Genomic DNA, 72,089 nt, shown 5'->3' with positions numbered 1-72,089 from the left:
AAAATGGAAGAAAATTAAAAATTCAATGTAACATTTAAAAAATCCAGGATGTAGACATTTTTAAAGAAAAGAAAAAAAGTAGGAGTCAGATTACTGAAGAAGTAATAAAAAAGATGCCTAGAACTGAAGAAAATGAGTTTCTAGATTGAAGTGTTTTGTGGCATGCCCAGCACAATGAGAAAAAGAAAACTCACATCAAATACATTATGATAAAATTTCTGATATGTGGATACTGAAAAGGACAGTTTTGGATACAGAAAAGATCCTCAAATCAGAATGGAACTGAATTTCTCAGGAGAAATACCAGAAGCTAGCCCAGAAGACAACAACAGGCATTGTGAAAATTCTGAGGGATATGTCTTTAACTTCAAATTTCAGAAAGTGCCAGATCCTGGTCAAGTGGGAACATACCATTAAAAAAATTTTCATATATACAAGGACTCAAATTTACCTCTCAGGCCCTATTTCTTAGGAAAGTGCTAGAAGGTGTGCTCTTGAGAAACAAGATAAGGAGCTAAAACAAAACAAAACAAAACAAAAACCAAAACAACAACAACAGCAACAAAAAAGCAAGACATGAAACGAAGGAACAGGCCATTAGTACAAAGATGAGATAAAGAAAAGTCCTGGAACAGGTAGTGAGCTGGCCTAAAAAGAACCTGCTCAGATTTGAGCAGGAGGATGAGGGATCCAGAAAAGAGTTTGAGCTGATAGATTATTGAATGCATTTGACCATGTGGAGAATAGTGTGTGTGTGTGTGGGTCTGTGTGTGTGTGAGAGAGAGGGAGAAAGAGAGAGAGTGTGTGTGTTTTGGGCAGGGAGGGAGAGTATATTTGCCAGAGACATAGGGAAGAGTTAATGACTGACGCCTAAGAAAATTAATCACATGGAAAAAAAACAAGACAACTGTAAACTCCAGGTAATACAAAAAAATAAATCTTGCTTAGTCATAAAACATAAACACAATATGACTTCATCAGAAAAGTGTGGACAGGGGCACCTGGGTGGCTCAGTGGGTTAAAGCCTCTGCCTTCAGCTCAGGTCATGGTCTCAGGGTCCTGGGATAGAGCCCTGCATCGGGCTCTCTGCTCAGCAGGGAGCCTACTTCCCCCTCTCTCTCTGCCTGCCTCTCTGCCTACTTGTGATCTCTGTCTGTCAAATAAATAAATAAAATCTTTAAAAAAAATTGTGGAGAGAAATATCATTAAAGGATAGGCATGTGCATGAGACTGTGTGGGTCAGTTTCTATGCGAAGGAGGAAAGCTAACCTTTATCTGCCAGAATGTAAGTAGTGAGTGTCTCAAATTGATACATGAAAAAATGGAATTAGTACATTATGAAATTATGGAGATATATTCTAGAGAATATGATTAAAAGTCAAAAGTGGTTGTTACTAGGAAGCAGAAGTTTTTTTTTTTTTTTAAAGATTTTATTTATTTATTTGTTTGACAGAGAGAAATCACAAGTAGATGGAGAGGCAGGCAGAGAGAGAGAGAGAGGGCGAAGCAGGCTCCCTGCTGAGCAGAGAGCCCGATGCGGGACTTGATCCCAGGACCCTGAGATCATGACCTGAGCCGAAGGCAGCAGCTTAACCCACTGAGCCACCCAGGCGCCCAGAAGTTTTCTTTTATAAACCTTTTACTACTATTTGACTTTTAAACAATGCTTATATATTGCTTTGATAAAAATCAAAATTAATTAAACAATAAAGAGCATTGATAAAATTTTTAGGAAGGTACTGAATGGTCTATGCAGTTGACTGGTTTCTATGAAAAAATAAAAAGTAAGATATACCGTACTTTAGAAAAAAGCATCTGAAGATGTCACTTACAGTATTCAGGTATACTTCACTGAATTTTATTGGGACAGGAGGCAAAGAATATATTATAATGACTTTTTCACATTTAGAAATTCTTGAAGATCTTTGTTTATATCCCTATGAATGTCAAAGATTTATCGAACTAAATCCAAACAAAGCAAACAAATTATGAATAGATTTTCGGGCATCAGGAAAGAATTCCTTTGTTTATTGATGTGTTTTTGAGGACTTTCTTTAAATACCAACCTCCCCTGGCCCATTGACATTTTAGTAGATATTAACCTCTAAGAATGAGTCTAGGGGAGATCAGAAGAAGGGGTAAATCTAAAAGCTAGGAGTTACTGCTGCTCCTTGATTTCTAGAGCTAAGACACAGGTCTCTGGCACTGAGGTGTGGGGTAACAGGAGGAGACTTCCTTCCCCAAAGTCTGAGGTCTGTACGACTTGCAAGGAACGGACCCGCTGCTTTATTAAGTAGGCGGCGTATTGACAGCTGTCGAACTCGAGGACCAGACGCGTGAACTCTCTCAGCTTGAATTGGAGACTGCTGAGATTAAGAAACTTCCAAATCACTGAAAACAGCCTTTTTTTTTCTTTTAAGGAAAGAAAAATCAATCCCTTTGAACAAAGTTAAAGGTGAATTTATGTCACTTTTGAGAAATTTCCGACCCTTCTTGTTGCAAAAATAATGGAACTGTGGGAGTCGCCTTTACTGGCTGGAAAACAGCAACACGGGCTAAGTCTTGAGGGGGTGAACATGAAGGGTAGGTCATCTAGCAGCCTCATTAGGCAAAGCTCACTGAGACTAAAGCCCCAGGGCTCTTTGAATGCATGGTGACATGCAGCCCCTTCTCTATCACCAAGCCTAAAATTTCATGCCCCAGTGACAGAATGACAGAGCTGGTTAAAGAGCAGAGAAGCACCCAGCTCCCTCTTGGTGCATTTGCTCATCTTTGTTGACGTCCAGAAAGACACCTCCTCTGCCATCAGGACGTCCAGCGCATCCTAATGACCAATCAACGTGTCCTCTCTGAGGTGGGGCCGGATGCATCTGGCTTCCTTCAGGTGTTTGGGGGATAAGAAGGTCAAGAACATCGAGACAGCCGCGTCTTGTGTTCCCATCCTAGAACAGAAGGACGTTTCCGTCTCAAGGCATCTCCTTGGGGAGAGAAGATTCTTGTGCAACAGGAGGGAGGCTGGCAGTGTTCTGTAGCATCTAGATTTATGCTGGGCTGGCGAGAAACAGCTGCTGCCACTGTTGGCGCTGGAAGGACATGTGAGCCACAAGCAGCAGCTCAGCAGCTTCTTCCTGTAGGGACCCTAGGAAGAGACCTCCCTGTGCTTTTCTCTCTGTGAGGTCTGGGTGGACCCTGCTCCTCCTGCTGATTCCGAAGTTCCTCACGGATGCTGAGGCCAGCCGCTGAAGGTGGCAGAGAAAACCTTGCAGAAGAGTTCAGATGATTCGGGATGACGATCCCTTCTTTGACTGCTGGATGTGAGTCCTAGTACCCCCCTCACGGGGTGGTTGTGAGGATTAAAGGCGTTCTTAATTAAATGGAAGGTATTAGAACAATGTACGGCTCAACAGTGTGAGCCATCATTCTTAGTGATGGTCACGGCGTCCGTATTTGAGAGATCAACAAGGACATAAGACTGAAGTGACAGTTCACGTAAGGAGGCAGCTGGGTGTTGGGACTACTAGATCTTAGTATCTGATAGAAGCAAAGTGGCACGGGTCTGAATGAGGACTTCTGTGCTAGAAGAAGGGGGTCAGCAGATCCCTGCCAACAGCTCATGGGGGTTACGGAACCTAAATCCGTCAGCTGGTGGATGTTGATTACGGAATCATTGGATGTGGGAGAGTAAACGTAATCCTTTTATTCATTTATGAACATTTTTGAGACTTTCCTCCAGAGCCTTCTTTAATAATTGAGAATATTGAGGCATGCAGAGGTTAGATCAGCCTTTTCTGAGACCATGTCCTGGAGAAAGTAGGAGTCTCTGAGAAAGCCTTTGCCCGTGATGTCACACTGTGTCCTATTGAAAAGAAGTTGATGGAATGGGAGGCCCAGTCTTCCAGGGCTTGTGGCTGTTTTTGCCAGTTCTACAGGGGGGACATGATCTGGCTCCTCTAAACAAAGGGAGAGCAGCTGATTCTCAAAGAGGCATTTGAGGAGGAGAGCAGGACAGACTGGACCTGCAGACCAGCATCTCTTCAAATCACAAGGGACAGTTATTACCGATGGTGATGATGATGTTGATAATGTAGCAAAGCAGTTCAGCTCCTTGCCTTGGCATTTTTGTTAGGGTAAGTTACCTAAAGTCTTTTAGCCTTGGTGTTCTTCTATGTGTGAAACATGGTTAAGTATGGTACTGACCTCAGAATTGGAAGGGTTGGGCCAAGAGTTAAAACCTATAAGGTTTGACACAGAACCGAGGTAACCCCCCAATAAATGTTCGCTCCTAAGAAGGATTCTGAGTTGTCCAATTTCCAACGGACACAAATAGTACTGTCAGAACTGGAATTTGAACACAAGGCTGTCAGCCTCGAAAGCCTGCTCCCAAAATGTCCTATAATGTGGGCAGCTGTGGTATAAAGCAGAACTGAGGTAGAGAGAGAGAGACGGCAAGAGGAGTGTAGGTCTGTGTTTCAGGTACCACTCAAGTGCTCCCATTCGATTCCGAACTTAGGACAGTGAGTTCTAAACTTGGCATTGCACTTGAAACGAGATACTAAATATGTTGCCAAGCCTCTTGGACTCCTTCCGGACTGGTCCCCTAAATTGCTGGAATTCTCCTGTTCAGGGCACATGGGAGCCCCAGGACAAAGGCAGATTGAGATCAGCCCAGGAGGGTTAGGAAGTGGGAAGTGAGAACTGGCCCTGGGCCTGTAGCTATGAGGCCCTAGGCAGTCACTAAGCATGTGAGAACCATGTCCTGTTTGGTAAAAGTCTTCTTTTGTCAAGGATGAGAGGGAGCAGCCCCTCTGGGAGAAGGCGGCAGCAGTCTAGTAGAAGAGGAATCAGGGTCCAGTAAGAGCATTTGCTGCCGGACTGGGCACTGATGAAGGAAAAGACTCTTTCATGGGAGAGTCGGCATAAACATCCCAGGGACAGGGTTAGACCCATAAACTTATGAGAACCTGATTCTGGAGATTTTGTGCTTTTCCTACAAAGGCAGGTGTTCCTCCCCCGCCTCTGAGCGCAGCATCCATTCAAGCAGCAAATACTTCTGCGCGCCAAGGGAGTTGTAGCTCCTGAGGGTACGGTCGTGTTTTGTGGTTGTTTTATTAATACGGACAACCTTGACTGTGCATACCTCACGGATTTTACATTCTAGAGGACAAGAGAGGCCACAAAAGAAACTAGCCTAAAATGCTGAGAGGTAGTGTGAAGAAAAAAATCAGGTTAAGAAGGAGAAAACGTTCTCAACAGGGCTGGCAGATGTCTCGGGTAGCAGAATTCCAAGCAGAGGCTGGCAAGTGCAAAAGCCCTGAGGCGGACACCTAAGGGTCCGGCAAGGGGGCCAGGGTGGCCACCGCAGCGAGAACAAGAGAAAGTGTAGGACAAGGAAGCAGAGCATGTAGGATTTTTTGACAGCAGGGAAGCTTCACTTGTATTCTGAGGTGAGAAGTTTCTCTTCTCATTTACGTTTTAAGGGTATTATTTCGTCCAAGACGAAGGCCAGAATGTTGGGCTCCTAAATGTTCTCAAAGGACTGGTCCGTCAGTGCTGAAAAGGACCCTGTGAAGAGGAGGAGGACCTCCTCTTTGTGTTTTATATTCATTCAAATTTGAAATGAAAGTTTTTTTTCCTGCACATTAGGAGTCTCCTTTAAAGCACAGTGAGGGGTCCCCTGGGTGGCTCAGTCGCTGAAGCATCCGCCTTCGGTTCAGGTCATGATCGCAGAGTCCTGGGATGGAGCCTCACACTGGGCTCCCTGCACAGTGGGGAGCCTGCTTCTCCCTCTCCCTCTGCTCCTCCCTCTGCTTGTGCTCTCTCACACACTCTCTGTCAAATAAATAAGCCAAATATTAAAGAAAATAAAGCACAGTAGCATAGCTGTCCATCAGCTCTTCTCAGCTGTGGGCATGGAGAAGGAGGAGGAATTGTGACACAGAGAATTGAGAAGGAGCAGACATTAGTTTGGCTTCTGCCTTAGAAAATCATTGAGGAGCTGTGAATATAAAAATTAATTCATGTTCACGGCTGGGTAATGGAAAAAGGAGGCAGGAGCCCAGTGTTTGGCCCAGGAAAGCCATGCCAGCCAGTGTTAAAAACGTCCTAGAAATGGCCCACAGTGCAGGTTGTCCATGTGTGACTCGCAGGTGACTGCAGTTCTGCAACAGCAAGACCGCCGTTGAGACGAAACAACCTCCAGAGCTTATGAAGTGATTTTGCAGAGGAAACAAATTAGCACAGGCCTCCTCAAACAGGCAAGTGTCTCACAGACCAGGCCGTAGCCTTTCCCTCCTCATTGTTCTGCCTGCTGGAAAAACATGTCCTCTGCATTGTTGATGACAAAACAGCTCTGTCTTTAACATCTCAGATGCCTCGTCATCCGGTGCCCTCGATGTGGAGGAACCCACGGATCTGGACATCTGTGGACCTTTGAATCTCTGCACCACCAATGGGTGTAACCCTAACACATGGGTACTTCTCTGTCCTCATTCTGAGTTGTGACACATGGGGCTGCAGAGCCTTGACTCTGGAGCCAGCCAGACTGCCCGTGTCTGGATCTTGGCACTGAATCCTGGCTCTTTTTTTTTTTTTTTTTTTGGCTTCTTAGGCTTGGATGGACCTAGATTTCCATAAAGGGAGAAAAAGAGAGCGCTTGTAAGAGCTCAATGGGAATACATTTGTATAAATACACAGTAGTGCCCGATGCAAAAATTCTGTAATCAGTGTTATTTATTCATATTAATGTTATTGGCGATAGTTTTCTTATTTTCTTTCATTCTTTCCTTCTCTTTTCTTCTTCCTCTTAAGATTTTTTCCTTCTTATTCATGTCTTCCTTTTCCCTTATTATCACCCAGGACCCTGGGATCATGACCTGAGCCGAAGGCAGAGGCTTTAACCCACTGAGCCACCCAGGTGCCCCAAGCACACTTTTTAATAAGCCCTTGCCCAGAAGGGAGGTGTATGGAGATGGGGGCAAGGGAGCGCAGGCATGGCGAAGAGGGGGGAGGGTGAGGAGGAAGAGAAGAGTGAGAAGGGCCATAGGCGGCCCTTAAGGGGGACACACCACGACGATGGTGTAAAGAGCATAAAGACGCAATCATCTTCCAGAGTGCTTTCTCATCTTGTGATGGGGGGAGTTTAGGCTTGCTCGAAACCTCTAGTCTGGTTAGCCCTAAAACGTGAATGCGGGCTTCTGGAAGGCTTTCTTTTGTGTGCATGAGGTCCTCCCAGGCTATAAGAAAGGCTGGGAGTTGTAAAATGCAGTGGGAAGTTGAGACTGAGAACAACATGGTAGCTCTTAGGAGACGGGATGAACCGGCTGATACAGCGTCAGCTAATGTGAATACAAAGCATTCACTTTGTCGGAAAATGCCCTCTTCCTCCCCATGACAAGCTGCTGTGGGTCTGGCCGGTGGTATGTTTTGAAATGCAGAGAGCATGGATGAGAATAGAAAATCCTTTTTATGGTTTTAGGTAACACCTGAAGAAGAGGGAAGTTGTCATCTGGAACGGGGGAGTTGCATCTGAAACCCAGAAAGGTCAACTGACCAACACCCGCAGTGAGAGGCTCGAGAGCTCTTCTGGGAGAGGTGTAGGGAGATGGCCAACAGGACTGGGACCCTGTCTTGTTTATTGCCCTGAGCACGGCCGAGCTCCATCGGTCGGAGGAGAAGAGTGTGCCTCACGCGTCTGAAGCCTGTGTTCCATGACCCGTGACAGAGAGCGAGTGAGTTCTGCCCCATCTCACCATGGGAACTTGGGCAAATGGCTTATCCCTTCGTGCACTCAGCTGCCTTAACTCCAAACGAGAAGAGTGACTTCAGATCAGGTCAGTGTTATTGATGGTGTCCTTTGGAAGCCACGGGAGGACAAAGGCATCAAGGGATGGGAAGCATGGGGACATGTTGTGTTTCAGGATTGCTCATAATTATGTCTCGTGCAGAACGGCTCTCTTACTTACACCAGCTATGCGATTGCTTTCCGGGCGATGTTAGGTCTTAAAAAGGGTTTCAGGGCTGAGGTTAGAAACCCATTGGTTCCGCCATCTTTAGATTGCTCTGGCTTCTTATTTTCTGTTTCTGTTTCTCATGAGGTGACATGAGAATATATTGTGCTGAAAACGTGGTGGGGAAAAAAAGGGCCCAGATAAAACTAAATTGGAAAAGACAAGGTGTGCAGGATACAAGGGCTTTGGCTCAGGCAACCCTTGGTTCCTCCATGGGAAGCAGCAGTGGAAAGGTTCTGCACCAGAGGAGCTGTTTCCTTATGCCTCCTTCACATCGATCTCTCTCCAATGCAGAACGAATCCTTCCTTCTTCAGCTTATGGGCAGAAACCAATTTGGAGCGATTTCTTGTTGGGCATGGGTTACGTAGTCTGTAATTTAATGTGTGTTGCCAAAGGCAGTATCATAAAAATAGGTGCTTCGAGTTTCACCTGAAGGGGACCTACGTCGTGGTGTTGGTTCACGGCCACGGATGGTTCCTGCGACCATCCAGCCCCCTTTATCGCCAGTGATACCAGAGGCTCGGATATTGTTATAAATGGGTTTGCATTGGTGGTGGTGCATTTGCTGGTATTCAAAATATGTGGGTTCTAGAAATAGTATATGTATTATAGAAACCCTAATTGTACTTGCATCGAGCGTAACAATCTGGGGAACCCGGCATTCTGTACCTTTCACAGCAGTGCCTGGAGTTTGATTCTGGAACCGTCCTTTGTGTGGCAGTCGATTCTGGGATCATCTGATTTCATCCTCTGAGGTTAACTGACTATCCTCTCCCAGAACGCTGTCACTGTTGGTTTATGCATAGGTATGGTGACAACCATGGAGAGGGCAAAGATCTGGGACCCCCTCTAGTTTCTAGAGCAGGTTGAATGACCGTCTCATTCTTTGGCTAATAAACTCTCACATGTGGGCAATGTTGCTTTGAGGTCTGTCTCCAGTAGAACCTGAGAAGAAAGTTGTGGGGGCAGAAACTTTCACCTTTGCTTTTCCGAATGTGGCGTGTGCAGCCCGCAGCGCAGGTGGCACCTGGGAGTCGGTTAGAAATACAGAATCCGACCCACCCCACACCTACTGACTCAGACTCGGTATTTTAATAGGATCCCAGGTGATTCATACACACATTAAAGTTTGAGGAGTTCTGTTGCAGCCTTCCTCTACCTCTGACTTAAATATTTGTGGATACCAAAAAAAAAAAAAAAAAAAAAAATCCAGTAATTGTGAAGTGTGAGATGGGTGTAAGCCACTTTGCAACAGAAAGCAAGAAGGAAAATTTCTGAGGACCTTACACTGTGGGCCCTTTGTGAAGAAGAAGCAGGGGAGGAAGAAAAATTTAGCCGAAGTTGCCAAGTCGCATACTGACAGGGACGAGGCCCGTGGGGGAAACAACTGCGGAAGGATGAGAGCCCTGCGAGCCAGAAAATTCATGCCTCTTTCTAAGCCAGCTCCTGTCCCTCCACCTGGACTATTGCCACATGGAAACATGGGCCCAGTGTTGCCAGACCTTCTGACTTTCTTAGAAGCCCAGAATATACATCGGAGTGGAAAATTTCCCGATTTTTATGCAGGGAGGGTCAGTAGACTGAATCTAATTCTATCAGCTAATAACAGCTGAGTTTACTTAGTCACCAACTCCTTACAAGGGTCCATGGCAAGTCAGTTTCCCTCTCCACATTTCTATTTGTGTGTTCCTTTCATGGGTTATTATTAGAGAACATGTAATTTCCCAAATCCATTAGAAAATAATGATGTGCTTAGGAGACCTGAACCAAAGGCTCTGAGAATACATTGCTGATTTCAGTTGGAGTTGATATCTGTGGAAGGCTGGCAGCCTGCAGCTTTCCAATGGGATCTTGATTTTCCAGGGCTGAATCCAAGGGTTCAAAAAACACCCTGCCTAACCATGCATGACTATCCAAACAGGTGGGCTACGGTAAGCTTTGCAATTCAGTGATCTGTAACTGGGTTCAGATTGGAGGTGTTTGATTAAAGGAGTTTTATTTGTCCAGGAAGACACTGGGCTTTGGGGGTGAGCAGTGGTGGGATTGCACAGAATCCCCAGGTGGATGTGGTGCCCTGCTTCCCTGGGGATGCACCCCAGAACTGAGTGATTTTCCAGGTGTTGTCTAAAGACAACCTGTCTTCAAATGACTTACAGTATGTTTTTCAAATGCAGAATCTCAGGGATGATTACAAATCTATGAAGTATCAACCCAGGGAGGGAAGCCATGAAAAGGCACTTTTAGCAGACACCCCTGACCATTTTTATGTATATTAACATTGTAGAGCTCTAGCGTCTGAATGAGCTGATATTAGCTGGTAACCAATTGCTCTCCATGTCTGCTGAGGACAGCTTAAACAGAAACGTGCTTGATCTATTGCCAGAGATTTAGAATGTTTTGGAAACACCAGTAGGATTGAAATGTAGGATGGCGTTATGCCAATGAGTGAGCCCCACTGACTTAGACAAGTTCTCTGCACAAGGTTCTCTGGGGCAAAGTGCTCCTGCTCATGGTGTTTTGCTAGTTCCATGGTGCACGGACTTGTGCCAGTTTCACGCACCAGCGTGTCCTCACTGAATGGGAAGATGCGAAGGACCATGAACAATTGTTGTTTTTTAACCAAGTAGAAATTCAATCCAAATCCCAGTGTAGTGCACAGTTTATAGACCTGGGCTGGGCTTCTCAGAATGTCCAGTTCCACAGTGTTCTTCTTCTGGAATGGAGTGGTTGGAGTAGAAAAGAAGACCTCTCTTCCTAGAGACCAGCACCGAAGAGCAGTCCCCTGCCTGGGTGGGTGTCTGAAAATGGGCATCTTTAAGCAAAGACTGACTCTACTTTACTAGATCTACTTTACTAAATCTACTTTACTAGAGATGATTACCAACATGATTACCTTGATTGCCCAGAGAGGCCATAAAGGACTTTGGAGGACCAGGGATATCCATTAAAAGAAGGGAGTTCTGCCTTATGTCCCTCTTTTAGCTGTACCACTTTAAGGTTCCTAAAACATCACGGAAGGGTTAGGACTGATTTTGGGGGTCAAGAAAACCAGACTTGTTATTGAATAAGTAAGTAGCTCCTTCCACTGTCTGAACAATAGAGTGTTCTTGAGCGTTTCTGGATGTTAAGCATTGTGCTGGATATTTTATCTGCTTTTTCTCCAAGTCCTCCACCAGTCAGGAAGAGTGGATATTCTCATCCCCACTCTCAAGTGAGAAATTGGGGCACCATGAGATGATAGAACACGGCTAATGCCAAGGCGTGAGTCGGTGGTAGAGCCAGAATTTAAACCCAAGTTTTTTCTGCATTTTCTGTGGATGTTTGACCTTTTTGCTTCTTCTTACCTTTCAACTTTTAAGAATAAGGATTACGCCCTTTCTTTTTGCTTTTACTTCATCCTTCAGTACCCAGGTTGGTGATGTGTGTACGCTTGTGTTTATCTACACAGAAAGTCTATACACGATGCTTTGTTTCTTGGGGCTTGATAACCGTGCAAATGAAAATAAAATAAAAATGTTAAAGCCACATTGCTTATATACGGATATGTTCATACAAGTCAATATGCTGCTAAAATTACAATACTATTTTATAATTATTGCGTATAATTTTCAGTGTGCAACTGATAAATGATGTACGAGACACGGGCATATGTGTGGTAGAAGAACACATCTGGACACTCAGGGAGAAACCAACAAACCCAACGGCAGAATGGAGTTGGAGAAACATTTTTCATTGTAGTGGGCACAGCACTGAAGTACATCTAAAAGCCTGACACGTGCCTTGACCTAGTGAGAAGTCTGAGTCGAGCCAGGGCAGGTTGGACAAAGCCTAGGTGACTTTGTGCAGCCCAAGGCGAGGTCTTCTTGGATCCCTGGAGAACTCAAATTCAAAGAAACTGTCAGGAAATGGAGTAAGATTTCCTAAGCTTTAAAGAAAGAGTCTTCATTCATTCATTCATACGGCTGCCAGAAGTCTTCCTGCTAGCCTTATCTTGCTTCTTAATGAACACAGCGCTGGTATTGAAGCTGTGGGCTACAGCTACCGGAGGAAGGGCAACCCTCACTCCCTGCATGCTTGGGAGGTGAGAGGTACATGGGTTTTGACGTGGGAGTTAGCGCTGTCGAGCTCAAACCTTCGTTAAGTGTGCCGGCCGCAGTTGGCCTTGGCCGGACAGCCGTTCTCCTTCCTGGCAGAGCCAAATGCCATGTATCCCCTTGTCCTGTGTCCCTTATGGCTGCAGGTGGTACGTGACCCATTTCTGCCAAATGAGATTTCAAGGGAAGTGTGGTAGAGACTTCTGAGTAAAATCTTCTTTCGTGATAAAAGGGGTGCTGCCGCCAGACCTGTCCCAGCCCCTCTGTTTTGTGTGTGGTGTTGGCAGCGTGAACACGTGATGCCTGCAATGGCAACAGCTGTCATGAAGTCGTGAGACAGGAAGCCCAAAGACGAAGACAACACAGCAGGAATGGAGGGGTGGAAAAATGGATGGAACCTGGGCCTATTTTTATTTTTATTTTTGTTCCAGGATAGTTAATGTACAGGGTTATCTTAGATTCAGATGAACAATATAGTGATTCAGCAATTCCATGTATTACACAGAGCTTGTCACGATACGTGCGCTCTGAATCGCCTTCACCTGTGTCACCCATTCCCCTCACTTCCCCTCCGGTAACCATTAGTCTGTTCTCCATAATTAGGAGTCTGTTTTTGCTTTGTCTCTCTCTTTTTTTTCCTTTGTTCATTTGTTTTGATTCTTAAGTTCCACATAAGAGTGAAATCGTATGGTATTTGTCTTTTTCTGACTTATTTCACTTACCATTACACGCTCTTAGTCCATCCATGTTGTTGCAAATGGTAAGACTCGTTCTTTTTTATGGCTGGGTAATATTCCATTGTGTATGTACATCACATCATCTTTACTCATTCATCAGTTGCTGGACATTTGGGATGTTTCCGTAATTTGATGTAGTAAATAATGCTGTTATATAAACATAAGGTGCATGCGTCCTTTCAAATTAGTACTTTTGTATTCTTAGGGTAAATACCCAGTAGCATGATACTGGGTCATAGGGTAGCTCTATTTTCAATTTTTTGAGGAACCTCCACACTGTTCTCCAGAGTGGCTGTACCAGCTTGCATTCCCACCAAGGGTCCAAGAGGGTTCCCCTTTCTCCACATCCTTGCCAACACCTGTTTTTTCCTGTGTTGTTGATTTTAGCCATTCTGACAGGTGTGAAGTAATATCTTCTAGTGGTTTTGATTTGCATTTCCCTCATGACTAGTGATATCGAGCCTTCTTTTCATGTGTCTGTTGGCCATCTGGATGTCTTCTTTGGAGACATGTCTATTCAAGTCCTCTGCCCATTTTTAATTGGATTCTTTGTTATAGCCAGGTTCCTTGATGTCATCATTAAGCTCCTGACCCAACCCTGGGGCCCAGACTTCTGGACGTTGTGCTCTGGAGATAACCGAAAGTGTTTTTTTGTTGAAGTCATTGTTCGGTATTCTGTTACTTGAGGTTCAAAGCATTCTGAATGATACACAAGTTACATAATCTCTCTGAACCTCAACTTTCTTATCTAAAAAGTGAGGCTAGCGCCACCTAGGAGAGTCTGGGATAATTAAGTAATTGGGTCTGCACAGGTCACCTGACATCATGCTGCCTCCCGGTAGGTACTCAGTACATTCTCGTTAAGTGCCGAGAAAAACTGGGAGTGGGAACCTCTGCTCTTAGCTGAATGTGAGTATTGCCACGGGTACTTGATGAGGCTTCTAATGTATAGAATGAACAGTACAATGATTTTTTGCTTCCTATTGTTTTATGTTAGTCCTTGATTTATAAATCTCTTGTGTGTAAAATATGTATTGTGTGTAAAAATATGCATTTGTTTGTTGTTATAATAGCCTACATTTATATATATATATTTTCTTCTCACATCTTTCTCAGTGCTTTGCTGGGGAGCAGACTATCTCCTCTTTCTCTGGAGAAGAAGGTTTATCACAGCAGAGTTTAAAGGCTCAGAAAATAATCTGTTTACTTACACTAGCTCTCCATTTAAGAACTCCCTCTACATCTGTCCAGACTGGTTTAAGCCTCCCCATATCAGATTTTCCTGGTAACATTTTCCAAGATTTTGTAAGCTTCTGCAGGCCACAGGCTTTACTAGGACCTTGCACAGAATGCTCATTGATCTAATACGAAAATATTGTGAAACCCATTTTCCTCCCAGATGGGGGAAATGCACTTGCTGGTAAAGCTGCCTCTCCTTTGTTTCCTCTCTCTTTGTCCCTTCAGCAGTGGCTGCTCCTGCAGACTCTTGGGTGGTTGCTGAAATTGGCTTTATTTTTCTCCTTCTTAGAAAGCAATCAACTTGTCTATGAAAATCATCTCCCATTGTCAGGCCAACAATGGCTCTGCAGCCTTCTCTCTGTCCTCAAGTGGAATTCAGAAAGTGTCGGTCTCCTCCAGTTCCAGAGGGGAAGAAAGCAGCCCAAGTTTTGCTCCTAATGTCTCTGAGTAAAGTACTCCTGTGTCTTTCTTCTCAAGAAAGTCTGCAGAATGGCCCATCCTCACTGGGAGATTTTCAAGAGGGGTTGAAGGAACAACTTCTTATATTTCCCTCTTTTCTGCGTTTTCCTCTATCTGCAGTCCATTCTGCTCTAAGACACAGAGGCCCATCTCTTTGGTAAAAGTGGCAGCTGGTCTGGCAGAGGCTGGTGCTGAGTTGGGCAAGGGAATCCTGTTACGTGCACCCACATTTGCCATGCAGATAGAAGTCATATGATTGTGACATCTCCCTAAATCCAGAACCCAAATATTACACTAAAGGTAGCTTTCACAAGTGGCGTCGACTCCTGGAGTCAGAGACTCAATTCTCGCTTTCCAGAACATTCTGGAAAGTACCTGGTCAAGCGGAATAACTCCTTCCGAAGTGGCGTGTGGTTCTTCAGAGCATTCGTCTTACACGATGATGACCTGAATGTGAATCTTCTGTCAGTTACCAGCTCTATGTCCCCAGGTCAAGTTCTTTCACCTCCATTTTGTGATGCGTCAAATGAGGGTTTTAGCGAAACCTACCTCCTTGTAGTGCCTGGGAGGAGGCGGCAATGGGTAATGAAGCAGTAGATAAATATCACAAGGCATATGGACTCTGAAAAACAACCTGAGGGTTTTGAAGGGGCGGGGGGGGGGTGGGAGGTTGGGGGAATCAGGTGGTGGGTATTAGAGAGGGCACAGATTGCATGGAGCACTGTGTGGTACAAAAACAATGAATATTGTTACGCTGAAAAGAAATAGAAAATTAAAAAAAAAATCCACAGTGCCAAATAATTCACCCAATAGGATCAACAGCTCTGTGATCACGTCCTATGCATGCATGAAATCAGCTGTACTTCAAAATAAAATTAAGGCTACCAAGGCCCACCCCCCCCCCAAAAAAAATCACAAGGCAGAGAAATCCACATCTCTTATGTACTGTTTTCATAAATTCTTTATAATCCCTGATGAATTGCCATTAATTCAACAAATATTCTCCAGGGCCTACTATGTGCTGGGAACTGTTCTGCCAGAACTCTCTCCTTCCTGCTGATGTTTGAACACACTGCATTTGCTTGAAAGCGTGTGGCTTACAAGCCCCACCGCTGGTCAGCTCTCCCATCTCTTCCAAGGAGCTGCTGTGGGAGCAGCATCCTACAAAAAGCATGGCCTTGGCTGAAGAAGCCAGTCCACCACCCCCTAGCGCAGAGTCAAGCACCTTCTCAGCTAGCTTTTGTGCTCTGTAACCAAACCTGAGAGTGTGTCAGATGTGCTGCGAGTTCTGGGAGCAGAGGCCTTGATGGATTTGTACCTAACAGGCCTCACTTCATGAAGGGCTCTCCTTGGCCGCCGAAGTAGAGCTTTGATTTGCTGGATGCACTTGGATCCCCTTATGGTGAAATGCCTCGAGTTTGCCTGGTGGCTTCTGAGCAAGAATGTAACCAGAGACAAGGAAAACAGATGAAAGGAAGTACAAAGGGTTTCTAGGGGCAGAAAATACAAGGGAAGATGATGTTAGCTCTCTTTTTCTCAGATATTATGTTCTTTTTCCATGACCCACCTTGTTCAAAGAGGCCTTTAAAACACTGCAGGAGGAGAAAATAAGAAAAAGGTATTAAATCCTTCTGTGTGAAAAGACCCTAAGAAGGCAAGCGAGATGCTGTTTTCATGTTGTAGGGAGCCGAAATTCTTAAGTGGTGCTGGTCGACCCGCAACACTGGAAGGGTGGATGGTGGCAGCCTTAGCAAGCGCTGGGATGAAGCAGACCTAGGTCAGCGATGTATAGATATTATCACATTTAATATTGTTTTCCCCCTTGGGTAACAGTTCAGCTGATTGCCAGGAGGAGTTTGAGGTCTGAGCAGTTTAAGTCTCCCGGGGCACTGAGATGATTGCGTAGCCCAGCTGTGCCACAGGCCTTCTGGTCAAGAGTGCGGACCTGGAGCCACGCTGGGTGAGATTTGAACCCAGTGCAGCTGCCTTGTGGCTGAGCGCCCCAGGGACAGTGAGTTCACCTGTCCGGGCCCCTGTCTCCCTGTCTCTATAGTGGGAGCAATAATAGTTGTTATTTTATGAAGTTACTGGGGCAACATGGGTTAGTCCCAGTAGTACAGGGCATGGCACACGACGTTTCTCACCTGGGTGGATCGTCTGGGATATCGTCCCCGAGGAAAAATGCATTCATGCGTTCAGTCTTCACCCTGTTTCTAGCAGGTATTAAGCCTCCCGATCTCTAGAAAGAGAATAATAGTTTTTATCTTCTATGATTGTTTTAATGATTTCCTGTCTTAATATACGTCAAGTATTACCCTCTGGACTATCTGTTCATAAATACTGTCTCTCAGTAAACGAGTTTGAACTTTTCAATGAATATATATTATATGCATATATATTCATATATAAATTACTTTGACCTCAAAAGAATTATTTCTTTTACCAAGTGTAATAAAAAAAAAAAAAAAACCAAAACCAAAAAATTGTGGGAGGCAATGTAAGATCATTTCCTCGCTGTGGGAACTTGTGAACAGCAATGGATTTTGACTCCAGCAAACTCAGCCTCTTCTAACTGATTATTTGTGACGGTTGTAGCATTGTGCTGGGTCGGGGAAGAGGGAGAATTAATCCTGACCCCAGGGAGCTTCCATCTCTCCGGACACACGGGGCACACACAGGAAAATGGAACATATGAGCAGAAGGCAGGGTACGATCCGGCTGTGAGCCCCCAGAGCTCGGAGATGTTGGAAATCCGTACGGAAAGAAGGGGTTTGCAGTTGAATCTCAAAGTGTGTTTAACGGTGTCACCAGACAGAGGGAGAGGACAGGGCATGAGGCTGCGGAAGAGGCAAGCCAGCGTTGGGTTTGCCAACAGTGAGATTAATAGGCTAAGCGCAGAGCATCCTGAACGGCAGCCGTTGTCATTACCTGGGAGCGTCTGGAGGAGGTTAGCATTTAGAAAACACATTTGGAATAAAAGATAAACTTGGAAACTGGAGGCTGACAGGGCAAAGGTGATAGAATGCCACAGATGTGATCAGGAAAGCTTGGGGTAGGGTGAGGAGTTGGGGCCTTGCCGACAGACAACGGCTGTGGGGATGCCTCTAATTGAGTTTTTGACATCCCACTGTGAATGCGAGGAACCTTTAGTGCTGCTTTGCTGAAGGCAGTTAGAGGGACGGTGGCTTCTGGAGAAAGAAATGATGATGAATTTATTTTTCAAAATCTTTCCTTTGGACGGAAGTCCAAGTAGAGATAATGAAATGTGACATCTGCGGAGTCCCCGTCTCTTCCCCATGGGGCAGATCCCATCTCTTCCCATTGGGTGCAGATCCTGTCTCTTCCCTGTGGGGCACAGACCCCTGTCTCTTCCTGGTGGGGGCAGATCCCCATCTCTTCCCTGTGGGGGCTCAGCCCTGAACAGTAATAAGCCCCTCTCATCTCATCCTTGCAAAATATCGAGTTGTTTGTTAGGTGAGGTCATGCTAGATGGTATTTAGCTCCTAGAAACATTAACTTTCCTGTTTTCAGAGCTGTTTAGAAATAAAATCTGTATGGGGCACCTGGGTGGTGCCGTCGGTTAAGTGTCAGACCGGTTAAGTTTCAGATTGTTGGTTTCGGCTCAGGTCATGATCTCAGGGTTGTGGGGTGGAGCCCTGAGCGGGGCTCCGCGCTCAGCTCGCACTCTGCTTCAGACTCTCTCTCCCTCTCTCCCTGCCCCTCCCCAGATCTCTCTCTCAAGTAAGTAAATAAATCTTAAAAAACAAAAAATGGATATGAGGGGGCCTGCGTGGCTCAGTCGGTTAATGTCTGCCTTTGTCTCAGGTCATGATCCCAGTGTCCTGGGATAGAGTCCCACATTGGGCTCCCTGCTCTGCAGGGAATCTGTCTCTCCCTCTGCCCCTCCCCCCACTTGTTCTCTCAGTGACTGTCTTGCTCTTGTGCTCTCTCTCTCAAATAAATATCTTTAAAAAAAAATCTATATGCAAACATACAATTTGTCCCTTTTACAGAGGAGAAAGCCAAGTCTTGAGTGAGCTGAACAGTTTGCTCTGGGGAGCAGCTGGTAAGCAGCAGAGGTGGGATGTAGGCAGTTTGTCTCCAGTCCCCACACTTTCCCCCACTCTTCAGGACTTAGTCATGGAAGAGGGTGAGAATTCTCTGAGACCTGAGGTGATCCTATTCTCTGCCATCTGAGAGCCTAAGACCTTTCCCTCTCTACTCCTGTTCCCTCCCTTGCAAAATGCCCCCATACAGTGTTGTAAACAAGTAAATATGTAACCCAGTACCTGTACAAAAATCCTACAGAGGTCCTCCCCTGCCCACCCCACCAAAAAAAAAAAAAAAATAATAAAAATCAGATGCTCATAAAAGAAGCTGGCAGCTCTAGGAAGTGACCTCTTTGACCTTTCCAGGCCAATGGACTGTATTGCTAGAGCCTTGAATGGATGGGCAAGAAAAAACAAGGTGTAGGAATCCATCAAGTTGAGCATCATAGGAAAGCAACTTGCTCCTACTTAATTCAAGGTCTACTGCTATGACTGCTTTATGCCTTAATTATTTCTCACCTGGACTATTGTTGGTTCCTTGGCAAGACCTTTCTGTTCATCTGTCATGGTTTTACTGTCTATTCAAAACCCAGAAACACATTTATTTTTTTTTCCCACCAGCTGTAATTCTCAAATCAACCTTTACTGAGGCAATTATACCAGTTTCCTGTTTCATCAGAGAATTCAATTTAAAACTTTAGTGCCAGTGGTTAAAATACTTACTTCATACATAACTTCAAGTTTGTATGGTTTTAATTCACATTTATGTTTCTGTTCACACTTTGCATTCTTTAATTGATTTATTTGTTAGCTGTGCCATCTGTAGATTTTAAGTACTGAGCTTTCACAAATGACTTTTCTTCCCCTTCTGAAAGCTGTTTTGAAAACTATTTCCCTCACCTTATTGCAATTAAATCTGTGCTACATTCTCATCTTCCGGAGTTGAACATTTTTATAGCGTTCCCTTCTTGTATCTTCATGCTAAGTTAGAATGTTAAACAGTTCTGGGCCTACACAACAATAGAACTTTTTAACCCCATACCTATCATGTTTGTGTGATATCCCATGGGAAGGAGCTCTCTGACTTGAGCCCTGTAATCTGCTTTACAGGCATCAGGACAATGCAAGTCTCAGTGGAATAAGGGTTCCTCGGAGTTTGTTGGTTCTTTAGGTTGGTTGGCGATTGTCCATCTTGCAAATGTACAGAAGACCCTGACTAACAGAGTTTGTTCACATGAACAGCTCTCTTCTAGCTTATAGTCCATAGCTTTGAGTGAAGGGTCCTTTCCGTCTTGGTACACCCAGCTCCTACCCTGGTGTCTGGAGTCTGGATGTGATCAATGAATGACGTTAGTTGAGTAAGTTATACACCCAGGTTGGTTATTTTTAACAATCTAAAAGAAGATATGGCCATTCTCAGCATTGAACAGGGAATAGAGAGACACGTTGCCTTCCTCTGGACTTCACTCCATCTGGTCAAGGTCTTGGAAGTATTATGAACTATGAGGGTGGAAGGCCATGCATCAGTTCCCATCTTTCCCTTTGCATCAAAGCTGTTGACTGGATGGCATTCCCCAGTTCTTCTCTGAGTGGCAGTGTGCTTATGGACGATGAGAGTCAGGGTTCTTTGCCTCTGACATCCAGGTAGCCTTGCGAAAATACCTTTGAGTATAGGTGAGTTTTAGGATTTTGACCTCTGGAAGTACTTTGCTCCAAATGTTTATTGGTAGAAAAATCAAATCGCTCAAGATCCTTTCCACATATGGTACATATGAATCAACTTCTCACAACGGTTCTCACCTTGACAGCACACAGGGTCACCTGGGAAGCTTTACAACACATCGATCCTTGAATCTCATCCCAGAATTCTGATTTGATTTTGGGGTGTGGCCTTGACACAGGAGACTTTAATATTTCCCCAGTTGATTCTAATGTGCAACCAAGGTTGAGAATTGCTGATAATAGAGTATTAGTTTTAAATACTCAAAAAGGCTAGAAGTCTTAATAATGCATTAGACATTTTGTTTTACCTTAATATAGCTATTTTTGAACAGTTTTTTCATATAAAAATACTCCTAACGACTATCACTGGACTGCATAGAACAATATTTTTCTAGAGTCAGTGGTAGACCACCTGGAAAGTTTGTTTAATATGCAGAATTTTAGACCTTACCTGGGACATTCTGATTCAGTACATTTGTGGTCAGTCCCCGAATCTGCATTTTAAACAGTGCAGCCATGTGATTTTGTGCACACAAAACTAGAGAAGCGATCATGCCACAGAAAGACAGCTAAGTAGGTTGAAACAGGTTGTGGTAGTTCCAACAAGGAGTGTGCCCTTTGGTGGTCTTATGTCCCTGTGTCATAGAAGAATAAGACCTCAAAGTACTGAGAAAATACAGGTTCCCATTTTCTTTGTAAATGTCTAAATAGTCTAGTTGGGGGATGCAGATAAAAATTGACAACCGTAAGAATTTGTGGAAAAAAAAAGTGTAAATCATCTGGTGAATATCTTTCAATTTGTGCTTAAAAAAAAATCAGTCCTTGGTCCACAAATGTCTTCTAGGAATAGAAAAAATTTTAAGGCACCTAGTTACATTGGGCAGATTTAAGAACACTCAGAATAACAAACTCTATGAGCTGTAGGACAAGCACACATTTTAGTTTAAGGCCGAAAGACTCCTCTATCTGGCTTAAACTTCCTTGGGAATTTAAGGAAATAAAACGAATTACTCACACTGGAACTACGTCAAAATGTCAAGTTAACACATTTTGGCTTGTAATGGTGCCAAGGGATCTACTGTTTGAATGATCAGGGCCTTAGGTTTCCAAATCATTTCAAAGATCATTTTATTACCAGGATGCTGGAGTTTTCATTTTATCTTATTTTCTTTGTTCTTTCTATCTGTGCTTTTACCCAGGTGAGGCTAACCAAGACCTGACACGATCATACCGTCACTAATTACAACAGCTGCAGAGAAAGATGCCAACACAGAAGTCCACACATTCAGAAAACATTTTAATCGTTTTCCCATGGTAGTGAATAATGCATCTGGTTTTCTATAGACTCTTCTTGGGTTTTTTGAGAGTTGAATAACTCATTATTTAAGGTAGTAGGATAACTAAGGAAGAGTGAGAATCAGTGGACTGTGTTTGCCGTTGTTTGTGTTTCTGGCAAATTTTCCTGATTGGTGCCTTTTTTCCCTAATATTTGTTACCTGCTCGATAACTGTCATGAATCTCACACCCAGTTCCTGGCTGCAGAGACGTGCTCCTAACCTGGGTTAGTCTAATCTTAGTATCCCTGTATGCAACAGCTGGTCCAAAGGCTGGTTATAAGGCTCCAAGCTGTGTTAATCAGGTCCGTTAGAATTCTCCGTCTAGTGGGAGAAGTGGCCCAGCCTTGGGGGTCGGGATACAGAAAAGATGTCAAGGAGGAAAGCCTCTTTCCCACTACTTGGAGAGAGCCTATCTGCAGTAGCGAGAACAGAGCAGAGAGCCAGCAGAGAGGAGAGGAGGCGCTGAGAATCCTGGGCGTCGAACCTTGGTTCTAGTTCCCACGGCCCAAGTTCCTGCAGTTTCTCGGATCCTGTGAGCTCTCCTCTGGCATCCTTTCTTTGCTGCAGGAACTAATAAATCCCCTTTGGCTTAAGCCCATTTGAATTGGGTTTCTAACATTTGCAACTGAAATTCTAACACAGATGAAAATGCCGTGTATCCTTTTACAGACCAGAAAACGGAGATTAACTTGCCCAGGGCCACATGTCACAATGGAATTGTGGCTTTCTGGCTCTTCAGTCTACTTACTGGCTTGCTCTCCCTCAAGGAAAAGCTGGAACTCTCAGGGTTAGTGGGGTCTAGTGTTTAATAACCCCAAGGCAGTCATCATTGGTCCCAAGCAGACTTGGGAGTGATTGGGTACACCAGCCTCAGTTCTGAGGGCTGAAAGTGCACTCTCAGAATTTGGGGCCACAGCCCTGTAGCTGAGCGTAGCTGAGCTAGCTGCACTGAGTACTGCCCCAAAGTGGAGATACGCTGCATAGAACCGAGGCCCAAATGATGCAGTTTCCACGTTCCCTCCAAGAATTGAGTTTCTGGCACCTTGAATGACCTAAGGCATTGAGTGTGACAGTTAAAAGGACAAAAAACCATCTGGTTACAACAGTTTTTCTAACTGCTTTCTGAGTCAGTACCCAAGCACCAAATTTGCAACAGTAACCAGCACGCTCCCATGCAAAGAATGTACTAGTAATGAACATCTGTAACAACCTTGCATGTTCAGTTGGCCTTAGGCTAAATAAAATAGAATACCCTTAGATACAGCAGATGTCTGAGGTAGACTGAATGATCGGTCCCAATTCTTGTCCTCGTCCTAGCTTCGTGTGCTTTTACCTTTGCTTGAAATGGCAGCGCGTCCCAGTGTGGGCAGTTACCTCCTCAGCTGACTAACACTGGGCTTACTCAGAACCGCTTTGACGGATGTAAGCTAGAAGGTCTGATGATGCCCATGCACACGGTTAGGCTTACTCTCTTATGCCTCTGCCACCTGGTGTAAGTGGGAATCTCTATAACCTAAAAATGAAATTTCACGTCTTTTTTGAATAGGCAGTATTCACAAGACATACATTTCAAAGGTGCCAAAGGGCATACGGTGAAAAAGCAAGCATCTTCTTTACACTCATCCTCAACCACCCAGGGTCCCCTCCCCAGAGAAAGCTAGTTTCCTTCCAGGTGCTTGTGTAACCTTCCCAAGAAACTGTGTCCTTATACAGGAGAAGTTCAATAGCAGTATATATGGTTGAGTCAGAGCCAGGCAAGAGAGCTAGAGGCTTCTGGATCATTCTGATAATCTGAATCCCTTATGTGAGGATGCATTATGATGGGAGAGACTAGCTCCTATAGGCAGACCAATGAAGGGTGTGGGATAGACCAATTACCTGTCTACAAAAGCACTTGTCATTAAGTGCTATCGCGTTTAAAACTCTTAAAAATTTACTGTTTCCAAAAGACACTAAAAATTAGTGTAGGGTGTACCTGAAGAATCAGGTTGGGTGTTGCTTCTTGGGCTAAAGCTGGGAGCACAGAAGCACACAGCTGTGATTTCAGTTCATGCCAGACTCGAATGGTTTCGTTCTGTCCTGTTAGAGACAGTTCATTGTAGTTAAGACCCAACACATGAAGCACATGGTAAAAGTAATTTTCATCTATTTATAGAAATATACAGGTTAACTAATTTCTCATTCTACCCTGTTCTGGACTCTATATTTTAAAAAAACTGAGCTGAAATGGAGACTTACATGTTTAATTTTAATTAGTTTGAACCACAGATAGATTGTACTTGATATTTTCATTTGCAAAAATGTTTAAACCTTTAAGTCTCTTAAAAGGGTAATAAAATGAGCAAAACAACCGTTGATCAAATTGAAAAATTTATTTACAAAACTTAATTACTTTGCTTAAAAAGTTCAATTCATGAAGATTAACCAAAAACATAAGCCCTATCAAAGTTTATTATAATAATCTTTCATAGAATCAATAGCTTAAAAAAAAACTGCCAATGAATACTTTAATGTAAAATTACAATGTAAAAATAGGAACTTTAATTCTAGTGAGTGGAATAGAAGCAGATAAATAATCTTCTTCAAAGGGAAAAACACTTGGGGGTGGGGAATGGCATAACGAGTAAAGCAGGAAATTTAAATATCAGTTTAGTTCCTCATTGCCAACATGGCATTTATATCCCAGATGAGATTTCGTAATTGATCCATAATTTGCTTCAGCTGTTGATTCTTCTGTTTGAGTTTCTGTAGAAACAAAAGAATTTATCAAAAATGTTTCGTGAATTATAGACCATGAAGTTATGAAGATTAAAATGTCATAAGTTAGAACTTTAATGATCCAGACAGAAATTAACGTGGAAGGTCTCGATCTTCTTCTGGCCAGAAACCCTCTCTGAAAAACATGCTGAATTCTAATTCAGCCCACAGAGGCCTCTGGCTCCAGCTCCTGACCCTTCCTTTCTGCTTCCACTCCCACCATCAAAAGAAAGTAAGCTAAACATTTCATTGTTACAAAACCCAAGATAGAGGTTTTCCAAGATGCAGTGTGACATAATGGTCAAGAGTGTAATCTCTAGAGTCAGATTCTCTGTGTTTATACTCCTCTGCATCAGTAACTAAATGTGTGACGTTGGCCAAATTACATAACCTCTCTGTGCCTCAGTTTCCACACCAGAAAAGGGATAATAACTGAAACTATCTCACAAGAGTTGCTAAGAGGATTAAAAAATTTGAATGACAGAACTGTGAGAACTGGACCTGGCATATAAGGAAGCATTCAATGAATGTTCCTCATAGATACTGAATGTAAAAACAAAAAAAAAACCTGTCAGTATAGGAAATAAAGTTGAATGAAAAGAAAATTCCTGATGCAACTGGGCTTTCAAAGATGTGGCAGAAGTCACTGGCCACAGCATGAAGTGTGATCCACTTCTGACTCCGAAAACTACAGACCCAGCGGCACATTCCTGATGCAACTGGGCTTTCAAAGATGTGGCAGAAGTCACTGGCCACAGCATGAAGTGTGATCCACTTCTGACTCCGAAAACTACAGACCCAGTGGCACAGTCTTGCACATAGTCTTGTTCACAACTGAGACATGCTGGATTCCCTGAAGGCCCACAGCTCCGTGTCTCTGTATCTGAGCTGCTACTAGACCGCGGTTTATAAACTTCTCTTTAAGCATCCTTCCTTCAAATCCTATGTGGCAAATGTCTGCTTAGGTAAAACAAACCAGAGAACTTCTGGTTGGAGTACTTACTAGTTATTAGAATAATAATATTCACTAACCTTTTAGAAACATTACATTAGGAAATAATATCGTTAATTAGATAATTCTAAAGATACTATATTAAAATACCTCCAGATAAAGTAGTATATATGTTCATTATAGAGAGGCCTAAGAATCTTCATTTTGATTTCATTAAAGAGCCAACTAAGATGAAGTAAGTTACTCCTATTTTATCTAGAGTTAGACAAGTAAAAGGAAGTAGCTGAAAGGGAGGACCAAGAAACTCTTAATGGAAAACAGAAAAACAATTTACATAAGTTGTAATGTTCAGTATTAAATTTAATTCCTATTTGAGAAGGGAACTAGTACAACACAGATAAAACAACAGGCATATGCACAGTATACCGTTTCATGAAGCTCCCTTTAACACTGTTTAGGGGAGGAAGATACCGTTGGAATTTTAGTGACTTAGTCTCCTTGTTCAGGCTTCAGATGGCCCATCTTCTGGGCTCTGCTGTCAGAAGTATGTGGCAGTTACTGAAGTCACTGTGTATAGAATGTAATCAAATGGACCCTCGTAGCTGGGTGAGATGAGGGATGACCAGATGGCCAGTACCAAGCCCATGAGGTCCTCTGCATCCTAGAGAACCAGAGATGGATCCTTCTGCCAGCAGGCAAGGGTACCCACACAGAGAGGGCTAGAAGGGTGGAGATGCTCTATGGTTTCCTGGGAGGCTGGAAACCTCAGTCCCAGTTCTAACTTTGCCTCTAAAATTCCTCCTCGGTTTTCTCATGAGATGGCATCACATATAACTTACGGGGCCCCTGCCGGTTCTACTTTCTGTACACCCAGACCTAAGAGGACAGTCAGTTATGCAGACACATAAGTTGAGTGAACTAATTACTGGCGTCAACACGGTTCAGAGTCCGCTGCCCATCACACTGAGCCATCACTCGCCCCGCTAGCTGTGAGAGAGAGACTGTAGCTCCTGCGACCTCCCTTGTCAAACCCAACTTTTTAGGGAGAATGGAAAAGAGCTACTGAGTAAGAATAAAAGGAAGAGACAATATGAGATTTTAAAAAAAAGTCCCATTTGAATTCTTTTGACATACTTTGAATACGCTTAAACTTTTAGGTTTCACAGCTTTTGTTTGGAATGGATTTCTAAGCCTGTAACACTTTCTGTTCTACACTGAGGGTATATTATGTCCCAGGCTCTGGGTTAGGCATTGTGAGGAGAGGAAAATGAATGAGGAACAGTCCCTGTCTTGAAGAAAGTCTGCATCGAGGAGGAGGAAGAGAAAGCCCACATGACCAGATTGTCTAACCTGGTAATGCCGATGCTGTGTAACCCAAAGAGAGAAACACTACCTCTTGCTGGTAGGGTCAGCAAACACAGGGCCTAGAAAAACTGGTGGTCAGCAATAGTGGAAGGGGGAGAAACTTGAGCTTGGTAGTGGGCAATAGGAACCCATTAAAATTCTCAAAGAAAAAATATGATTTAATCTTGAATGAGAAAGGTTAACTGGACAAACGCACGTTTGTCAGGAGAGATTCTCCTGAATCATTTCGGTGGTGAAAAAAATCTGTGTCCATGGAAAAGAAGAAGGACTGATTTAAGTTTAAAAAACTGAAAACCATTCAAAGGCCAAATCTAGTGAAATAAGCTCAATGGTCACATTTTCGGTATAAATTATTAGAAGCAATAAAATTATATTTTTGGGTAGTTAAAAATATACTTTAAAGTCAATATCAAAACTGGTCCAATGGTTTCAATTATGGATGTATCACTAGCATAAATGGGTCATTTAACCAATAGGATTGCTTTTAAAGTAATACTCATTTGGAAATATAAATTCTAATATACTTGTTTTAAAAAATTAGCCTTATTCTTAAAAGAATTAAGAGAAATAAAAAAAAATGTCGGGTATTTTCAAGGTAATATTCAACTCTAGGTAATAGTAATTAAAAAAATATGTATTTTGCAGCACTTGGAAAGTTTTTCTCAAAGATGCCACAAAGTTTTAAATTAAAAAATTAGCATACAAGTAAGATACCTAGAGCCAAAACACATCATGACACTGTCAACAGCAAAGCTGACAGTTATGCTTATTAGTGGTTAAATTGTAAATAAATTTTCATGACATGATACAGGATTTAATATATACAGTCTTGTCCCTGATTGATTTTAACAGAGGTTGACAGCTGCTATTATCAAAATCCATCAGCTGTGCCTAATTTGTTACATTAACAGGTGAATGTGTAAGTAGAGCAGACACTTAAAAAATATATTTATGTTACCATGCCATGTAATTTAATATTCATATAAAGGCTGTGACCGTTGGTCAAAAATACTTTAATTTCTAAGTGCATGGACTCAATTATATGTCAGCTCTGTACAAAATACCCACATACCTCTTTCATTTTTCCATCAACAAAAGAGTTTAAGCAAAACAGAACTCATTCTGATCCCCTTCAAACATACATACAGTCTCAAACAAGTGTTTAGTCTTTTTGAGTATTAGGGTTTATAGATTCCAGAATGTTTGAAGAGAAAATGAGAAGTATTTAAATTAGCCAAAAATCTGACTATTGGAACTAGGACATCCTATAATCTCATGATTTCTATCAAATACTGATGACAAAATTTTATGCCTCCAAATATCATGGCCTGTGGTAAGTATTGGTGGTATGTATGTTGTTAGAAGTCAGACCATATCTTAAATAGTAAACACACTACACATGTGTTGTTCTATACAATTTTAAGTACACAAAGATGTAATGATATTTTGAAAATGAATAAAAGTTAACTGAGGGGTACCTAAAGCTACTTATTTTATGTAGCTTTTTTAGAATAAAAATAACGTATACATTGTAATACATTTTTGAGTATTTTTAATTGAATGCCAAGAATACCATTTTTTTTCCTGTTATACAGGTCCATAAAGCAACTTAATCATTTAAAATAAGCAAATATCAATGTATTAAAAAAATGGTCCGAGTTTTTTTAAAGTTTTTATTTAAATTCCAGTGTCTTTTTGGGGGAGGTTTTTTTTTGGGTAAATATCTATCACAACAAATGGGTACTCTCTGCTTGAGAGTCTTCTGGGTCTTCTATCCCCAGAGAAGACACTTACCCATTCGTGTGAAATGTGCACAGTGGCAGACAACACATCTGACTGATTCATGGCAGAAACTCCCACACTTACAATGATAGTTGGCACAGAGCAGGTACTCAAATATATGAATACTTCAATAATCAATTAAAAAAACCCCAAGAGCCAAATCAAAAGCTTTCTAAATCCCAGAAGAGAAAAAACAAACACGGGAAAAAAATGCCCCTAGCAATCATTTTTAAGCTTGTTCTTTGTTTTCCAGTTAAATATGGTCTGTTGGTATTAAAATATATATATATATATATATATATGTATATATATATATATATGGCTACCTTTAAAAATTATTCATTTTAATATTCTGTATCAAATTACTTTGATGTGTATTACTAGCTCAGATTGCTGTGAACCTTAAAGTTCTACCTCCACCTAATAATTTTAAAAATCTGCATAACAGGGAAGAGAATTGATAAAAATAGACAAAAGGAATATAAAAATTTAACTTTATGAATACAGATATTATTAAGTAGTTGAAAATTAAATCAAAGAATTTAAACTTTTTTTTTTAGTAGCATCTGTGTGATTAAATAGATTAGGACAACATTTTACCATCTGCAGGTAGTTATTAAGAAAACATACTTCAGAGAAACATTCGGGTATGTGAGCCATCAAGGCAGAAAAATATATCCATTGGTCATGACCTTACTCAGTGCTATAAAAATTTCTAATTATATATTTTAATCTTCTAGAAGGGAAGTACAAAGTTGGAAGAAAAGAATAAATAATGTTAGTAGCAATAATTTACATAACTTTATTAAGAGTCAAAATATGTGTCACGTTCAATTCACATTTCCAATGTTTTATTTAAGAAATGAGTTAAAAACATCTTTAGGTTAAAAAAATCCACTTTGCATGGTTTTTAGCTATTTAATCTCTTCTGTCTTCTTTATTTTTTGGATTTCAGTTTGTGTTAACCAAATCTTAGTCTTCCCCCTCCTTTTTTTTTTTTTTTTTAAAAAACCCTCTTGTTTACTATATAATTTTTTAGTCCTGTTTCAAAATATATTAACAGTTCCTAGGAAGTAAGAGGAAGCTATGAAGCCATCAAATGAGGACTTCCCCTGCCACTCAAGATACTTTCCCCCTAAATTCTCTGAAAAAAGAAAAAAATCCTGTAGAAATATAGGGCTAAGCTTTAAGTCTGTTCAATTAAAACATCTAAATAGATTCTTTCTTCTTTGTAATAACCTTCAATTCAATATGTTAACTAAAACAAATTTTACCCCCAACTTAGAAGCACTTGTAACAGCAAAATCAGTAGATTCAAATGATTTAATCAAAGAAAGAGTCCTTAAATGCCTGAAGTATAAATGGGAACACAAAATCTGAATATGGGCTTTAATTCCGTAAATAGACAAATCTTCAGAAATATTGTCTATGTATTCTGTGTATTGATATCAACTTACTGCTGATAAACACTGTGGACTAAATACATGTGTTTATCTCTTCTTTTTCTCAAAACCCTAATAAAACGGCAGGAGAGAAATGGAAAAACCTATAATCCTATGTGGAGAAAAATGATCAGAAAGGAGACAGTAGCAGATGCGAGGTGGTAGTTTAAGAGGAAAAGTAGAAGGGGAGTGCAGTGGTAGATGACTTGGGGGACATGACAGCCCAGGTGGATTCAGGGACAGCACCGCTGAGAACAGGGCTGCTCCTCCATGGAGACAAGACGGGTGCCATGGCAGCAGCACCAGCTGAGGCCTGGGTATAAAAACTGGAGGAACAGCAGAAAGCGCTCCAGGGACGAGCAAGAGCGCCAGGTGCTCACTCCTACTCCTCATGAACAGGTGACTGAGTGCTCTCTCCCTGAGCCCTGCCTCACCTCTAAGGATTAGGAAAGGTTTGTTTCCTGTGACACTAACCACAATGGCTGTGGATTCAGTGCCCCCAGCATAGCAGAAGGCAAGAAGACAAGAACATATCTCTCTGTGTAGGGCACTGGAAGATTCTTTACTGAAGAAACCAAACAGCCTTTAAAAAGAAAAGAACCAAAAAACCCTCAGAAAATGATATTTGGGGGTCCCCCTCCCCAAAAAAGCCAACTTGCTTCCGAAATTCAACATGATTAAGTCTACTCACAAAGCCTATTATTATTAGCACTTTCTAGTGTCTTATTCTTAAATATAAATGGCTCACGATGAAGCATTAGAGTTCATCAGATCTTTTAGAGCCTCCATCTGGAAAGACAACAAAATGAAGTAGATAGGGCTTGCAGTCTATGGCACATGACCTGTTTCTGTAAGGCCTGTGAGCTGAGGATGGTTTTTACATCACAGCAAAGATCACATTTGTCACACAAAGCCTAAACTATTTATTATTTGGTCCTTTAAAGTTTGCCAAACCCTATTTGAGAAGATTATGGAAGAACACCTTCAAACTTCTGAGGGAAATTAATCTGCAACATAGAATTTTATAGCCAGCCAAACTATCAACTGGACAGCTATGGGAGGACTACAACTTAAGTCCGTACATTCCTTCTGAAGAAGGCACTGATTTATGTCCTTTACCAATAAAGCAGCAAACCAAGGAAGAGAAGATATGAAGCCTAGGAAACAGTGAAGCCAACAGAAGGGGTGAAGGAATCCCCAGCACAGTGCTGAACAGCACACCTAGACAGCATTTAATCAGACCTAGTGAGAAGATGGAAGACTCTAGGGAGACTAAACTGCCTGATAATTTTGACTCTGTGGAAAAATTAGAAGAAAGTGCTGAGATGCTATCCCAGATGCATAGAGAACCAAAAATTTTTTTAAAAAATTACAGAAATTATTAACTCCAGGAGGACAAAAAATTGTTCAAGGAAATGTGACCCTAGTTTACTATGTGGCTAAGTAATAAACAATATTTATGTGCCTTAATAATACAAACAGAATATTTATTGAACCCCAATTATGATATGACTGTATTGAAAAGACGGGGGGAAAGGAAAGTATATAGGTGGGTCCAGGAGAGAGAGGCTGAAAGAAAGCAAAATCCTCAAGTGGGGAAAGAAATTTTTTTATACACCTTATCCTTTGAATCAATTATACCTTTCCCTTATGTCCAGTTTTACCCTTCACAAAATTCTAAATCAATAGCTAATGGGATTTTTTTTTTGATTATACATTCTCAAAGTATTGTTCTATTCTGATTCTATGAAAGATCTTTTAAAGAAAATAGTGAGTTATTTCTAAGACATCAAACTGGAAAAAAAAGAAAAACTCAGAGAAATAAAAGGTGAAATATTTATTTCAACTCAGAGAAATAAAAGGTGAAATATTTATTTCACCTTTTAGAAAAATTTTATCTTTCTTAATTTACACAGACTTTTTCCCCTAAAATAGCATAAAATCTTCTATGATAGAACTATGTCACATGCTCTGAAATCAAAATTGCCACTATAACAGTTTTATTTATATACATATTTCACTGTATCTTATACAAAATATCTTTATTATAGAGAAAAAATAACAGAGCACATCTATTGTGAATTAATGCATAGATTATCAACAGAAACCTGTAACTCTTAAAAGAATGCCTCATTCTCTAGACGACTGAACACCATTTATTCTTCAAGACATAAAAGTTCCCAATCCCCTCCTCATTCCCTACAAATTTCTTACTGTAAGTTCTTTATGCTCATTCACTACTGTCAAATTTGCTTGAAGTAGTCGAATTTGTACTTTTTCCTTTTACGAAAAAAATGAAAATTTTCTAAAATCCAGCTTTTTCCTTTCTCCTGTGTTTTGATATACATTTTTTCTCTTAATTTTCCAGTATTTTGTTTTTCAGGTCTATTTTCAACTCTGAATTAATTTTGACATAGGGTATAATATAAAAGCTTGATAATATCCTCCCAGAGTTTCATTTTTAAAGACAAATTTTCCACACAGTCTCTCTTCGGACATAATAAATTCTCATATGCAAGAGGAAGACTATTCGTCTCGCTATTATTTTACTAATCTGTCTATTCTTATATCATTATTTCACAATTATTGCTTTTTATAATATGCTCCACATGTTTTAATTTTTGAAGCAAAGGGTTCTGTTTTATTACTCTCATGAGCATTTTCTTTGATATTTTAGTATGTTTCACACTCATAAAAATTCCAGTTTGGATTTTGTTTTTTCATTGGTATTGCATTAAAATCTTATTATTTTGTGTACGTTCAAGAGAATTCAGACTCAAGACTGGCATTTTTTGAATATTTATTGCCCACACAAGAACTTTATGTGTTCTTTTAATTATTCAAAGGTTCTTTTATGTATCATAATAAGTTCACATAATCATTGATGATTCCTATTTAATATCTGTTGCTGCAATTGTGAATAGCATCTTATAATCTAATTGGTTTACCGCATTATAAAGAAAATGGTATCACTCAGATCAAGCCTTTTTGTCAAATTCTAAATGATTCTAGTTAATAAACTTTCTTTGAGCTTAAACCAGCCTGAGTTCTAATATTATGTATAAACTTAACAAGCTTGTGTATAATACTATAATCCCTGTTTCCCAAAGTTTGTTTCCATTTCCTGTCTTTTTCTTCTGACTATAGCTTCTAAAGTAATAATAAACAGTGGTGTAAGGCATCTTATTTTAGGCCCATTTTTAATAGAACTAGTTCTTTATTTCACCTGTATGAAAATGTTCCCCATTTATCTGAAGTAAGTTTCTTTAAAGACTAATAGTTTTAAGTGTTCTTTGAATCAGTAACAGTTGAATTCTATCAAATGTCTTCTAGATCTGAGAAAAAAATTTTTTTCCAATTTAATCTACTGACATTATGTATTATACACGTAAACTAAATTATCCTCATCTACCTCCAAAAACCCTTGTCAGCTGCGACGGATTAATTTTTAATACCCTGATGAATTCTATTAACTAGAATTAAGAATATCAGGATCGGGGTGCCTGGGTGGCTCAGTGGGTTAAAGCCTCTGCCTTCGGCTGGGGACATGATCCCAGGGTCCTGGAATCGGGCCCCCCATCGAGCTCTCTGCTCAGCAGGGAGCCTCTCTGCCTGCCTCTCTGCCTACTTGTGATCTCTGTCTGTCAAATAAATAAATAAAATCTTGGAAAAAAAATCTTGAAGAAAAAAAAAGAATTTCAGGATCAAAGCAGTGGCAGAGGGGTGTGTATTTGTAAGTGAGTTAGTGAGACTGGTAGTTTAATTTATTGTGCTCTTTGTTAGGTTTTGGTAAGCGTGGGCCATACTTCCATAGAATGAACTGATAACTTTCCTTGTATCTCTTTGTTTCACGAGAACTATCTGAATATTATCTACTAAATTTCCAAAAGTATTTATAATAAATACATTCAAGTTAGGAACTTTTGCAAGATGGAGGGTGGTGTTGGCTAATGCTTTGATAACTCTCAATTTATTATTCAGGTGTTGAGATACTCACACTTTCTATTTGTAAATTTTTATCATTTGCTGCTCCAAATATGCTTTAAGCTAGAAAGCTAGAATTCTGCCTAGAAAAGAAAAAAGTAAATGAGTTGTGTCTGAGTGCCTCTGAAGCTTTGCTAAGAGGTTTATGGCATGATTCTACGATCTCTCTTTTGATTATTCAAGCATCATTTCTGCTTACCTTTTTAGTTCTAAATAGGTTACATTTGCCACAGAAACAACTTCGTGTAATTCTAGAATCCAAACTATGTCTTTGAATTACACAGGCTCCCTAGTAATTTTTATCCATAATTCTGAAATATAAAATACACAGGCTAATAACTCACTTTATTTACTTCAGCAATTTCTCGCCTCTCTTCACTTGCAAAACGAGGTGGGCCGGCCCGATCATCATTCTTTGAGCCATCTTCTTCTACATATGGAATTAGTTGCTGGGAGTGACAGACAGGACTTAAAAGTCAGAAACATGATGCAAAGTTTCCAATTACACTAGTATACAAAGTCTCTCTGATTAAGGTTAATTTTTATCCTTTTCTTTTAGTAGTACATAAATATACTGTAATTCAGGTGATGGCCTAAAATAACAGCATTACAAGTTTATCATTTCAGTACCTACTGTACATTATTTTCAAGTTTCTTTTGCAAAATAGATCTTTTAACATTAGTTGTTACATGCAGTTAAATAATATCCTCCCCATTTAATCAGCAAATATTTAATTTTCAGATACTGGGTGAGATACAGCAAAAATGATGAGATGTGATACTTGCCCCTAAAAAACTTACAGTCCCTTGATAGAACAGGCTTTTCTTTTCATCTATACTAGAAAGAAAAGAACTTCACAGATGTGCCTTATATAAATGTCACTTACTTTGCTATCCAGAACCTCAGTGTTCATGCAAATTTCTAAGTTAAGAGGTCTTAACTTCTTTTAGTTGGGAGACAGTTTTTTGTAGGAGAAAAAAATTTATATAGCAATGGAACACCTAGCAGAATTATATGTATGGTTTATGATAAGGTTTATTGGAAGCCCCTCATAAATGTTAGATAGATTTCAGGAATCATTTGGTCTCTACCATCTTAAATTGACAATGCAGGAACAGGCCAGAGGTAAACAAATAGTACAAGCAGGAGTCATCTGGCCAAACCTCTTCAAATTCTTGGGACTAATATAAACTTGTCCAGACCACAACCACACTTTCTTCCTGTCAATACAGAGCTATCCTCCCTCCTGAAGATGATTAATCTCCATTCCCGTGTTCTGATTTCTTCATCCTCCTGTCTTAAATATTTATCTTCTTGCTCCCAATGTCTCCCCATGGTTTTCTTCCTGTATAATCTAAACATGTCTGGTCTCTCATTTACACTTTTTTCTCCTTTTCCCCTGTTTTTGCCTTTCTTTTCCCCAAAACCCTTGACACCAACCCTCCTTCCATCTACTGTTTTCCTCTCTTTATGAAAGCTTTTTGAAAGACGGGATATCCACTTGTTAGCTCCAGTTCCTTGCTGTGTAATCTTCAACCCACTGCAACCTAACTTCTTGTTGCTAACAAACATTTCAACAAAACTCTGCTCCTCTGTATCAATAATTTTCCTCTAGTAAAATCTACTGGACAATTTTCATTCCTTTTTTCCTTGCATCCTCTCCAGCATCTGATAATGTCGCCCACATTTTTTATCTTTCTCCTATATCTTTGACCACTTTTCAGGCCATTTTGCAGTTTATTCTTTCCTCTGTACATCCCTCACATGCTGATCACACAGAACGGAAGCACTTGGCACATGAAATTGTCCTCCATATGTAGTGAGAGAACATCCAAACCTTTCCTGCTACTTTTGTGGGCAGAGACAGAACTTGTCAACAGGAAAGGGCCATCTATTAAAAATATCATATATCTAGTGAACTAAAACATGTCTGTAAACCCAAGATTAAATTTAAGAAATATATTTTCAAACAAAAGTGATTCCACTAAGCTAGTCTAATAATGATGAAAACATAGTATTTCATCTGTAGAGAACTTCCTTGAAAACCATTTTAAGAGTATTTTCAATGCTATTAAAACTCTTAGTAAAAAAAAAAAAAAAAAAAATCATGCACTGATTTAATTAATTAGACCCTGGCAGCAATAAAAAAAACTGCCATAGACCTCTCTTTCCTCCCTACAACAAAAATTCACTACAGGGTTGGACGTTCAAATCTACAAAGTAGTAATGTGACAAGACAGTACTAATTCTATGCATACATATCATAGTTTCCTCTTCTCTCATCAAAAGTAAATAACCAATATACATCAACATCTGAAAACATTGTGAAAAGAGAAGGAGAAAAAGGAAAAAATTACAGCTGTCTGGCATCTTACATTCACCCCTCCTCTCCCACTACAACTTGCCTCCACTGGGATGGGGTCCATCCCTCCACAGTTTTCGTTGCATTTGTCATAGACCAGTCTCAGCTTCCTGAAGAGAATAGAAAGTTGGCGAAGATGGTCTTGGAGCTTTGCTAGCCGGTCTTGATACGTTCCAGTATGGTAAGTGACACCATTTGGCAGCTGATCAGGCAAAACAAAAACAAGAAAAATACGAAGTAACGACAATCAAGATTTTCTAGAAGTAAAAGCTAGCAAAGCAGAAATTCTTTTTAAGTACTGTGTAAAAGCAAACTGTTCTTTACAATTAATCAAGAGTAATTTTTGAAGGATTTAAGAGTAATACTCAGTCATTTGTTAGCTCCTTCGTGTAGTGTTTCAGTGCTGTAAGACAGCCACAGAAAAAACTTCACGATAGGACTCTCTGACCAGTCAAAATACTTTCCCTTCTAATTTTTGAAGTAATTATAACTTTAAAAATAACACCACATGGCCAACGATAAGAGACTCTTAATCTCAGAAAACAAACTGAGGGTTGCCGGGTGGGGTGGGGCTAGGGAGAGGATGGTGGGGTTATGGACATTGAAGAGGGTATGTGCTTTTATTTTTTTATTAACATATAATGTATGATTAGCCCCAGGGGTACGGGTCTGTGAATCGCCAGGTTTGTATTTCACAGCACTCACCAAAGCATATACCTTCCCCAATGTCCATAACCCCACCACCCCCTTACCCCCAGCAACCCTCTGTTTGTTTTGTGAGATTAAGAGTCTCTTATGGTTTGTCTCCCTCCTGATCCCATCTGTTTCATTTATTTCTTTACCAAACCCCCAACGTTGCCTCTCAACTTCCTTATATCAGGGAGATCATATAATTGTCTTTCCCTGACTTATTCTGCTAAGCATAATACCTTCTAGTTCCATCCATGTCGTCACAAATGGCAATTTCATTTCTTTCAATGGCTGCATAGTATTCCATTGTATATATATACCACATCTTCTTTATCCATTCATCTGTTGATGGACATCTAGGTTCTTTCCATAGTTTGGCTATTGTGGACATTGCTGCTATAAACATTCGGGTGCATGTGCCCCTTCGGATTACTATGTTTGCATCTTTAGGGTAAATACCCAGTAGTGCAATTGCTGGCTTATAGGGTAGCTCTATTTTCAACTTTTTGAAGAACCTCCATGCTGTTTTCCAGAGTAGTTGCACCAGCTTGCATTCCCACCAACAGTGTAGGAGGGTTCCCCTTTCTCCACATCCTTGCCAGTATCTGTCATTCCCTGACTTGTTAATTTTAGCCATTCTGATTGCTGTGAGGTGGTATCTCATTGTGGTTTTGATTTGTATTTCCCTGATGTCATTCACTCATATTCTTAATTTGAGGATTAAAGTGCCTTAAAACCAAGACATTAGCTACTATCCAATAGCTAGAAGATCAGCCTGTTTTTCTAAACTTCAGTTTACTCTTTTTTTTTTTTTTTTTGTAAACAGATGGGGTAGGAATGTGAACAAATGTGCATTGTAGAGTACTTGGGAAAAAAAAGAAAACAGGAAACACTATCATTAGAAGTAGATAAACCGTAAACATGAAATAAAGACTGGGAAGGCCTACATATAGTTGATAGGAGATATAACAGGAATATTGGCTTGAATAATTATTTTCTTCTTTTCTATCATTTCCAAATTCCCTGATCTAGAAGCTATAGCACAGTAATGAACATGAGGGAGACAAGGTACCTCTCAGAATATGTTATAATAGTGCCTAAGATCTCCTGATATAAACCCACAGTATACATGTTTAGCTGAAAAGCTCATCAATAATCATCTTATTCTTGAATCCTAATAAAGATCTGTAAACATATGATCACACCCCTTGACACCAAAAGGCTAAAATTCAATATCCAGTCTTAAATATCCAGTCTTAAAACAAATATAAAATACTGAGTAAAAATCCCTCAGCACTAAAAAATACATTTATCTCAGTTAAAAAGTCAGTACCATAATTAATGTGGAAACATTAAAAGCATCCTCACTGAAGTCAGGAATGGAACAGGAAGTTTACGAAGACCACTAATACTACTAGTGAACACTGTTCTGAAGGCAGTGGCCAAGGCAATTAGAAAAAAAAGAAAAAGATGAAATATTAAAAAGGAAGTAGTACAATCACTATTTATGGATATGATATAAATGATATGATAAGGTGCTATTAACAACAAAGGTAGTCAAGAGATGCTACAAATTTAATACAGAGAAAACAGCTTTGTGTTTAAATATAGAAACAAATGAAAATGAGAAAGGAAAAAGATGCCATTTACAAAAGCAGCAATAAAGATAAAATATCTAGTAGACTTTAAAAATTTCACAATATAGATCTTGGATATCAGCCCCTTGTCTGTAGTGTCATTCCTGAATATCTTTTCCCATTCTGTGGGTTTCCTTTTTGTTTTATTGACTTTTTCCTTTGCTGTGCAGAAGATTTGATCTTGATGAAGTTCCAAAAGTTCATTTTCGCTTGTTTCCTTTGCTTTTGGAAACATGGCTTGAAAGAAGTTGCTATGGCTGATGTGGAAGTGGTTACCGCCTATGTTCTCCTCCAGGATTTTGATGGATTCCTGTCTCACATTGAGGTCTTTTATCCATTTCGAGTTTATCTTTGTATATGGTGTAAGAGAATGGTTGAGTTTCATTCTTCTATATATAGCTGTCCAGTTTTCCCAGCCCCATTTACTGAAGAGACTGTCTTTTTTCCACTGTGTATTTTTTCCTGCCTTGTCGGGAAGATTATTTGGCCTTGGAGTTGAGGGTCCATATCTGGACTCTCTACTCTGTTCCACTGGGCTATGTGTCTGTTTTTGTGCCAGTACCATGCTGTCTTGGTGATCACAGCTTTGTAGTAAAGCTTGAAATCAGGAAACATGATGCCCCTAGCCTTTTCTTTTTTCTTTTTCTTTTCTTTTCTTCTCTTCTCCTCTCTTCTCTTTTCTTTTTCAACACTTCCTTAGCAATTAGGGGTCTTTTCTGGTTCCACATGAATTTTAGGATTGTTTGTTCCACCACTTTGAAAAATGCTGATGGAATTTTGATTGGGATGGCATTGAAAGTACAGATTGCTCTGGGCAGTACAGACATTTTAACAATGTTTATTCTTCTGATCCACAAGCAAGGAATGCTTTTCCATCTTTTTGTGTCTTCTTCAATTTCTTTCATGAGTGTTCTGTAGTTCCTTGAGTACAGATCCTTTACCTCTTTGGTTAGGTTTATTTCCAGATATCTTACAATTCTTGGTGCTACAGTAAATGGAACTTATTCTCTAATTTCCCTTACTGTATTTTCATTGTTAGTGTATAAGAAAGCAACTGATTACTGTGCATTGATTTTGTATCCTGCCACATTACTGAATAGCGGTATGAGTTCTAGTAGTTTGGGGGTCAAGTCCTTAGGTTTTCCATATAAAGTATCATGTTATCTGTGAAGAGAGAGAGTTTAACTTCTTCTTTGCCAATTTGAATACCTTTTATTTCTTTTTGTTGTCTGATCTTTGTTGCTAGGACTCCTAGTACTAGAAGTACTATGTTCAAAAATAATGGCAAAGAGTGGGCATCCTTGACCTGTTCCTGATCTCAGTGGGAAAGCTGTCAGGTTTTCCCACTGAGAATGATATTCGCTATGGGTTTTTCACAGATAGATTTTATGAAGTTGAGGAATGTTCCCTCTATCCCTATACTTTGAAGAATTTTAATCAGAGCAGATGCTGTATTTTGCCAAATGCTTTTTCTGCATCAATCAGCGGACCATGTGGTTCTTTTCTCTTATTGATTAGTTCTATCACATTGATTGATTTGTGAATGGTGAACCACCCTTCCATCCCAGGGATAAATCCCACCTGGTCATGGTGGATAATCTTTTTAATGTCTTGTTGGATCCTATTAGCTAGGATCTTGTTGGGAATTTTGGCATCCATATTCACCAGGGATATCAGTCTGAAATTCTCCGTTTTGATGGCTCTTTGCCTGGTTTTGGGATCAGGGTAATGCTGGCTTCATAGAAAAAGAGTTTGAAGTTTCCCTTCTGTTTCTATTTTTTGAAACAGCTTCAGGAGAATAGGTATTACATAAATTATTATTATATAAATATCTATATAAATATAGATGAAAACTTCAAATACTTCACAGGGACACAAAAAAGAGATTTGTGTTCTTGGTTAGTAAGACTCAACATCACACTGATGTAAAGTCTCTCTAGGTTCAATCAACCTAATAAAACCCTAACAGGTTTTTCTCAGAACTAATCAAGCTGATTCTAAAGTACAGGTGGAAAAATAAATAAGGACATCCAGGGAAACTTTGGAAACAAGTGTGAACACATTACAGAGTCACAATACATGTAAGAATGTTTGGGGTTACTACATAAAAGACAGGCAGCCAGATGGAATAGAGCATCCAGAAATAGATTCGTTTGTATAAAGTAGCATCTGAAATCAATGGAGGAAAGAAAGCTAATTACTCACCCTTTTAAAAAAAAGTAGGGCTGGGGCCATACCTCACACTTTATAGAAGGATAAATTCCACATGGATCTAAGTTTTAGATGTAAAACTTGAAACAAAACCCAGAAATCTTCCTGATTGTGGAATGGGAAAAGTCCTTCCTTACTAGACAGAGAACATGACAGTCCTCAGAGACTGATAAATTCAGCTGCCTTAAAAAGTACATATGTATGGCAGAACTTCCATAAGCAGGGCCAAAGGGCAAACAACAAACCGGGGAAAAGAAATACTTGCAAGTTCCATCACACAGAGCAAGTTTGTCTGATATGGAAATAGCCAAATCTTACAAAGATTGATCTATCTATCTATATAGATATGAACAAGCAGCTAGCAGAAAAGGAAATATAAATGATTCATTAATATATGAAGAGATGCTCAAACTCACTCAAACTAGAAGAAATGGAAAGTAGATTTTCATCTATCACATGATCTGAGGTCCAAAAATATAACTATTAGTCAGAGCCTAGTTGTTGGTCTTGGTTAGGACATGGTAGCAGAAGGTGGTACATGCCCCATGGAGCGCAGTTCATCAAAATTTACCTAATTACAGAAGCACAAAGCTGTTTCTAAGAATTTATCCTACAGGTATAGTTGCACACTTATGTAGGAGGTTATTCACTGCAGTCTAATAGTGAGAGATTAAAAGCAATCCAAATGCCTAGAGAACTGGTTGAATAAATTGCAGTATTTCCATTCAGTGTATTACTGTATATATACCTTAAAAGGAAAAATAAATATATTCTGGACAAATAGGAATGAACGACAAAATATACCAAAATGAAAAAAAAGGAAGGTGCAAAGTGTTGTGTATAACACACTATTGTTGGTGCAAAGAGGGGAAAAAAACGAAAGAACAAACATGCACTTTTGCTTAAGTGTGCATAGAATATTTGAAGGGATACATAAGAATAGTAAATAATAAAAAGCACTAACATTCTTTGCCTGTGGAAAGGGGTTAGACAGCCAGCAGACAGGGATGGAAGGGATAAAGTTCACTGTAATGTTTGCTCTGTTAATTTCTGAATTCTGATTATATATTAATTTTTTTTTTTTTAAGATTTAAAGGATAACAAAACCAAAGCAGTATTTTCTTATTCAGGGAATCTTAACCCAGGACCTAGCAATCCTTGAATAAAATTCACTCTCAAAATTGTCCCCCCTCAAATTTTACTCAGAATATATACATGGGCATTCTTCTCAGAAGAGAATCTATTACTTTTCATCAAATTCTCAAGAGGTTCATGGAGACCTAATAAATAAAGAACCATTTTCTCTAAAACAAACACTTAGAAATAATCTCAGTGGTTTGCATTTATGGCACTTCATCCTTCTGGATGAGTAATATAGAAGATTATTTAAAAATTTTTAATAGTTTAAAAATGTATTAAGGAATGAAGGCTCACACTGTTGTTCTTTTTTCAGCCAATAAAGACATGCCTCAAATGGTCTTATGTGAGTTAAACCACAGAATTCACAATGTTAAGAGGCCCAAAGAAGTAACTACCATAGTCCATTACAAGTTGATTTTGAATATATGTCCACATGTAATCAAGTTATTGATAATACTTTGTTGAAAGAGTTTGATTCTTTTATAAATTTATATATATATTATATATATAATATATATATATTATATATATAATATTTACATATTATATATGTGTAATATACAAATATATAAATTTAATATATATTAAATATATATTATATATAATATTATTGTATCTCTGTTAATCATACAAAGTGTTGGACAGCAAGTTAGTATTAAAAAGAGAGTAGGAAGGGGGTGCCTGGGTGACTCAGTGGGTTAAAGCCTCTGCCTTAGGCTCAGGTCAGTCCCAGGGTCCTGGGGTGGAGCTCCGAATCGGGCTCTCTGCTCAGCAGGGAGCCTGCTTCCCTCTTTCTCTGTCTGACTCTCTGCCTACTTGTGACCTCTGTCAAATAAATAAATAAAATCTTTAAACCAAAAAAGAGAGAGAGAGAGAGAGTAGGAAGAACCACCAGTTATATGTGTATTGGTAAATTTAAATAGAAAAAACATTTAAATTCAGTTAGCCAAGACAGAATACATCATTAGTTTTTGATATAACGTTCAATGATTCATTAGGTGCTTATAACACCCAGTGCTCATCACATCACATGCCCTCCTAAATGCTCACCAACTGAGTTACCCCATCCCCCCACACACCTCCCTTTCAGCAACCCTCAGTTTTTTTCCTAGAGTCAACAGTCTATATGGTTTGTCTCTCTCTCTTATTTCTTCCTCTTCAGTTCTCTCTTTAAGCCGTTTCCTCAGCTGTAAAATTGAGGATAAAAAGACTTCTTAGAACCATTCTTAAAACAGTGTGCCTGCCCAAGGAAAGTACTTGATAAATGTTATTGGTAAGATCGACTAGTCCTAATTCAGTTCTTTGCATATAGCAGGGTAAAAATAAATATCTACTAAATTCTGAAAAATCATTTAATCCTACTTGAGTCATTTTTAGATATTAATCTATTAATTTTAAAAATGACTGCTAAAGATTTCATATCTTCTTTTGGATCCCCTTTGTATTGTGTTTCACAACGGCATATTTACATGGTTAAGATTTGAACGCACCCGAATTACTTTTACAGTGCTCCCACTGAAATCAGAGTTGTAAGCATTCTGAAGACCTGGTTTCAAATTTATCCCGTCACTGAGTAGCTTTGGACAAGTCACTGCACTGCACCTCTCTCTGGCAGAACCCTCATAACACAAGAATGATATCCATATCACGTAGTAGTAAGATAAGTAATAAGATAAGCAAAATGGTGTTGGAACAAGTGGATATCCAAATGGATCTATAAGAAAATAAAGTCAATGCGCATTATAGAGCTAAAACTATACATCCGGAAGAAAAAAATTGAAGAAGTTTGTCACTTTGGGTGAGGCAACGATTTTTTAGGTACAACACCAAAAGTTAAATCTGTAGAAGAACAAATTGATAGATTCAATTCCATCAAAATTTAGAATGTCTTTTCTTCAAAAGGCCATGTGAACGGAATGAGAACCCACAGACTGGGAGATGGAATCTGCAAAGCAGAAAGACATTCGCTCCCAAGTGTTGTCAAGATAAGGAGTAAGTGGACCCCTCAAACACTGCTGGTGGGAATGCAGAATGGTGCGACCACTTTGGAAAAGTTCTTTAAAATGTTAGTTATTTGCCATATGACCCAAGAGTTCCACTCCTAGGCTTCTGTCCACTCTAGAGAAATGAAACGTGTTCACACAAACATTTGTTAGGCAGACGTTCGTAGCATTATTTATAATGGCTGCAAAGTTGGGACACAGCCCAAATGCCTATCGACAGATGAACAGTTACAGAAACTGTGACATAGTCACACAGTGGCACACTATTCAGCAATCAAAAGGAATGAACTAATGATGCATGCTGTGTCAAAAGAGCCAGACCCAAAAAACAAACAAACAAACAAAAAAAAAAAAAAAGATAAAAAACTACATAGTGTGTGATTCTACTTATACAACACTCTAGAAAGTACAAACGAACTTATGGTGCCAGAAAGCAAATCGGAAGTTGTCTGCGGATGGAAGGGCCAGAAGTAAAGATTTCCAAGGGGCACGCAGAAACTTTTTGGGGTGGTGGTGGTAGTTGATGGTTTCCTAAGTGTATACATATGTCAAAACTACGTAAATATATTTAATTGTATGTCATCTATACCGAAATAAAAATGTTAGCAGAAAAAAATTAGCAGAATCTAAATTCTTCGGAATCCTGAGACCCTCAGAAACTATTTTGCTTGAGAACAAGATGAAAGCTAAGGCAGTCTAATGAGGTTAAACGGTGAGAAACCCACCTTGACCCTGAAAGGTACAAGAGTTTGCCTAGGAGCTAGAGAATCCGGGCGAATGTAGAGAATGAGGCCTCCGTCTTGGAGAAGTCCTCTCTGGAAAACACCTTGGCATCACAGAATCGTGGGGACAGGCGCGTCACTGGGGAACACTTCGGAACGCAAATGGGGGCGATCCTATAATGAAGGCTTGCCCAGAACAGCCCCGCGGACACCCAGGGGCCCCACGGAACCACTGAACCAGCGCCCCTTTACTGCAAGAAGCATCCCGCTCTCTCCACGCACCGCCAGGAACGCGCGCCTTCCTTCCCACCTGCATGTTCCTGAGGAGCTGGAAGATCTCCATGGTGCGGTACACGATGTCCTGCACCGTCTCCTGCCCGATTCGGCAGAGCGAGGCCGTGTTCACCTCCCGGGCGGCCTGCTGAGCCTGCGGTCCGCCGAAGGGCCCCGGCGCCATCCCCGACGCCGCCAGCGGAGGGGTGGACATAGCGACGCTGCGGCCTTCGGCCAGCGCAGCCTGAGAGTAAGCGTCAGGGGTCTCGCCGGGCGCTGGGCTGCCGCCGGCCTCCCCGATGAAAGGAGCTTCTAAGACTCCGGCGGCCTGATTTCAAAACAGCGGTCGGGACTTCCGCCCACCGTGACGTAACGCGTCACCCTAACGTCACGGGGACCGCCCACTTGGCGGCCCCTGGGAACGTACCTCGGCACCAAGCTGGCCGCGATTGGACCGGACGCCCCCGTGGGGGCGGGACGGAGGAGTAGAGTAGCCAATCCCCGCCAGCACTTGTACCAGGGGGCGGTGCCCGTGCGGTGAGGCGGTTGGGCTTTCCCGGAGAGCTTTCCAAGAGTCTCAGACTGTGCTTGGAATTCCTGAGCGAGCTCTCGTGCTGTGCTAGTCTGCGGGCTGAGCTGGCCCTCGTAACAAGCCTGTGAGGTCTGCGCTATTTTTATCCTTTTACAGCCAGGAAGCCGACTCAGAGGGGCTAGTTTGACTTGTTTAGTTGCATACAGCTTGGAATTGGTAAAGCTGCGATTTAAATTTAAAAAACGAAATTCCTCGCCTTCCCCGCTTCCCTGTGACCCAACAGGGACTCCTCGTTTGCTGTTGGTCGCCGCTTAAGGGTCGGTTTATTGGAATAGTTTTCCCGATCACCCAATGGGTAGAATGAATGCAAACACACACCCACACGCACCCGCCTGCCTACCTACTTTTCTGACTTTGGTACTTATTACTGTCCACGTTCTATATAGTTTTCTGTTTGTTTACTTTCTGATTTCCCTTCGCCTTACACACATACTAGAATGCAAATTCCGTAGAAAGAGACTCTGCGTATTTTATTCACTTCCCGTATTCTCAGCGCTTAGTGATTGGCATATAAAAGGTGCTCAGTAGCTCCATGTTGAGTGACATAAATGTAAGAAAAATTAAAATAAACTCATTCTCCCACCTATCTTTTACTTCCCATTTCCAAAGTGGGAATAGGGGGCAAGTCCAGAATGTGAAAAATGGTGATAGACTCAAAAGGATTGCATTTAAAAAAGTATCTGAACATTCTATTAGTACTAGGACTTTATAAAAGAAATGGTTATAAAAATTACACAAGAACCGTTGTCGAGATTTTAAAGATAGTGATTTTCAGCTCCTGAGTGAGCAATTGTTACTTGACAAATATTATTTGGCAAATATGCTGTATGCTGTATGCTGGGAGTGGAGATAGCAGTAGTGGACAAGTAAGGCAAAGCCTTGTTCTCAGAGGAGCACAGCACTCATTACTATGATGAGTATTTTGAAGCAAATGTTCAAGGTCTCATACCAAGGTGCTAACAATTTAGTAGATCAGGAACAATCTAAAGGGAGTAAGTTGGGCCCTGATGGTGAATGGGGAAGGACGTTGAACACTGGAGCCTTTTCCATGAGGTGATCATGGGACAAGGAAGGTCAGTGGCAAGTGAGGAGGCCTCCAAATGCTTTCTAGGGTCTGAAGCTTAGTGTGAGGTTGAGTGTCAGGAAGCCTTGGTCCAAGGCTGGGGACCAAGGCAAACCTTTGGAGGATGTCCTAAGACGTGTCAAACAGCCTGGGCTTTATACTGCGTGAGACAGCAAGCCATCGAAGAGTTTCAGGAGAGAGTGATAATTACCAGAAGTACTCAGTCTGGAAGGCTTACTCTGGCTTGCTAAATGGAGAGTGGTGGTATGTTCTGTCTCCTTCCCTCCCAAAGAAAGATGGTGTTGATGATGATGAGCTGTATTAGAGAAATAGTACAGTGGGTAACTTTGAGTAAATGTTTATACATAGGATCTAGAGAACTTGATGTTGGCTGGACTGGGATGTGAAAGTGAGGAAAGAATTAAAGATAACATGTTTCTGCCTTGAACAGGCGGGTGATGTTTATGCCGTTTACCAATAGGGTACACTGCAGAAAAAAAATGTTTCAGTGAAATTATGACTTATATTAGTTTCCTATTGCTGCTCTAACAAATTACCTGCTGTGAACTTAGTGACTTGAAACATCAAAGCTCAGGGTGCCTAAGTGACTCAGTCAGTTAAGTGTCTGCCTTCGGCGTAGGTCGTGAGCCAGGGGTCCTAGGTCCAGTCCCACATCTGGCTCCCTGCTCGGCAAGGAGTCTGTTTCTCCCTTTCCCTCTGCTACTTCCCCTTGTGGTCTCTCTCTCTCTCTCTCTCTCTCTCTCTCTCTGTGTAAGAAAAATAAATGAAATATTAAAAAAAATCAAAGTCTATTACAGTTCTGTAAGATCAGAAGTCAGAAATGAGTCTCATGGTGCTAAAATCTAGGCGTTATCAGCTCTGTGTTCCTTTCTGGAGGTTATCAGGAGGAATTTGTTTCTTTTTCTTTTTCAGCTTCTAGAGGCTTCCAGCATTCCTTGTCTTGTGGTCCATTCCATGTTCTTCAAAGCCAGTACTGGTCAGTCAAATCTATTATGATGCTTTCTCTCTGGTTCTGAGTCCTCTGCCTCTCATCCTATTTAAGAATGCCTTTTTTTTTTTTAAGATTTTATTTTTTATTTGAAAAAGAGAGTGACAGAGAGCGTGGGGGGGGGTGTGCAGAGGGAGAGGAAAAAGCAGGCTCCCCTCTGACCAGGGAGCCTGATGTGGGGCTCTGTCCCAGGACTCCAAAGTTATGACCTGAGCTGAGGGCAGATGCTTAACACACTGAGCCACTCAGCCATCCCTTATGAACACTTTTGATTACATTGGACCCACGCAGATAGTCCAGGATATCTTTTTGTTTTAAAATAAGCTGTTCAGCTACTTTAATCCCCCCTTGGCATGTACTATAAGATACTCACAGGTTCTGAGGACCAGGACATCAACATCTTCAGGGTGGAGGGCATTATTCTGTATACCACATGCCTCTAGCCCAAATTGCCCCTGAACTTCATTTTTTTATTATTTAAATTTAATTAGCCAATATATTGTACATCATTAGTTTCAGATGTAGTGTTCAATCATTTATCAGTTGTGTAACACCCAGTGCTCATCACATCACGTGCCCTCCTTAATGACCCCAGTTACCCCATCCCTCCCACTCACCTCCCCTCTAGCAGCTCTCAGTTTGTTTCTTATACTTAGGGGTCTCTCATGGTTTTTCTCCCTTTCTGATTTCTTCCCAGTTTTCCCTCCCTTCCCCTGTCTTCAGACGCTGGTACCTAACAGTTATCTGACATTGTGACTTGAACAGCTAATTAGCATCCAGAACCCAACATGTCCAAAGGCAAGCTCATGATCCCCCCCCACTTTCTTCTGTGATTAGTTGCATCTCAGTAGCTGGCACCACCATGTGCTCAGTTTCTCCTCTGACTTCTCTTTCCCACTCTTCTTCCTCGCCATCAGAAACTACGGTGGACTCGAACTTTCATGTATATCCTCAATGCGATCACTTCTCATGCCTCTTCCTCTTCCACTTGAGTCCAAGCTGTCTTCTTCTCCTATTTAGATTGTTGAATAGCAATAAAAAAAATGCTCCCTCAGTGAACTTCCTTGCTTCTCCTCTTGCTCTATCAGTACACTGTCATGACAATACCCACAGGCGGCTTTTTAAAGGTAGAAGTCAGCCTGTGTGCCTCCTCTGCCAAAGCGCCTTCCCATCATGCTTAGAATATAATCCAAATCTCTGTGGCCCGCAGAGCTTCACATGTGCTGAACCCTGGCCTCTCCTGCTGTCTCAGTTCCTGCTTCTTTCCCTTTATTCCAAACACATCGGTCTCTTTGCTGTTCCTCATATATTCTAAGGTCGTCTCACTCCAGGTCATTCGTTTTGGCCCAGTAAGCTCTCCCTCCCCTCGCCCGGGGTTCTCGCAGGGCTCTGCTTAGAGCAGTTTTCCCTGATCACTCTACTTAAAATAGCCTGCATAACAAATCACCAGAATTTAGTGGCTTAAAACAACACAAATTTGGGTGTGTGGGTGGCTCGGTCAGTTAAGCTTCTACCTTCAGATCAGTTCATGATCTCAGGGTCCTGGGACTGAGCCCCGCTTTGGGTTCTCTGCTCTGCAGGGAGCCTGTTTCTCCCACTCCCTCTCCCTCTGTGCTCTCTCTGTCAAATAAATAAAGTCTTAACCACACACACACACACACACACACACACACACACACTTATTAGCTTGTTCTATAGGTCAGCAGGCACAGGTTTGCCAGGCTAGCATCAAGGTACTGACAAGGCTGTGTTTCTTTCTGGAGACTCTGGGGGAGAGGCTATTTTCTATTCATTCAAGTTGTCAGAATTTAGTTCTTCGTGGATGTATGACTGATGCCCCCATTTTCTGCTTCTTATAAACAAAGGCCATTTCTAACCTCTATGGACTGCTACATTCCTTGTCCTGGCTCTTTCCTCCATCTTCAAGGCCAACAATAGTGGGTTGAGTCCTTCTCACACTTTGAAGCTCTCCTGACTCTTCTTCCATGGTCATTGTCACATTTCTCTGACTCATGATTCTGTCTTCCTCTTTTACTTTTAATGGCCCCTGCAATTTTACTAGGTCCGTTTACATAATCTTGGATAATCTACCCATCAAAAGGTCCTTAACCTTAATCACATCTGCAAAATCCCTTTTCCCATATGGTGAAACATATTTGCCACTTCTAGAGTTTAGTGGGTGAGGTCAACATCTTTGTGGGGCAATTATTCTTCCTACCACATGGCCCTCTCCAACTCTCTCCATCTACTTACTCTGCTTCATTTTTCTTTACAGTGCTGATCATAACAGATGCTGCTCATTTTATTCTTTGTCCCCCTAGCTAGACAGTAAATTTCATGAAGTCAGAGACTGTTTAGGTTATATTGGTAGATCCAGCACCCAGAGCAGCACCTGACAGACAGTAAGTGCTCAATAAATCATTGTTGAAGGAACTGTGAGTTTACTCTGGGCCATCCTGAGTTTGAAATGCTTGCAAGGTGGCCAAGCAGAGCTGTGCAGTAAGCAAGTGAGTATATACATGGAATATGGTGTTTTGTTTTGTTTTGATAGGTAGGATGTAGTTGTAAGCTCAAAAAATAGATATCCTGTACTAAAATGTACACCCAGCACAATCCAAGTGTGGCAAATCCCATCAACTTCCATGTAAAACATGGGAAAAACTGCAGCATCTACTTTTGGGGTTGTTGATAGGACTAAGGTAGATTCTATGTATAAAGTGCTTACAGTTCCTGGCATCTAGTAAATATTCAATGAGTGTGTGTTATACTTTCTTTCACCATGTGGGACCATGAGAAGGAAGGATAAAGCAGAAAATGAGGCATGAAGTTGCCCCAGGACAGAGCCAATAGGAACACTAAGAGACAGAGGGAGAGGAGGCAACAATAGCAACTACAGTGGAGAATAGCCAGGGAGACTGGAGGAGAATCAAGACAGTGTCACACCGTGGAAGTCTCAGGAAGTATGGATGGTTTCAGGAAGGACCTCATGGCGAGCCGTGTCAGATGCTGCCAAGAGGCAAAGCAAAATAATTCACACAAAGAAAGTATTACCTTAATTTAAAGAATGAGAATATTCATCAGAGAAATTTTTTTGCCCAAAGTCCCATAGATAGTGAGAGAGTGAAACAGAGACCATAATTTTTGGCTGGTCTTTGCTCTGCCTTCATTTTTTGCGAAAGAGCATCTGGTTTTCTGCTATTTTAGAAAGCCACCCATAGTAAACGTGTATCTCGGTCTTCTTTGCATGTTGGCAAAGCCACTTCAGTAGGTTCTAGCCAATGGGCCAAGATATGAGTAATATGAGACAAAGGGCAGTTATCTTTAAAATAAGGGAGGCCTCTGTACAGCAAAAGAAACAATCAACAAAATGGAGAGGAAACCTATAGGATGGGAGAAAATTTCTGCAAACCATGTATCAGGTAAGGGTTTAGTGTCCAAAATATATAAGGAACTCATGTAACTCAATAACAAAAAGACAAACAATCCATTAAAATATGGGTAGAGGATCTAAATAGACATTTTTTCCCCAAGAAAACACAAATGGCTAACTGACACATGAAAAGATGCTCAGCATCACTGATCATCAGGGAAATGCAACTCAAAAGCATGCTGAGATATCTCTCATACCTGTTAGCATGGCTGTTGTCAAAAAGATAAGAGATAACTAGCACTAGCAAGGTTGTGGATAAAAGTGAACCCTTGTGCACCGTTGGTGGGAATGTAAAATTTTGCCATAGAGAAGGTTATGGAGGTTCCTCGAAAAATTAAAAATAGTACTACCATATTACCCAGCACTTCTGAGCATACACCCAAAAGGATTGAAATCTTAAATCTGTGTCTGGGATTGATAGTGTACAACATCTCATAGTTGGAAGGAGTTACAGAGGTGTGACTCACTGCTGGGCCCAGATGGCAGGAGTAATTAACCAGAAGTCAACCTGAGTAGCTGCACTCATTTACTTTATGTATTTGTCATTAGAAGTGTTTGATTCAATTTATTTACATGTTAAAACATATAAATCAGTACCCCCATATTTACCCTATTAAAAAAAAAAGAAATCAGGGTTTCAAAGAGTTATCTACACTCCCGTGTTCACTACAACATTGTTCACAATAACCAAGATATGGAAATAATCCAAATATCCATCAACAGATGAATGGATAAAGAAAATGGGTGTGGGGTGTGTGTATGTATTCATTCTTTAATAAACAAGGAATCCTATCATTTGTGAGGGACCTGGAAGACATTATGCTAAGTGAAGTAAGTCACAGAGAGTCAAATACTGCATGATTCTTTTTTATATGACGCATCTAAAATAGTCTGATGTATAGTAGAATGAATAGTCAAATGTATAGAAATAGACAATAGAATGTTGGTTCTTGGGGATGGGGGAGGGGGAATGTGGGGAGTTGTTTAATGGATAACGGTTAGGGTTATACAAGATGGGTAAGTTCCGGAGATCTGCTGTACAATATAATGCCTAGAGTTAGCAGTGAGGTATTGTGCACCTAGAAATTTTTAAAGAGGATTGATTTTTTTAAAGAATTTTTTATGAGAGAGAGAGAGACAGCAAGAGAGGGTACACAAGCAGAGGGAGTGGGAGAGGGAGAAACAGGCTTCCCACTGAGCAGGGAGCCCAATGCGGGACTCCGTCCCATGATCCCTGGGACCATGACCTGTGCCAAAGGCAGACGCTTAACGACTGTGCCACCGAGGTTCCTCAAGAGGATTGATCTTATGTTAAGTGTCCTTGTCCCCCCCGCCATGCCAACAAAAAACCCCAAAGGGACAAAGGGAGCTTTTTGGGGGGTGATCGATACACTTATTGCCTTGATTGTAGTGATGGTAAAATGAGTGTTTACACAGGTCCAAACTCACCAAATGGAGACACTAATTATGTGCAATTTTTGTAAACTAATTATGTTTCAATAAATCTGTGGGAGAAAGGAGACCCTCCAGTTCCTTCTTTCAATAGCTGGGGTGTAGTTATCATGGCTGCTCTATAAGCTCCTGTTTGGGGGTTTTCTGTCACATGCAACTGAGTAGGTTCTCCTAGGAGTAGGTTCTCCTAACACAGTGATTTACCACGTCTGTTTTAAAAGACCCCAAAGGCAAACTGGAGTCCCTTCTGACCTAGTCTGTCTACCATCCCCAGCCATGCCCTGGGCTCTTGTGTAATTGTGGCTTTGGAGCTAGCTTTGTTCATGCTGTCATGGAAAACACTGGCCTTTCCGTTTTCCGGCATCTGGGAGGTGAGAACCGTTCTGGGTTGGGTTGGTGAAGTTAGAACACTGTGGTGGTTGAATTAAAGGCTATAGGCCACAGCTGTTAGTCTGAACCTAAAAAAAGTCAATATTTGAGAAGACACTGAGTGGAAAGCAGTGTGGGATTTTTGGGGTAGGAAAGGGAGAAATAAAGACTACAGAAAGATGTAGTGGGACATAATGGAAGAAAGACTTCTCTCAAGTCGGTGCCATGGGTACCAGTCTTACTTTGTCTTTAAAGAGCTGGGTGGTCTTTGCCTTATAATCCAGGTTTGTCCCTCTAAGACTCTTGTAGTTTTCAGTATATTGCACAAGCATGCAAATGCTTCAGGATAACGTAGGTACATTTGGAAATATAATTGCACAGGACCTCGCAGAGGAATGGGATGTGCGTAAACCATTACTGACATGACCTTGGCCTTCCAGGAGCTATGTTGAAATGCCCTAGTTTATGCACAATTTATTCATGACTAATGGCCTATATTTTTCAATTCAGCCATGCATGTCAGGGATATTCCCTCTGGACACAGATTATTGGATTTAAGCAAACACTTATTGGGCACCTATAATTGGTCAAACTAACAAGCATTTAGGTTGATTTAGACTATTGCCTACATCTAATTAGTATTCCAATTTAACAAACTGCGCTAACTGGTCCCTGAAGGTTCATTAGTAAAGGTTTCCTTTGCTTCACAAATGCTCACTTAGAATACCATACTTAAGAAATGCATGAATTAAATCACAACTTCACATTTAAGAACGGTTCCTCCCCCAAGTCTGGAGAATTTGTAGTCCCTGGTAAACTGTTTTGGACTATTTAGGCATCAAAGACCAGTATTCAGAAACACTTAGCCAGGATTGGGAGACATCTGTAAATACCATTAATGAAAACACGAGACTTTAATTAAAGAAACATAGTATAAGATGAAAGGAATCTGGCTATACAGGAATTTGCATATTGTTTGTGATTGATTCTCACAACACATGTCCCAGGAATAGATGTACCTGCATTGTGCTAGAAAATTCCAACTTTTCAGGTTTTATAGTCATCAAACCAGCTAATCAAAATTATTACAATTTTTACAATTATTACCTTTGTGATTACTGACCCTTCAAAATGGGTGGTAAGCGAGGCAGAAAAAAGCAAATAAAACCAATGCCAGAATTTCCAATCCCCTACTCTGCTAAAACTTCTCTTGAAGTTTTTTTTTTTTTTTTCCAAACTTTTTCATAGAGCCCTACGTGGAAATATCTTCTGCATCTTTGTTAATGCCCTAAAGAGTAGTCTTCAGACTTTTTAATACATTAGAATGATTGGATACTTGTTCAAAAATGTCAATATTACCCCTACTTCTCCTGCTCCAAGCCATGCAAAATCTCCTGCTTTGGTAGCTAATGGGCTGATGCCTGGAAAACTATTTCAGACGGTATCCATTCTCTCTCGTTCCCTTAGCCTCTGCTTTAGCCTCCCCTCGCCTCATGCCATATATAAATATATATTTGTATGCTGATAAAATTTTCTCCTTCCTCTCATCTCATCCTCTTGAGAACCTCTGATCGAAAAGACAGAGTAGACCATCTGTTAGAAAAAAAAATGTCATTGCTTCAGAGAGCATCATCTTATAACTGATTTTGTTGAGTTAGGGTGATGATATAAAGTGGAAATGACCTGTGTTGTAAATTATTTACACACATTCTGAGGTAAACAATAAAAGTCTGCTAAGTCAAGACATTTCTCTTAGGGGGACATCCTACACAGATTGAATTTTGAGCATATTTTTGAAAGGGATAACAAATGATGGTCAGGAGGGGGAGGACGGCATCACGTATGTTAGCAGAAGACAAAACAGAAAAATCGGGGATGAGGAACCCTAAGTGTTCAGGAGGGAGATGATGTTGAGGGAAAGAACTTACTTGCCACTCGCCAAATTTTCAGAATGTACTGGTTATGACAAACAGCTCCCACCTCTCACTCACACCTTCCCAAGGTCAGAGAGGTGATTGTGTGATGAGACCCGACTCAAAAATCTCTCTTTCTCTCCCTTGGTCTTAGGTTAGCCCTGCCACAGAGCGGTGCCTTGTCTTCTCCCTCAGGCGATGCCCCCACCAGGTCTGGGACTGGCAGGCAACTCTAGGGGAAGGCAAAGCTAAGCCATATTCTATGTTCTGTCTTCATCAATAAGAAGACCGGTGTGGTATCCTCATCCCTCTGAGTTCTGTATATATTTCTTATCACATTTGATCCGAGAGTTTAAAAGAAAGGCAATATTCTGTGACCTTTAAATTTCAATGGCTGGTCTAATGGGAGAAGAAGCAGAAAATTAAGATAAACTTTCTGTCTCTCTGAAACTGCTCTTATCATGTCAATTTTTGTTTATTCCTTCACATGATTTCACTGCTGTTAAAAACTTTCCATGTCTTTGACTTTTCAAGGCTTCCCATTTTTTTGTTCCTACTCTAGTGGAGCAGCCTTGTTTCTCACTGTAGGGAGCAGATCAATCACAGCTCTTGCCACGCTTATGGCCCTTCCTAAAGGAAACTGCTCTTCCTACTTCCGTGACAGTCTCCGGGAATCACTTCTGTACCATATAATCACTGGTCACAGCTCACTGGATTGGGGGTGCACGTGTGACCCCAAGGCAACCAATTCATAAGCTGTCCAGCAATGAATCATACAGCCTTTTCTAAAACTCTCTGCCCAGACAAGCTGAAAGTAATGAATTGTGTCAGTCAGGTAGTCTTTCTTGGGACTTTCAACAGGTAAAGAGTGAATCAGGTGACAGTCAAAGGGAACAGGGTGGTTGGGAGCTAGAGAAGTGAACCCCAAGAGAAGCAGAGACAGAGAAGCTCAGTGGTTTTAGGAGGGATGAGTGGAGGGAGCTTGCCTTTCCAGAACATATAACCTAGGGTGCCGTCTATCTACACTAATTTATTTGAGCTCAGAGGGAATGCTGTTTTACACCAGTTGGTTACAAATTTGCACATAAAATCTGGAATCTTGACCATGGCCAAGGGGTCCTGCCTGTCTTGTTCATATCCTGCCTTTTCTCAGCTCTTGCCTCTCCTCCAGCCATGCGCTGCCCATCGTCATATTGTCCTGGAAGCTTTTCCAAGGTACCAAGTTCTTTCCCTCCTCTGTGTTTTCATACCGATTCCTCTCTCTGTATGAGTTGCTCTACTTCGTCCTACTCGTTTTCAAACTCTGTTAATTTCCCGGCCACTTCCCGTCAATTAAGTCTCAGGTGAAATGTCACTTCCTTGGACCTTCCCATCTGAAATATTATCCCTGTTTTGTTCTTAGCACTTCATGTTCCATTCTCTCCTAGCGTTAGTCATACTTTTCAATTATGCTTTTATTTGTGTGTTTATTTATTTGACAATAGCTCTTTCCATTAGTCTGGAAGCAATATGTCGGGTAGGGATTACGCGCATTTTTGTTCACCAATGTGTTCTTAGCACTTAGTGCAGTGCCTACGACATTGTAGATTTTCATTGTTCATTGAATGAATGAATGAATGGTAATAAGCAGTTCCCTCATTTCTGCTCATTCCCATATACCTGTCTCAAGTCCTCCACTTCTTTATCTGTCTCATTGTTTATTTCTTTTCTAATCTTTTGCATTTATAGTTTAACCACTACAAGCACACTTGACATTTATTATTATATTATCTGTTATTCCTTAGTTGTTTTATGTGTGCGGGGTTAATGTTTGCATTGGTGAAGGCAGGGACAGTGGCTCTAGCCTTTCTCCTATCTCCTTCTTCCCCAAAGTGCCTCGCGTAGTACCAGACTTGTTAGGAAAATTTAGTCAATACTTGACCACCTAAAACAAAGTCCCTTTCTTTCTTTCTTTCTTTTTTTTAAAGATTTTATTTATTTATTTGTCAGAGAGAGAGCGAGCGAGAGTGAGCACAGGCAGACAGAGTGGCAGGCAGAGTCAGAGGAAGAAGCAGGCTCCCTGCAGAGCAAGGAGCCCGATGTGGGACTTGATCCAATGACGCTGGGATGATGACCTGAGCTGAAGGCAGCTGCTTAACCAACTGAGCCACCCAGGCGTCCCAACAAAGTCCCTTTCACCCAAAGATTTAGATGCAGGGTGTGTTGAAGTTGTAGACTTACTTTTATTAACAATAATGCCTTTTCAGGAGAAGAAGCTGTGCTTTCTATCTTCATTGTTCTGATAATTGAGAAGTAAAGGCCCTCAGGTGCAGAACTCTGGAGTAAGGACTGGGGAAGTTTTAAGGTCCCCTTTCAAACATAGGTCTGAAATGTTTTTCAATTAAAACTCAGACAACTAATACTTGCTTTGTGCTTTGAGTACTAATAATCAGATTCAGGATTAACTTTGCGTGAACAAAGTCATTAAATGGTAAATGGGCCCTGCTTATTCATCTAAAAATTAGATTTTAGATTGACTAGCATTAAATTCAAAAAATTACATCCGTAGCTCTACTGTTTGGTCCTATTCTGCCTTAATTTTGATTTTATTGTTTCATCTGTACTCATCTCCAGATCTAGATTATAAAAATCTTTGAGAGTAGACACCTATCTTTTTAAAAAAAAACAAGTGGTCTTTATTATTTTAGTTTTCCTCCTTATTAGAATAAAATTTATATACAATAAAAGATACATATGTAAAGTATACAATTTGATGACTGTCGACATGTACTTTTATACTCCTGAAGTATGACTGCAGTCAGGCTACCGAGCATTTCTAGCACATCCAAAAGTATGTTTGTGCCCCTTGTCGTTCACTTGTCACTTCATTCCTTGTGCCGTGGGACCACTGACCTGTTTCTAGCATTATAAGCAAATTTACATTTTAGAGACTTTTACACTTTAGAGACTTACAGAAATGCAAACATACAATATATACACTTTTATTGCCTGAATTCTTTTTTTTTTGATATGATAATTTTGGAAGTCATTCCATGGCTTTCAAGATTACTACCATATATTAAGTACCTTCTGGCTGTTGAATACCATTCCATTGTAGGATTATACCATATCTTGTTTATTCAGTGCTGATGGACATTTGGGTTATTTCCAGTTTTAGAATTTTACAAATGACAAATTACTATGAACGTTTATGAACAAGCCTTTATGTGGACATATGTTTTCATATGGAATAGGATTATAGATGATGGACACTGGGTTATAGATGGTCTATGTTTAACTTTTCAAGTCTGCTAAACTGTTCTCCAAAGTGTTTGTACCATTTACATTCCCAGCAATTTATGAGGACGCATTGCTCCCAATACTTGGTATTGCCGGTGTTTTTGATTCTAGCTGTTTTGAAGGGTGTTTAAAGGTATACCTTTGTTTTAATTTTTTTCTCTTGATGACAAATGATGAACACTTTTTTCCATGTGCTTATTATTCATTTGTATATAGTCTTCAGTGAAACATCTGTCAAATCTTTTGTCCATTTGTAAACTGTCAAGCTATATAAAGAGTTCTTTATATATTTTGGATTCAAGTCCATTGCTTGATATCATTTTTAAATATTTACATTTGATGTAGAATTTCAGGTCATTGAGGATGGGTTCTATTTTTCTGGTTCTTCATATTTTAAGTAATTTTCTATCATGCTCATTCTGAAAATTTTGTTGCATAGACTCTGCATTCTATTATACTCTTTGAGGAATTTTATTGATGTTTCCTTTTTTTTTTTTACATTATTAACCAGGCATGACATAAGTTATAACATTTTATTATTTTCTGTGGGCAGTGCGATAAATCTTAGTTCAACTCTTTACACTTTTGTTGTGTTGTTTTAAATCTGTCACTTGTATATGGTTAAGACAGCAAATGGAACCTTTTTAAGTTTTCATACAAAGAACTAGGAGGTTTACTCCTTTTACTTTTTCCTTCTGGGATTTTCCTTCTCACTTTCCAGGGGCAGCTGTGGTTGCCCAGGCTCTTCCCTTGGCTCTTCCATCCAGAAAGATGGCTGCGCTTCTCTCATAGCTTCCTGTGCCACAGTAGAGGTCGGTAGCTGCAGCCCAGCTGTGGAGCAAAAAAAACACAGGAAAACACAAAACTTACCCCCATTGCTGGTCGCTCCTACAAATTTCTACTTCCCTGCAGAATCTGCCTGCTTTTGTTTACTCTTCAAAATCCTTTGGATTCTCTTCTAGGGTCTGTTGTTGTTATGAGTGGGAGGATTGCCTGGAAAGGAGTTATACCATCTTGCTGGGAAGCAGAACTCTACCTACTGCATAATTATTTTATTTTATTGTATTTTATTTAAATTCAAGTTAGCTAACATACAGTTTTATTATTAATTTCAGGGGTAGAAGTTAGAGATTCATCACTTTCTTATAACACCATGTGGGTCTCGGGAAGGTTAAACACCACGTGCACTGTCACATAGTTCATAAGCTGTGGAGCTGGGCACCCAGGTCCTCCTTTATCGCTTTACTTCTTGGGCTCGAATTCTATGCCAGTGTCTCTCTGCCTCTCCATATTATTTTGGCATAGGCGCTGTTTACTTTTATTGACTTAGGAGGCTGATGATCCCTCCCCAAAGTATTACACCTATGCAGAATGTTTCCAGATTTGCACAAAAACCGGGGGCTGAAGAAGAAGAATTCTATTTGCATTACAAAGGGAAGCCCAGTCTCATTTCTCTAGATAGTTCTCTTCTTTATCAAAAAATACACTCCAGGTATTTGCTCACAAAAGCCTTCAATACATGCTTGTTGAAATGAATTGAGTCCTTGGGAAAGTGTTTAGTGAGATCAAGTGAATCAGTGAAATAACGATGACAGTTCAAAATCATATCGAATTTAAAAGATCTAATAGCACCTTTGGTTGTACCTTAACACATACATTGTAACAACTTGAAACTCATTAACAGCCTGTTCTCTGTCTTGTATGATCAATTGTCTGCTTTCACTTACTAGATTTTTTTCTCTTGCTCTGCCTCACAAAAGAAGAGATGAGGACTAATGGAGGTACATACTAAAATCGGAGAAGTTTTATACACTCCTAAGAAGTTTCTCAACATTTCTTAATATCTTTCAGAGTTAAAAAAAACACAGGGGTGTTACTCATGAATTCTTTTCTATCTATAACATTATAGTTCTGTTTATGTCTTTGGACTTGGTTATTTCTGGAAAGGGTAGGGCTTTTTTTTTTTTTTTTCCCTATGACTCAGTCAGTGTTCATTTCGCCAACATTTATTTAGTAGCTAGCATGTGCCAGACACTGTTCTAAGTCCTGAGGCTAAAGTAGTGAAGAAAATTAAAAAAATAAAAGAAAGGAAAAAAAAAAGAACTAAAGAAAGAAAAGAAAAGAGAAGAAAAGCATTGCTGGCCACATGAACTTCAGTCTTCTAGTTGGCGGGGGGGGGAGATGATAGACTAATAAATTAATAAAATAACAAACAGAAATGTGAAATATATACTATGCCAGTGGTGATAAGGGCTGTGGAGAAAAACAAGTCAGAGAAAGGAGATAGTGCTGTTTTAAATAAGACAGAGAATACCTCACATAGTAGATAATCCTCATGCCCAAACCTGAAAGAGATGCAGGATCCGGCTCTGGGTTATCTGAGTACAGCAGGCCAGACAGCTTGAGAGTCTTTGATGGTTTGTTATCTTTCTTACAGAGCAATGGTTTGAGGGCCCTGTGTAGGGCGGCCCTGAAAAAGGAGATACCTGGCACATTCAAGGCACTGCAAGTAGGCTGTAGGTTAGTGGGGCCAGCTCACTGCAAGCAAGGGAGTTGGGGGGACAGGGAGACTGAGGTCGCTACGTCACATGGAGTGCTGTCTCTGAGGAAGACATGGGAGTGGAGGATTGGCTTGAGCAGTGGAGGGAGATGGTCTTTTGTTTTAACAGGTTTCTCTGAGTAGAATGGACTCTCGGAGACCAAGATCAAAGGAACAAAATAGTAGAGACAATGAAAGTAATTCAGAGACAAGATCCTAAAGGATTGGGCCAGGGTAGTGACAGGGGAAGAGGAGAGAAGTGGTCACACTCTAGGTACATTTTGAAGACAGAGCCAACAGGGTTCGCTGAGTGGAATGAGAGAAAAGAGGAAGTCAAGGATGAATGCCAACTGGCGACCAGAGCACCAGGAACAATGTGGCTGTCCTGAACTGGGGGGGAGCAGGCCTTGAGAAGGGTATGTTGCAAAAGAATAAGAATATAGTTTTACATGTGAATCCAGAGTTTAGGGGACAGGTTGGGCTAGAGACATGATTGTGAGTTGTCAGAATATGGGTAATAGTTAATACCATGAATATCGTCAAGATTACAAGGGATCCTTGCAGCGCTATAAAATTAAGAGATCCAGGAGATGAAGGACAATAGGAATAAAAGATAGGGAAGGTATGGGTTGGTGAGGTAGGAGGAACTCAAATTAAGAAAATATTTCAGGGGGGCACTTCGGTGGCTCATCAGTGAAGGGTCTGCCTTCAGCTCAGGTCATGATCGCAGGGTCCTGGGATCGAACCCTGCATCGGGCTCTCTGCTCAGCAGGGAGTCTGCTTCCTCCCCTTCCCCCTACTCATGCTCTCTCTCTCACTCACTTTCTCTCTTTCAAATAAATAAAATCTTTAAAAAAATATTTCAGAGCAGGGAGCAATCAATACATCAGCTGTGGCTAACAGGTCAAGTAAGTTGAGGAATAACAATGTGGAGGTCACTGGAGGTCATGACCACATTAAAAACAGTTTTATGAGAGCAAAAGGGCCAAAAGACTGGTTGCAAAAATATTTTAGAGTTAACTGGGAGAGAGGAACTGTAGACAGTGAGTGTAGAGAAGACTATTTAAGAATTTCCCCCTAAAAGAGAGGCAGAGAAACGGGGGGTAGCTAGAAACAGGTACAGGGTCAAGAATTTTTGTCTCATTTTTTTTTTTTTAATTTAGTAAGATGGGAGAAATTGCCAGATGATTGTTTGGGTGCTCCTGGAAGTGATCCAATGAAGAGGAAGAAGTGATGATGCAGGAGACAATGTGGAGAAATGCTGACAAAAGCAGAAAGGGGACAGAGGTTATACCCCAAGGAAGGGCTGCTCTTAGATGTGAGGCTGGACAGCTCCTCCAGAGCAAAGAGGAGGGAAGATTGACACCCTTCGCAGATAGACAGGTGCATCTGGCCTTTGTCTTCCAGTTGCCAAAACTTTTGGTTGATGTAAGGGAAGATGAAAAAAAAAATTAAAATGATGTTGGCATCTGACATAAGGGCATAATAAAAATTCTGGATTTTACTGAGAAGAAAAGAAAGGCTGGAAAGGGTTAGCTTGTTCAGTGTCTTATTTCTCAAGGTGGGAAAACTAAGGCCAGGAAGTTATTAGCTACTTATTGGTAGAACTGATGCCAGAACTCAAGGTTTCCATCTAATCATTCTGTCCTTAGCTCACTACGTTGTGTTACTTGGTTATTTAAAAAGGTATCATCCCAGTTGGTAAACACAGTATTTTAAATGGACTATCTCTCTATGAAAGCAAATTATATCAATAAATAGTATATTACCAAGTAAGCATATAGTAATAGGGAATCGTGAATTGTAGTCTTTCACATTATTTCTTCCAACTGTCACAACAATCATGAGTTGTACAGGGCTGTGACCCATTTTGCAGGTAAAGAAATTGATACCTCAAAGCAATTAAGTAACTTATCTAAGGTTATAGAGCCATAGGTGGTAGAACCAGATTGGAAATATAGGTTTCCTGACTCAAATCTAATAAAATCTCTTATATATCATTACTAGTAGTGAAATATCAAATCATGCTCCTGAGTTGCCCAAAAGATTAAATTATTTTCAATATCTTCTATTAAGGTAGAGAAATAATTAAGTTACATGTAATTCAAGTAAGTGTTTTAATACTTTAGGAAATACATTTCAGTTGTCTGAAGACATTACTCATCAGAACTTCTTACTTCCCCAGGACAGATGAACGTGCAAACACAAGAGAACAGATGGTCAGCAGGTAGCTGATGAAATAAAACTTTTGGGGATGAGTACCACTTAAATATCAGACAACCTAGTTTAAAAGTCATTGGTCTTTTGAGATATAGAAATATTTTTCAAATTTCTTAGATTGTGAGATCGTTGGTGGGAAGAGAAGCTGATCTTTGAGAGAAGCTCCTGACTCGTGTCTCTTGCACAAGTATGGGGAATCCAACCTGAAAACCCAAACGGCATCAGGATCCCTTGGAAGACACTCCAAGATGTGAAAAGCAAACGTAAGACTGGCTGCAATGCCAGTGGATAAGAAAGGACAAAGGAGTCCCGAAGCAGTACCTCTGAGTGGGGGACCTAAGGGCATTGTCCCACTTTACTTGAGCACTGACACGCAGAGTCAAGGAAACCAACACAGTGCTTTCAGTTTGAGACAGAAAAGGGATAAGAACAGAATGTTACAGTTCATGTCAGCATGGGTTAACTAGGTAACTTTCAGGCGATAAGAAAGTGAACTATTTAAGATGTTCATAGAACCCAAATCATTTGATTTTGGACTTCTATTTCCTAGTCTTCATTTTTATTAAAGCACTGATGACAAAGCAGAGTGAGTTTGAAGCATCCATTGGTTCAAAATTATGATTCTCAACTTGCAGATGGGGCCATGCAAATAAAACTCCAGCCTTTCTCGGTGCATCCCTAAGCTGCTGGCCCCGTCGTAAGAATCCGCCGTCCAGGTCTATGGCGATTTCTAGCTAGAAGGACACCATTAACTACTAGAAAGTCTTCATTGTCAGCCTCGTACCTCTCTTTCCAACTTTTCTCCTAAGGTCTCTCTCATAAAAGCAAGAGTTCCAAGCCTTTTCTTAAGTCCCTTCACCCATGAAAGAATGTGCAGAGTCACATAAGAAATACTCACTAGCTGTAGGGCCCTGGGCAAATTACTTAACATCTCAACACTTAATCTCTTCATTTTGGCCAAATGTCATGCCTTCCATAGGTCTAATTCAGCATCTGCCTACTCTCCCTTCCTCCACTCTCATGTTTTGAATCCGGGGTCAGTTTCACTTGTGCAGCTCATTCATTCATTCATTCATTCACTCATTCATTCATTCATTCACTCATTCATTCATTCACTCACTCACGCACCCTTCATTTATTTAAATCAACACAGTTTTCAAGTGCCTTCTAGGAGCCAGGCCTTTTGTTATGTCCAAGGTATATATTGGGGAATAAAATAGACAAGATTCTTCTAATGTTGAGAAATTCCTGTATTGATGTGCTTGCATTTCTTCATGAAAGCCTTTGAGTTCTACAAAGTTTTGATCAGGTTGACTCTAAATGATAATATATACTGGTGTGTTTCAAGCATTCATAGAGAATCTTAAGGAAGCAAAGTTTACTTACAAGCACATTTCTGTAAAAAGCCAACTAAGTGGAAAAGTCAACTAAATAAGAAAGGTAAAGGTAAAGCTAGTTAAATAAATGCATTTAAAAAATTTTTTTTAAAAGATGTCATTTATTTATCTGACAGATATCGCAAGTAGGCAGAGAGGCAGGCAGAGAGGGGGGAAGCAGGATGTCCACTGAGCAGAGAGCCCAGCTCAATGCAGGACTCAGTCCCAGAACCCTGGGATCATGACCTAAGCCGAAGGCAGAGGCTTTAACCCTCTGAGCCACGCAGGCACCCCAAATAAATGCATTTTTAAGACTATTTTTCAGGTCTAAACATAGGAAAAGGTGCACATTTTCACAATTGCTTTGGATAAAGCATGAAACTATGGGAAGTGTTTGAATTCATCTTCCCCTGCCATTCTATAGTTATCCCACTTCACATAGTTTAAGGTGTTGACTCTTTTTAAGGAAGATTTATCTATCTATCTGTCTTTCTATCTGGATCAATCGATAAGTCGATCAAAAGGTAGATACATTTGAAAACATGTGATACTTAAGATAAGCAAGAACCCTATAGCTATGCTTGTTAGAAGTGACGAAAAGTAAATTAGGGGAACATCTGGGGACAGAACACACAAGTCTGTCACCAAAATTAAATAGCTATAGCAAATACATTTTTTCAAAAACATATTAATGAAGAACAAAAAGTCTTCGGTATTGTATGGTTAAAACATGCCTACAAGTGTGTGCGCACACACACATACACACACACACCCCTACACACACATACACACACACATTAAAAATCAGTGTCACTTGGGTAAATAATAATTTGATTTTTAAAAGACCTGCAGTCACGGCATTATGCAATTACAATTTTAACAACGACAAACTTTAATTAACGAGCTGTGAAATGCAAGCTGTTCGAAGTTACATCAGCATTATATGTTAAACAGAACGGAGCTAGCCAACTTAATTCTAGTAATCAAGTTAATACCTAAGAGATTCATTGAGTATTGTCCTTCCTACATTTTATTAATGGTTTCTGTGAAGCTCAGCTGCATAAAATGTAAAATTGCTCCAAAATTACAGGCTAAACCCCTAATTGGATCGAGAGAAAATAAATATCAATAAAAGGCGAACTCTGGGAAACGATATGTATGATTGAAATCTAGTTGTTTGCTGTGCATGGACTTTGTGCACTTTCTTCTTCATGTTCCCCTTGATTGTTGTGTTTATTCTGGAAGTCCAGAATTTATACTCTGGGAATAGTATACTTGGAATGGTGAATCTGAACTTAATGACTTACTGATTCATAAGATCTTTTACGTTTTCTTTAAAATATAATCTATGTATTAGTACTCAGGCATAACTCATTATGGTACCACATTTATTATGGTGCCAAGAGTATAGTAGGTTCAGCAAATGTTGGTGAAACTGAACTTGATCTTCCTAGTCTCCATCTGAATAGTGATTGTTCCTTATTTCCTTCTTCTCTTCTTGTCTGTGAAGTAAAGCCCAGGTGTGTTGTATCTACGATGTCCTGTGGTTTACTCAGAACTCATTCTCCTTCATCCATCCATCCATGATTCACGTGGTTAACATCTGCCTAATCGTGTAAGCAAGGAACTTGGAAGCCACCCTTTCTTTGCTCTCTTTAAACAACCCCCGTCCATATCTGTCAAATCATGTCACCACTTTTCCGCATCTATGGCTGCTGCTGTAGGCTAGTGCATCCTGTCTTTGTGTAGGCTGGAACAACACGCTTCAAAGTGGCCCGCTTGACTTCCTTTTTCCCCTATTTTCAGTCATTCTACACTGTATTACTAGAGTTACTTTTCCAAGATAAGAATTTCACCTCTTCTCTTTTGGAAATATTCTGAAGTATAAGATGGAGTCTAAACTCTTCAGCATAAGAGATAAGAAACCCCACTACAGTAGTCTACCTGTTTCCCTCTCATCAATGGCCATGTTCTCCAACACATCCTTCAAGCTTGCTGAAATTCTCTTTTTTAAAAAAGAGAACTATCAATGCATATCAACGCACCCACTGCATCCCACTGTCCTTCCAGAAAAGTTTATTTCAGGTCTCTTACCATGTGTTATCCAGGTATGAAGCTAGGCAGTAGTTCAAAGATTAAAAAAAAAAAAAAAAAAAGACAGAGGCCCTTTCTTATTTACTAGTTGTCGTTGTTTCCAAAGTTACTTGCTGTCTCCCTACAGCCTGGTCAGGTCTTCCTTATCTTATGGGAATAAAGATGAAAACCCTAAAGCCCTTCTCAAACTACTATGCTTTTTCTTTTCAATGCATGAAGGGTCTTTAGAACAAAAAGATTGCCAGTATGACTTGGACACAGTAAAAAGGGAATAGTGCATGAAGTGGGACCAGAGAAGACATAGAAAAATTCACAGAGAGCATTATAGGTCATAATACAAAACTTGGTTTTCTACCAAGTACAATGAGAAGACTGCATTATTAGCGGTATCTAAACAGCAGTTTTATCTATTAGCCTCCAGTAGGCTTAGCATCTAGACTAGTCTGTGAGTTTACCCAAGGCTTTTTTTTAAGATCTGGAAAAAAAAAAATTGTAAGCTTAAAAGTGAGAAAAAAAGTTATTCCTGGAAAATTAGAATCAATAAAAGTATAAATAAGTTTCTGTAGGATGTAATATCATGTGAAATAGTTAGGCACAGTTCAATCCAACTCTACCTAAATGTTAACACAATAAGTTTAAATCATAAGAACAAAATAATCTTTAAGAAAACTCAGATTTATAAAAATTACTTAAAAAATTCCAAAAAATTTTAGGGAAGTCATACTTAACATGTGATATGAATGTGTTTTTATATGTTTGAAATAATATCGGGTGGGGTCCTCCAAACTTTAGAATGCTGGGTGACCAAGAAGGTCTCATAACAGACATGGACATGCTTGCTAATATCTAAAAAGAATGGAGTGTCTCAGAGGACAAGAACCTTTCAGAAGGTGAATACTCTCCATATACATAACTATTGATAAATAATATCCTCAGATAGTAAAATGTGTATACATAAAATATTGCATATTAAATATAAGACATTATCTATTTTTTCAAGTGACTGCGTTTTTAAACATTTTTATATAAGAAGTATGGGCTCAAGACTTTAGCTATAATATATACACCACTAGTATATAATCCTGCCCCTCGAGTAAGGTTCAAGGTTTTTTTCAATGTCATAACAAGGTTTTTTTCAATGTCATAACAAGATGTATCTGGCAGTTCTGAAAACTAGACCCAATAAATATTTACTTGGTATTTCCCTTGGCATGTGTCTGAGAATGTATTTCCTACCCATCTAGTAGACTGGGTTACTTTTTTTTCCCTTCGTTAATTTTTGTCTCATATTGACTAGATACACACAAAAACACATATACTCATATGCACAAACACACACAAACATACATATAAACACACAATTATAAAGATCAGGCATCTCACATCCCCAAAGAAAATTGAAATAAGATTTTTGCTTTTTCTTTATGTTTCCAATATAACCTGGATCCCTGCCAGCCACGCCAGAATTGGATACCATCTGTGAAATTAATTTGAATTTCACTAAGTTTAATTTGCTTGCCTCTAAATCAGCCATGGCAACCCTCCAAAATTATTTTTCCAAGTTTAGACTTTAATTTTATTCCAAGATCTTTCTCCTGAGTATATTTTGGTCTCTTTCACTAGAGAACTGTCCATTTTAACCATTCATATTTCTTATCTTCCCAGTATTTGATTTAGTGGTTTGGGTCTGAGACTAAGCTCTAATATAGTTAAGAAGGAATGATGTTTGTTATTTCAGCTAAGAATCAAGACAATTGTTCCCAAGTCATTAAAAAAAAATTTTAGTTTTTAGAAATGTTCGCCCTGATTTGGAAGTTATATGTGGCAGAAAGGAGGGAGGTTGAGGGAGACCTCAGAGCAGCCTTTCTTACTCTTGTTATCCCAGAAGAACCCTTGAAATAATTTTCAGGTCTCAGGGAGTCCCTACATGGCATTATTATATCTTTAGTCCTCTATACATTGGTGTAATTTGTAAGTTTTAAGTATAATAATCCAACTAAACTCTCAGTGCTCTTTTGCATGTAAAAAGATTTTTTCCTCTAGATCAGTGTATTTGGCCAGCTTCTGAGATACTCTTTTTTGTAGGTTTCTTCCTTCTCACACGCTAATGTTAGCCAGTAGGGAAGGGGGAGGAAACATCAGTTCTTTTGGTTTTTAAATTCTTGCTTGACTTTTTTTTTTTCACTTCTTTTTTTTTTTTAATTTTATTTTATTTTTTCAGTGTTCCAAGATTCATTGTTTATCCACCATAACCAGTGCTCCATGCAATAGTGCCCTCCTTAGTACCCACCATCAGGCTCACCTAACCCCCACCGTCTCCCCTCCGAAACCCTCAATTGAACATCACTTCTTTTTTTTTAAAGCCCATCCAAGTAGGTTTGACGGTCTGATCACTAATTTCTACCACACAGTTGCTGAGGAGCTGTTGTATGTGATAGATGACATGTACAAGAATAGTGTTAGTCCCTACTTAAAACTAAGAACATCTTTTTTTTTTTAAATTGTCTTGTGTTAGTCACCATACAGTACATCATTAGTTTTTGATGTAGTGTTCCATGATTCCTTGTCTGCGTATAACACCCAGAACTCCATGTGATCCATGCCCTCCTTAATACCCATCACCAGGCTTACCCATCCTCTCATTCCCCTTGCTTCTAAAACCTTCTGTTTGTTTTCCAGAGTCCATAGTCTCTCATGGTTCATCTCCCACTCTGATTTCTCCTCCTCTATTTTTCCCTTCTCCTAATGTCTTCCATGCTATTTCTGATGTTCCACAAGTAAGTGAAACCATACGATAATTGACTTTCTCTGTTTGACTTATTTCACTCAGCATAATCTCCTCCAGTCCCATCCATGTTGATGCAAAAGTTGGGTATTCATCCTTTCTGATGGAAGCATAATATTCCACTGTGTATATGGACCACATCTTCTTTATCCATTCGTCTGTTGAAGAGCATCTTGGCTCTTTCCACAGTTTGGCTGTTGTGGACATTGCTGCTGTGAACATTGGGGTACATATGGTCCTTCTTTTCACTACATCTGTATCTTTAGAGCCATCGCTGTGTCGTAGTGTAGCTCTATTTTTTAATTTTTTGAGGAATGTCCACATCTTTGTAGCCAAACTTACTTAAAAAAAAAAAAAGCCAGGTATTTGAATCAATCGTCATATACCAGGAACAGAACATCAAATGACCCGATCCTAACCAACTCATGTATTCATCACATCCCTCTCTATCCCCATTCATTGCAGTTAGTGCAATATGTGGCTTTTGCCAAACATCCTTATGATGAAACTCTGGTGTGTTCTATTCCATTATATTCTAGTATATTATATTTCATGAAAAATAAAAAGCCAGTCAAGAGCTACTAAAAATATTTTTTAAAAATTGTAAAAAGCCAGGTAGGTAAGTAAACTCAGCTTACCTTTTTTGAAATTGTTCCCTTCTTTACTTCTAACAAAATCTTCGAGCTCCTAAGACAAAGATAACAAATTTCTGTCAAATAAATGACAAAAGGGTTTGGTAGGCTACCAAAGATTGGCTTGGTAGATTTAGTTTAAATGAAAGTTGCAAATAGATTTGAATAGATGTTTTTATGATATGAAAATTATTGATAGTATCATTAAGATGTTGACTTGTTACACAACTTGTAGAACCTATCAGGTGTGGTCCCGCATATATCCTAGCATTTTACTCACTTGAATATAACATGCTGGCATTATTGGGGTCTTAGCAATTGTGTTACCTTTACTTTTCTGGGCAGTAAGTTCTGCTGCTAAATAATTTGGCTTCTAAGCCTTTTCATTGAATGTTATGTTTTTTTGTTTTTCTTTTCTTTTTTTTTTTTTTAAAGATTTTATTTATTTATTTGACAGACAGAAATCACAGGCAGGCAGAGAGGCAGGCAGAGAGAGAGAAGGAAGCAGGCTCCCTGCTGAGCAGAGAGCCCGATGTGGGGCTCGATCCCAGGACTCTGGGATCATGACCTGAGCCGAAGGCAGAGGCTTTAACCCACTGAGCCACCCAGGCGCCCCTTGTTTTTCTTTTTTAATAAAATCTTTATTCTGTTTTGAAATTCCAGTAGCCCTTAAAAATAATTGTCCCTTTTATTTGTCAAATGGATATGATTTGTAGTTGTGACTTTTTCACTTTGCTGCAATTCTAGTTTTCTGGATATAGAGCAGGCAGAAAAAATCTGAGAACTTGGATTACTAGCCCATTTAAAATCATTGACAAGTAGCTTTCACTATAGTGCCAGACTATGTGTGCATCTGTGTGTTTCACTAGCACAGTGAAATGACGGAGAGGATTAGAGCTCATCAGTAAACATATCAGACTTGTTTGTAGGCCAAGGACTAGAATCCTTCTTTTCCATTGTATACATGCCCTAGAAACTTACCACGTTGTATCATTAGATGTGTTTCTAACACACAAACATTAACAACCTATAAAATGTAAGGGTAGAAAGAAGAACTAAATGAGAAAATTACCCAAAGTATCAAAACTTCTCTGCACAATTGAGTTTGAATTTACACAATTTGTATTTTGCAACCTTCACAAGCAACAGCCAAGTGGCGGGGCGGGGCGGGGCGGGGGCAGGCAGCTAAACCATGGCGTGGAAAAATTCCTTCTTTAGGATAGAAATTACTCATCAATCAGTTGATAGTACACGATGGGAGGCTGGGTGTAGTAAGCCGACAGTATCACTGTCGCATACTCTTGTCCTTCCTTTTGTGCAAAATTCTCACCAGTTATCAATGATCTCCTTAATCCTACATCAAAAACTGAAAATTGGCTTAAGCAAATGAACGTGGTCCCACCAAGCCCTGCCATACAGGACTGAAAGACTGCTATCTAAGTATACCTACCAGAGTCAGTCATTGTTTAATCTGTAAGCATTGAGAGGCACGTAAGTTAAAATGTGTATCTGTGTGTGTGTGTGTGTGTGTGTGTGTGTGTGTGTGTGTGTGTTAGGGGGGTTGGTCACAGTCTGCTGTGGAACCCCAGCCACAAATCTAGGATTCCAGAGAGCCCTCACTGAGAAACACCATCTTAGGATTAAATAGCACCAACCGTCCTTCTCTTGCTCTTCATTTTGATCAAAATGTCAAAGATTTTTTTTTTTTTTTGAGTTTCTACTGAAAACAATAATCACCTAGTGATTTTGAGCTCGGCCTGTCCAGTCCCCGAGGCATTTGCCTAGACACAGCAGACGCGGAGAAGTGCCATATATTCCCCCTTCCAGAAGGCACTCCTGGCCCCACGACAAAGGGTGTGGTTAGCTGACAGTCTCCAACCATTTGCTTCCTCCTGACCCACCTTGACCTTTGAGACAAGGTCTTGCTATTCTTGGGGGTGGTCTCAGGCCAATGGCTGAGCAAGGTGCTGTATGATGCCTGACCATTTCCACCCAGTGTAGGGCTCCCCCAGTGAGCAGTCCTTGCTCTGGAGTTTTCCTTTTGGCTGAGACAGACTGGTGAGAACTGTCCTGCAGCCTACTGGCTCCCCTGCCCAATCTGCTTCCTTCCTTTTCCTTTAATGGGAGTTTACTTTCTAAGAAACTATTTGCACATCAAAGTCCAACTCAGCCCTTCCTTTCTGGTAAATCCAAAATGGTACGGTTGTACCAGGAGTGGTCTGAAAAAGCAGGTGGTCAAATGGGGCTTTGGAATCCGACCACTCACTGGCTGGCTAGTAAAGAGGATCCCATCCTTCGCAGACAGCTCCTAGTACGAGGGGGTGGTCTAGTCGTTCCCGTGCTCACTCACAGTGGGCTGGGAGGTTGAGCT

At 40.4% G+C, this 72,089-nt stretch overlaps 1 protein-coding gene across 1 annotated transcript; it reads right to left on the bottom strand.

Annotated features, from left to right (window-relative positions):
* Positions 1-24,001: 24,001 nt before the first annotated feature.
* On the bottom strand, positions 24,002-45,338 carry MED30 (mediator complex subunit 30). Its single transcript, XM_004743476.3, has 4 exons — positions 45,003-45,338; positions 36,333-36,491; positions 34,271-34,375; positions 24,002-24,389 (listed from the first exon to the last, which is right to left on the bottom strand). Exons 1-4 carry the CDS (start codon positions 45,177-45,179, stop codon positions 24,294-24,296), a joined length of 537 nt encoding a protein of 178 aa, XP_004743533.1. The 5' UTR covers positions 45,180-45,338; the 3' UTR covers positions 24,002-24,293.
* Positions 45,339-72,089: the final 26,751 nt, after the last annotated feature.

The sequence above is a fragment of the Mustela putorius genome, unplaced genomic scaffold, assembly GCF_011764305.1.
Source record: "Mustela putorius furo isolate JIRA1106 unplaced genomic scaffold, ASM1176430v1.1 tig00000228_pilon_pilon_pilon, whole genome shotgun sequence".
NCBI lineage: Eukaryota > Metazoa > Chordata > Mammalia > Carnivora > Mustelidae > Mustela > Mustela putorius.
The sequence above is the reverse complement of the archived record's forward strand: the minus strand, read 5'-3'. Positions and strand labels throughout refer to the sequence as shown.

Excerpts from the sequence above, each read along its gene's own strand:
- MED30 (XM_004743476.3), bottom strand. The coding sequence starts at position 45,179 with ATGTCCACCCCTCCGCTGGCGGCGTCGGGGATGGCGCCGGGGCCCTTC. Across the intron at positions 34,376-36,332 it reads TGGACCCCATCCCAGTGGAG|CAACTAATTCCATATGTAGA; the intron begins GCAAGTTGTAGT and ends TGTCACTCCCAG. Across the intron at positions 24,390-34,270 it reads AAATTGCTGAAGTAAATAAA|AAACTCAAACAGAAGAATCA; the intron begins GTGAGTTATTAG and ends TTGTTTCTACAG.